At 44.7% G+C, this 72,089-nt stretch overlaps 1 protein-coding gene across 1 annotated transcript; it reads left to right on the top strand.

Moving 5' to 3' along the window:
- The first annotated feature begins 41,225 nt into the window (after nt 1-41,225).
- Nucleotides 41,226-70,462, top strand: LOC143988676 (uncharacterized). The gene is made up of 4 exons (XM_077488421.1): nt 41,226-41,340; nt 67,184-67,207; nt 67,361-67,440; nt 69,280-70,462. Exons 1-4 carry the CDS (start codon nt 41,262-41,264, stop codon nt 69,490-69,492), a joined length of 396 nt encoding a protein of 131 aa, XP_077344547.1. The 5' UTR covers nt 41,226-41,261; the 3' UTR covers nt 69,493-70,462.
- Nucleotides 70,463-72,089: the final 1,627 nt, after the last annotated feature.

Below are 72,089 nucleotides of genomic sequence, written 5' to 3'. Positions count from 1 at the left end.
ATAGAGAAATCTGCTTGTGTGTATGCCAGTCCGACGGACAAAAAACAACAGTAGGACAACTATTGGCTACTGGCTATGAACTTATTTATTCTAGTCCGGTCGTACGTCATCACGTTTGAATCCGTCGTACTTTGGTGTGATTGTGTGTGGCCAAGTCTGTTAATTTGGAAAGTCCATTGGAACTCCGCCGAAAGTCTGCCTGGAAGACCGTCAGACCTAGTCCATCAAAGTCCACTCGTGTGTACGCGGCATAAGCCAATTTCTGACATTTAGTGTTTACAAGTTAAAATCCATATTTTTTGCTAGAAAATTACTTAGAATCCCCAAACATTATATATATATATATATATATATATATATATATATATTTTTTTTAGCAGAGAATCTAGAGAATAAAATGGCGATCGTTGCAATATTTTATGTCACATGGTATTTGTGCAGTGGTGTTTTAAAGGTAACTTTTTGGGAGAAGGGACACTTTCATGAATTAAAAAAAAAAAACAGTATAGTTATTCTAATTGTTTTGTATAATGTGAAAGATGATGTTACGCTGAGTAAATAGATACCAAACATCTCACGCGTTATAATTGCATGCCTTCGTGGAATGGAGACAAACTTTGGTACCTAAAAATCTCCATAGGCAACACTTTTTTTACGGTTACCAGGTTAGAGTTACAGAGGAGTTCTAATGCTAGAATTATTGCTCTCGCTCTGACGATCGCGGCAATACCTCACATGTGTGATTTGAACACTGTTTACATATGCGGGCGCAACTTCCGTATGCGTTTTCTTTGCTGCGCGAGCTCGTGGTGGAAGGGGCGCTTTGACATTTTTTTTCTTATTTATTTTTATATTATTAAATTGTGTTTTTTATTTTTTAAATGTGATCACTTTTATTGCTGTCACAAGGAATGTAAACATCCCTTGTGACAGTAATAGGTGGTGACAGGTACTCTTTATGGAGGGATTGGGGGTCTAAAAGACCCACAATCCCTCCTGTACACGTCAAAGTATTCAGATCACCGAAAATGGTGTATCTGAATACTGTATCTTTTGTAAAATTCGGCGCCATTGGCAGCCGAGTAAACAGAAAGTGACATTGTGACGTCGCTTCTGTGTTTACATCTAGGAGACTGGAACGAAGCCGTTCCGGCTTCGTTCCAGTCTATCACTAGCCGCTGGATGCAGTGGATGTTCGATCGGGCCTTCTGGTGGAACAGGAGGCCCGGGAAGAGTGGCAGGAGGCAGCGGGAGGGGCGAGTCCCCTCCTGCTCCTCTGGTATAACAGCTGAGCGGCTTTTAGCTGCATCGGTTGTTATACCTGGAAAGCCGATCTCCCGCTCTAAACAATGGTACCAGGATGATACCTGCTGCTCTGGGCATCATCCCGGTATAACCCCCGAAAGACGAGTACGCATCTTTCCGTACGCTCGGGGGGAAGGGGTTAAAACCACTTTAAGACCAGGCCTTTTTTGGAACTTTTTGTTTACATGTTTATTAGTATTTTTTGCTGGAAAATTACTTAAAACCCCCAAACATTATATATTTTTTAAGCAGAGATCCTAGATAATAAAATGGCAGTTGTTGCAATATTTTATGTCTCACCTTATTTGTGCAGCAGTCTTACAAACACATTTTTTTTTTTTTTAAATACACTCTTTTGAATAAAGAAAATACACTTTTTTTGAATAAAAAATAAATAAACAAAACAGTAAAGTTAGCCCAATTAGAATGGTGACAAACTACAGTACTTAAATATCTCACAGAGAAGGTCTAGTGCTAGAAGCTCTAACAATCGCGGTGATATCTCATGTGTGGTTACGTATGTGTTTGCTTCTGCACGCAAGCTGAGAGGGGCAGATTGCTTTAAAAAAAATGTATTTATTTTAATTTTTAATTTTTACACTGTCCTTTTAAAAAAAAGTTTTGATCACTTTAATTACTATTACAAGGAATGCAAACTTCCCTTTTGCATTTTATTTATGTATGAGCATTTATACTGTGGAAGACAAGTATAGCGCTGAATCAATTTGGGTTGTAATATGAAAAATTTTGCCTATTACCATTTTATTCTACAAAATAAAAATATTATTTCAAAATATATGCAATGTTAAGGGGGTTTAACTAATCTTCAGGCCTAAAATGTGCATTTAAATGTGTCAAAAAAACTGAAATAATTAGTGTAGTTAAGTGGTTAATGATTGGTTGAATTTGATTATCCTGAGTATCATTCAGCAATTATCAATTTCCTCTTTTACACATTGTGATGTTTAATTACAACAACAAATACTCAGAACTGCATAGAGACGCAGGCATATTTTGTGCTTGAGCTGGAGTGAGGTTCCTGACATTCCTCCCTATAGGACATGTGAGCACATGAACCTATAAGTCATCACTGAAAAATAAACTATTCGCATTCGTCCTCCAAATAATACTCCCCACCCCTTAGATCTGGTTATCCAGGTTCCATGTGAGATGGACCAGTCTCACCCTGCAAGGTCATAACAATAACATATCCACCCTGGTGACTAACCTATCTATATATTGATGATCGTATTGCAACAGCTACCCATTAAAAATCTAAACAGAGAAAAATTGTGATGCAAGAAATTAATAGAAATGAATATTCAACAACTGTGGGTTGCTAGTGTACAGGCGGTCCCCTAGTTACAAACATCCAACTTACACACAACTCCTACTTACAAATGGAGGGAGACAACAGGAAGTAAGAGGAAATCTACCCCTAGGAAGGGAAATTCACTCCTCTAAGCCCTTGTACACGTGGTCGGAGATTCCGACGGAATGTGTCCTATTGGACCGTTTTGTCGGATATTCCGACTGTGTGTGGTCTCCATCGGACTGTTTCCGTCGGAATATCCGACGGACCAAATTTTCCAACTTGCCGGTAAAATTTTCCAACAAAATGCTCCGATCGAACATACTCCGATCATGTGTAGTCTACTCCGACGGACAAAGTGCCACGCATGCTCAGATCAAATTCATAGACCAAAGCTATTGGCTACTAGCCTGAACGTAGTCCTGTCGTAACGAAATAACGTCATCACGTTATGTACAATTGGATTTTCTGACAACTTCCGACCGTGTGTATGCAACAGTTTCGGACAAAATCCGTTGGACAAAATCCAACGGATTTGGTTGTCAGAATGTCCCACCGTGTGTACAAGGGCTTAGAGTTAATATGGAAAAAGGTGTCCCCACTGATGCTTCATCACCAAGGCTTGTTTCCAAACAACCCAGAATTTTCAAAATCCAATTGTCATTGGGACAGAAAGTGAGGTGAAATCTTCTAAACAGGGGCACAGACAGCAAAACAAACATTGCAGGGGTGTTTACCCTTCCCTATTCTATCCAAAAAGCTTAAAAATATTTTTTTTTGGTCTGGGGAGCGTGGCGGACTTTTAAACTTTCCCAGAGATATCTTGCATTGATGCAATCTTAGGAGACAGTGATACCCTAAAAGTGGGAATCTTCCCAACTGGCATCTTCCATGTGGGCAGTGCTTACAGCACTGCCTACCTGGCCATAGCTACAGCCCTGGAGTGTAGTGGTGCCTTCCCCTGTTGTTGGCTTCACCGGGACGGAGAGGGTAGCTGGTGGTTAGCCCACCCCCAATCCGTTCGAAGGCTTATCCGAGCTTTTTCTCCTCCCTTCTACCTCAATATTTTTCCTTTTTAAGTCCTAGCTGGTTCCTCCTCCTACACCCCCCCCCCCTTTTTTTTTATTTATTTTTTTTGGTCCCGCTATCTTATAGGAATTATTGGCAATTTTACGCGCCATGGCCGTTAGAGACGCAACAGTTAATGGTGACCAGGGGGCACAAGGCCACTTTGAACAAGCTTGAATGTAGGCATGACTCTACATGCTATGGGTTTCTCTCTGGCAACTTAGTGTCTGCAACGTGCTTTTCTTATCTACTACAACTGCTGTTTACAGATATCTATATGCAAGGTTGTATGGATGGTTAACGAGACACTGTATGGTTTAATGTCTTTTTTTTTGTTTTTGTTTTTCTTTTTCTGTAATCCTGTTTTTGCTTACTGTTACCTTGGAAACATAATAAAAATTCTAAAATTTAAAAAAAAAAAAGTTTTTTTGGGCTGGAGCTACACTTAAAAAACATACCTGTTGCGACTTACAAACAGATTCAACTGAAGAACAAACCTACAGACCCTATGTTGTTTGTAACCCGGGGATCGCCTGTACTCATATTGACTTCTAATTGTTTATTCTTCAAATTCCTTATTCAAATTTAAAATTATGCAGGTTAAAGAAGACAACCCCTAAGAGCCCCTCTACATTCTTTGGTGCGTTATGTTGTGTGTTACCGTGCATTGCGTGGAGGCAGCCTATTTAAGATGTTCATTATTAACTAGGCAGTCCACATTCTAAATTTTGATGTAAGGAGGATGACTCCTGAAGACCACTTTAGCGATGAGATTCCCTGCCATGTTGTCTCATTCGTCCTGCTTAATTTTCCAATATGGAAGGTTCAACTTAAAAATGTATGGAGATACACTGCACTAAACCTAATGTATGAAAAAGTATGGTTTTCCTTTAAGTAATGTCCCCTGTTATTCTGAGTGCTCCATGTGGCAGGGTCAGGTCTGGTGTCGTTCAGCCCACCAACATGTCCATGACATTGCCTCTCGGTGGATTTATTGTGTTACAATGTAGAACTTTTGTAAAGAAAATATAGACCTGTCTGTCATTCCTCCTAAAATGATCATAGATTTAATTTGCTCCATTTTACAGAGATTTAACTGAACAAAGATTTATACAATGGTGAAAATTAGGGGGGTACTCGAAAATCCCCTTCTGCAAATCAATTTTCCTGAAAGTCATTTGGTTTTCAAATTGCATATGGTGGAAGTGTAGCCAATTTTAAAGAAAAATTACATTGATTTGATTGTCCTCCACATTTTAACTGATAACTGCCTCCTCTTCTGAGAATTGTTTTATACTTGGTACTTTTTTTACTTCTTTAATGTTTTAATGTGTGAATTTGGACATGCTAAATCGATTTCCAAGTTCATTAAATCTTCATAATAGTAGAAAATGTGATGTATGTGCTCCAATACCTTCAATGTTCCAATACCTTCTTTATCCATATCTCTTTATTTGTGATACCCTTGTGGAGAGTTTATGTATCCATTAAAAGGGTTTAAAGTTGTTCACCTTAATGTATTCTATGTAAAACCTTTTGTGATGCAGCACCCCCCAAGACCCCCCCCCCTTTTTCTTACCTGAGCCCAATCGTTCCAGCATTGGAGACAAGCACAGCAGCTCCAGCCGCTGTCTTGGGTTCTCATTGGATAGATTGATAGCAGCAGGAGTCAATGGCTCCCGCTGCTGTCAATCAAATCTGGTGACACAGGAGCCGGCGGCAGGGCCGAGTCCTGCTGTCAGTGTCAATAGATGCAGCAGCAGGACTCGGGAGCGCGCCCGCACGAGTGCCCCCATGGAAAGCGGCTCTCCGTAGGGGCACTCGAGAAGAGGAGGAGCCAGGAGAGGTGCGGGTGGACCCCAGAAAAGGAGGATCAGGCCACTCTGTGCAAAACCCTTGCACAGAGGAGGTAAATATAACATATTTGGGTTTTTTTTGTTTTGTTTTTTAAACAAAGCTTTACAATCATTTTAAACCCTCCTATCCTTTATAACCAAAGAAGATGCCATCTAAGCATGTGTTTGATTTGCAGTTGCCATGGTGCTGCACATTTTATCAGTTATAACACCAACCATTAGAGGGATTGACAGTTCGGTTGAAAGCACAAGCAGCTCTGACTGCCACACATAAAATACACTAACCATAAGGGCCGGTTCACACTGCAGGCGATGCGAGGCGACACCGACTTGCCTCGCCGCGACCTGCCGCGACCTCAGCGGCAACTTGCAGATGACTTCTGTATAGAAGTCAATGCAAGTCGCCCCGAGGTCGCCCGAAAGTAGTACAGGAACCTTTTTTCTGAGTCGGAGCGACTCGAGTCGCTCCTCTCAGAACGGTTCCATTGTACAGAACGGGGGCGACTTGTCAGATCGAGGCGAGGCAAGTCGTGTCGCCTCGCATCGCCCGCAGTGTGAACCGGCTCTAAGAATAGCCGATAAGCAGAAAAAGTCAGGCAGATCACAAGTTAACAGGAAGGATGTACTGGAAATGGAGTTATTCTCTCTGGAGAAGAGACGCTTGATAGGGGATATGATTTCAATTTATAAATACCGTACTGGTGACCCCACAATAGGGATAAAACTTTTTTGCGGAAGGGAGTTTAACAAGACACGTGGCCACTCATTAAAATTAGAAGAAAAGGGGCTTAACCTTAAACTATGTAGAGCAGGGATATGCAATTAGCGGACCTCCAGCTGTTGCAAAACTACAAGTCCCATCATGCCTCTGCCTCTGGGTGTCATTCTTGTGGCTGTCAGTGTCTTGCTATGCCTCATGGGACTTGTAGTTCTGCAACAGCAGGAGGTCCTCTAATTGCATATCCCTGATGTATAGGGTTCTTTGCTGTAAGTGTAATTCCCTTCCACAGGCGGAGGTCTCAACAGGGGGCATCGATAGTTTCAAAAAACTATTAGATAAGCACTTGAACGACAGCAACGTACAGGGATATACAATGTAATACTGACATATAATCACACACATAGCTTGGGCCTGCTGGACTTGTGTCTTTTTTCAACCTCACCTACTATGTAACTATGTAACTAAGTCTCTGATATCTGAGTAATATTTGTTTAAAAAAAGTTTTATCAAAAAAAAAGAGAAAAAAAGAGAAAAAGAGAGCAACATAAAACCAGTGCAATATTTGGCATTGTTTTTGATAAACTAACGCATCAGTCAATATCTGGTTTGATGAATGCAGTGACAATTCTTAATGAATTCTCAAGGTGATCAGATATTGTGCTTCTAATTTGTCCCTTTGTGTCATTTGTGTCATCCTTGAAAAGAGTTGCTCACAAATAAATGTGCTGCCGAAAACTGATGACATGAATAAGATATGATTGTGAAGTGAGAGATTTTTCTTTGGAAAGATAAAACTTATAAAAGTCCAGTAAAGAGAAAGAAATGTTTCTTTGGCTGCATGCAGTGTGAATATCTCCCAAATAGTGCAAGTTTAGGAGATATTTATTGTACCTAAAGCCTTATTTTAGGCTTACTTGTAGGTACAAGTATATAAAAAAAAAGACGTCACTACCACTTTAAGTGTGAATGCGTTTTTACAAAACATTCCAAAAAATGTACATACCCATGAGCCAATGAGAGTTCTTCAGGGACCAAGAAGGACACTCCGATTGGACAAGGCACTAAAGCAGTTGACTACTCCCTTACTATTCTGAGCTTTACAGGGATAACATTATATTTGGAGAAAGGATACTTAAAACTGCTTGTATTTTGGTAGTGGGTTTTTTGCCCACAACCTTTTTCTAGTGGCTCCGTGATTCAAACATCCTAGCTTCTGGATGTGTATAGAGTAATTTTGGCACACAAACTGGCACCCTCAGAGGCCAATTTAATTGTTGCATTTTTGACTACAAGACGACTGAAATTCTATTTGTTGTCATGAACATCTGCATTTGTAAATCATTATGAGTTTTTTTTCTGGTTTATTCAATCAACAAGTTCATACTAACTGGTACACATATTTTGACCACAGGGTGGCAGGATAATACATGCTTAAACAATGGTTTTGAATTGGTTACCATCACGTTTTAGGATCATCATCAAGAAGGCTATGTATATGTCAACAGAGCAATATATCTTTCACCACCAGATGGCAGAATATACACATAGAACAATACATTAAATACATGTATATACACTATATTACCAAAAGTATTGGGACACCAGCCTTTACACACACATGAACTTTAATGACATCCCAGTCTTAGTCCGTAGGGTTCAATATTGCGTTGGCCCACCCTGTGCAGCTATCACAGCTTTGACTCTTCTGGGAAGGCTGTCCACAAGGTTTAGGAGTGTGTCTATGGGAATGTTTGACCATTCTTCCAAAAGCGCATTTGTGAGCTGAGGCACTGATGTGAATGAAAAGGCCTGGCTTGCACTCTACACTCCACTACACTGTGCAGGCCAGTCAAGTTACTCCACCCCAAACTCACTCATCCATGTTTTTATGTACCTTGATTTGTGCACTGGTGAGCAGTCATGTTGGAACAGGAAGGGGACATCCCCAAACTGTTCCCACAAAGTTAGAAGCATGAAATTGTCCAAAATGTCTTGGTTTGCTGACGCCTTATGAGTTCCCTTCACTGGAACTAAGGGGCCAAGCCCAATCCCTGAAAAACAACCCCACACCATAATCCCCCCTCCACCAAATGATTTGTACCAGTGCACAAAGCAAGGTCCATAAAGACATTGATGAGTGATTGTGGGGTGGAGGATCTTGACAGTCTTGACCTCAACCCAATAGAACATCTTTGGGATGAATTAAAGCAAAGACTTCAAGCCAGGCCTTTTCATTCACATCAGTGCCTAACCTCACAAACGCGCTTCTGGAAGAATGGTCAAACATTCCCATAGACACACTCCTAAACTTTGTGGACAGCCTTCCCAGAAGAGTTGAAGCTGTTATAGCTTCAAAGGGTGGGCCAACTCAATACTGAACCCTACGGACTAAGACTGGGATTCCATTAAAGTTCATGTGTGTGAAAAAGGCATGTGTCCCAATACTTTTGGTAATATAGTGCACATGCATACGTACATTTGTATTTGTATGGCCAAATGTAAAATAGAGGGCCCAATGGTAGGACAGACAGTCCAAAGTCAAGTACCCAGATATGCAAGTTAATAAAAGTCATAGAAAATCTTGCTTACAAAAAAAGCTTAAAAAAGCTAACGTTCAGTTTGAAAACAAAAAATAAAGACATCTTCAAAGCAGTTAATAATATTTTTCAATATATCTTGTGCACAAGGTGGCATCAATTCCAAATGGAAGAGAAAATAATTTCCATGGGCTTTAGAAGAGTCCTTTGCAGAAAAAGCGTTTAGACAAATGCCTTGCAAAATCAGTGATAGAATGAGCTTGAGGGATGTGTTTTTTCAATCTAAATACTGTACCTGCAGTATGTAACTGAGATTCCAACTAGTTGTCAGGAGATACAATTCTGCTCTCATAGTTTCACCACTGTGTGTCAGGAGAGCAATTAGAACGACATGTATCCTTTGGTAGCAACCTCTATAGTGAAAGTTTATGTTTAGGCATGGGTTGAGATGTGGACCCTGCCACTATGTGCCCCTGCCCTCTAAGATGTAGCTGATCTTTCATCAGGGACCCCTTCACATGAGTTTGGGTTTAGCTGCTGGCTACCCCCAGATCATGCAACAAACATTTGCAGTATCGAAGGAGGGTCGGAGCTGGGTACTGAGGAACCAGAGCGTGATAGAAACTTGTACATCATCAGGGGTCACAATGGCGACCAGGGGGCCCGTGAGACCTCCCTGTCACATTTGGTGTTATTCCTTCATGGGGGGGGGCCCTCCATTTTCCTCCTGCAACTGCTGAAAGCCTGCTTCTCCTCCTGGAGTGTGAGTTTTACTGACATCCTCCAATGCCCTACTGACAACATCTATAGCCCTACTGACACTGTCCACACACCATCCACTGCCCTAAATACACAGTCCTACTGACACTGTTTGCACACTGCCCTACTGACACCATCCCCTGCCATACTGACATCAACCTTTGCCCTTCTAATGTGTCCACTGCTTTTCTGACACCATCCACTGCCCTTCTGACAAAGTCCACGGCTCTACTAACTGACAGTGTCCACTTTTATGGTAGTCTAACTTTTTAGGGTAGTACAACTTCGCTGTAAGCAAAGGTTGAGGTTTGAGATAGTAGGTGTAAAGGAGGTGCAGTGGAGGCTCATATTGTGAATGCTGTGGTGGTTATGGGGTTCAGACTGCAGTGGAGATTGGAGAGAATCAAATTGTGGATGCAGCAGAGACTGTCGAGTTACAGAATATGAATAAAGTGGAGACTACAAGGTTTGGACTGTGAATGAAGCGGAGACTGTGGCTGCAGCAGAGGCTTGGCTGTGAGTGAAGCAGCAGCTTGGTTGTGGTCTGCTGGGGAGTGAATACTATTCTGTGGGTACAGCAGTGACTCAGATGTAGGGCAGTGGAGACTTGGTTGTTCATGCGAGATTGACACCTCGTGAGCCCCGTCGCCTGGTATGGATTTAAAGGGGAACCCCTACGCCGGAAAAACCCCAAAGTCCATAGCAGACCCTTATCCGAGCATGCAGCCTGGCCGGTCAGAAAAGGGGGTGGGGACGAGCAAGCGCCCCCCCCTTCCTGAACCGTACCAGGCCGCGTGCCCTCAACATGGGGGGGTGCTTGTCCCCATGTTGATGCGGACAAGGGCCTCTTCCCGACAACCCTGGCCATTGGTTTTGGGGTCTGCATGCGGGGGGCTTATCAGATCGGGAGCCCTATTAATAAGGGGGCCCCCAGATTCCAGCCCCCTACCCTATGTGAATGAGTATGGGGTAAGATGTACCCCTACCCATTCACCTGGGGGAAAAAAGTGTTAATAAAAAAACACAACACAGGTTTTTAGAGTACATTATTAGACAGCTCCAGGGGTCTTCTTCCGATTTTGGGGGTCTTGTCCCGCTCTTCACTTCTTCTGCCGGGCCTCCGCTATCTTCTTACAGCTCTTTTACTAGCGTTGGTCCGGTATTGTCGCTGTCGCTTGTTGCTCTCACCGCCGTGGCTTTCTTCTTCTTCTTCTTCTTCTTTTCTTCTTCTAGCTAGCGGTAAAAGAGCAGAAGATAGAGGAGGAGCAGGTCCCCCTTTCCCCAAAGCACCCCCCGTGTTAAGGGCATAGCAGACCCTTTTTCCGAGCGCTAGGGATGAGCTTCGTGTTCGAGTCGAACGTACGTTCGACTCGAACATTGACTGTTCGTCCGTTCGGCGAAATCCGAACATTTTGGTCCGTTCGCGTCAAATTCGCGTGGCGCTCACGGCCCACAATGCACTGCGATGGCGCAGTGCATTGCTGGCTCATGATTGGCCAAGCATGCACTGTGACCCCGCATGCTTGGCCAATCGCAGCGCCAGCAGCGAGGAGAGCCATGATTGGCCACAGGCAGGATGCCTGTGGCCAATCATAGCTCAGGCTGTGTAGTGCACGCCCCACACTATATAAGGCCGCCATCGCGGCGGCCTCGTGTAGTGTGTTGGCGTCTGAAGCAGTGGGTGTTCTGTGTACCTTCAACACAGTACACACCGATCGTTTTCGGACGATTTTCTATCTTGCTGTTGTGTAGTGGTTATTGTCTGCGTGCCCTGACCGCAGTATACACCGCTATATTCACCTCACCTATATAGCTAGTGATCTATCTTTAATAATAGAGCTTGCAGTCAGTAGTGTTAGGAGATAGTGCGTGCTCTGTACCCAGTACATACCGCTATATCCACCTACATAGCTGTTCTCTATTTGAGCCCACTTGCCATCTGCAGAAGTTATTGGAAGTTGTGTGTGCCTCCAGCACAGCACAGTATACATCTGTACATACCCCTTTATCTCTGGTGTTCTCTGGTTATTGTCTGCGTGCCCTGACCGCAGTATACACCGCTATATTCACCTCACCTATATAGCTAGTGATCTATCTTTAATAATAGAGCTTGCAGTCAGTAGTGTTAGGAGATAGTGCGTGCTGTCTGCGTGCTCTGTACCCAGTACATACCGCTATATCCACCTACATAGCTGTTCTCTATTTGAGCCCACTTGCCATCTGCAGGAGTTATTGGAAGTTGTGTGTGCCTCCAGCACAGCACAGTATACATCTGTATATACTCCTTTATCTCTGGTGTTCTATAATAAAGGCATCTGCAGGAGTTAGTGGGTGTTGTGTGCCTCCAGCACAATATAAACTACCCAACTGCTGTTTTACCCAACTCCCTTCAGGCCATTACCATGTCTGGAAGGCCAGCAAGGAGAGGCAGACAGGCGCGAGCCAATAAAAGAGGGCAAGCAGGCTCTGTGTCTAGAGACAACAGTGCTGGTCGTGGACGCGGTGCATTGTCATCAGAACGTGGCCATGGGACATGCTTGTCCTTCTTTTCGGCAGCTGGACATGTTGAACCGCAACATGCCAACGACTTGGTAGAGTGGATGACCAAGCCCTCTTCATCCTCCTCATCCTCTCTCACCCAGTCTCAGGGTAGTAGCAAAGCAGCTGCCAACGCATCATCTTCCCTCCTCTCAATGTCATCATCAGTGACTCCTTCCCTAGACCCACCACGTCCTCCTGAGGAGTCTCCTGAACTCTTTGAGCACAGTGTTGGGTACATGCTCCAGGAGGATGCCCAGTGTTTTGTGGGCTCTGATGATGACACTCAGCTAGAGGAAGGTAGTAGCGTGAGCGCAGAGAGAGGGGATGCTCAAGAAGGACAGCAATCTGGCAGTCATGTTCCACAAGCTGCAGCATACTGCCAGGTTTGCTACAGCGATGAAGAGGGAGGGGATGATGAGGGCACTGACTCCACGTGGGTGCCTGGAAGGAGGGAGGAGGAGGAGGAGGAGCCACATGTCCAACGAGGCAGGATGCCCTCCGGGGGCCAGCTTAGGGGCAGCACACCGACTGAATCACACCGCAGAGCTCCGCCTGTGCAGAGCGCTGCCTCTGCGCGTTATTCTAAAAGTTCTTTGGTGTGGGCCTTTTTTGAGACGAGTGCATCAGATCGCACCGCTGCTATTTGCAACATATGTCTCAAGCGTATCTCACGTGGCCAAAACATCAGCCGCTTGGGCACCACATGCTTGACCAGACATATGTTGACCTGCCATGCAGCTCGTTGGCAAGCGTACCTCAAAGACCCACACCAAAGAACAAAGCGGACCTCTCCTTGCTCCTCATCAGCTGGCATCTCCAACCCCACTAGACCTTCAGTCCTCTCTGAAACCTGCTCTGCGAGGAATGAAGGTATAGAATTAGGTGTGTCACAGCCAAGTGCTTCCGGGAACTCTGCTAGCGGTACACCCACGTCCGATTATAGCAGGCAAATGTCCCTGCCCCAGCTGCTGGACCGGCGGAAGAAGTTCACTCCCAGCCATCCACATGGCCAGCGGTTGAATGCTAGCTTGGCTAAATTGCTAGCACTTCAACTGCTGCCTTTTCAGTTGGTAGACTCGGCCCCCTTCCGTGAGTTTGTACAATGTGCGGTTCCTCAGTGGCAGGTCCCCAAACGCCACTTTTTCTCACGGAAGGCGATTCCGGCTCTCTACCGGCATGTGGAAGGCAATGTCCTTGCCTCGCTGGAAAGGGCGGTCAGCGGTAAGGTGCATATTACCGCTGACTCATGGTCCAGCAGGCATGGACAGGGACGTTACCTGTCTTTCACGGCCCATTGGGTCACTCTTCTGGCAGCTGGGAAGGATGCAGGACAAGGTGCAGTAGTGTTGGAGGTTGTTCCGCCACCACGCCTCCAAAATGCTACTATTGGTTGTGACACACCTCTCTCCTCCACCCCCTCCTCTTCTTCTTCCTCCATGGCCTCTTCCAGTGCTCTGTCCTCAGAACCAGCGGTGCTCCATAGGCGTTCCAGGGGCTACGCAAGTACGCAGGCAAAACGATGCCATGCCGTGCTTGCGCTGGTTTGTTTGGGGGACAGGAGCCACACTGGGGCGGATGTTTTGTCAGCTCTGCAGGGGCAGGCCGAGAGGTGGTTGACGCCACACCAGCTTAAGCCAGGAATGGTGGTTTGCGACAATGGCACCAACCTTCTCTCCGCCCTCCGACAGGGACAACTGACCCATGTGCCCTGTGTAGCTCACGTCCTTAACCTGGTGGTGCAGCGGTTCTTGGGCAGGTACCCCGGCTTACAGGATGTCCTGAAGCAGGCCAGGAAAGTCTGTGTGCATTTCTGCAAATCATTTAATGCCTGTGCTCGGCTGGCTGAGCTCCAAAAGGAGTTGAACCTGCCCAAGAACCGCCTTATATGTGACATGCCCACCAGATGGAACTCAACATTGGCCATGCTGCAGCGGCTGCACACGCAGCAGAGGGCCATCAATGAGTACCTGTGCGACTACGGCACCAGGACAGGGTCAGGGGAGCTCGGTTTTTTCTCACCACGCCAGTGGGGCATGATCAGGGATGCATGCACTGTCCTGTCACCATTTGAGGAGGCCACAAGGATGGTGAGCAGTGACAGTGCATGCATCAGTGACACTGTACCTCTTGTCCACCTCTTGGAGCATACGCTGCGTGGAATAATGGACAGGGCACTTGAGGCAGAACAGAGGCAGGAAGAGGAGGACTTCCTTGCCTCTCAAGGCCCCCTTTATCCAGACAGTGTTCCTGCTGTGCCACCCATCACACAGGAAGAGGATGAGGAGGAGGAAGAGGAGGAGGAGGATGATTGTGTCAGCATGGAGGTGGAGGCTGGCACTCAGCATCAGCAGCAGCAGCAGCAGCAGCAGTCTTGTAGGGATAATTTACAGTCCCAAGAAACACGTGGACTTGTACGTGGCTGGGAGGAGGTAGCTGCGGATCATGTTGTCCTTAGTGACCCAGAGGACTCCGGACCGAATGCCTCAGCTAACCTACGCTGCATGGCCTCCCTGATCCTGCAAAGCCTGCGGAAGGATCCTCGTATTCTTCGGATCAAGGAGAGGGACCATTACTGGCTGGCCACTCTCCTTGATCCACGGTACAAGGGTAAGGTTGCCGACCTTATCTTGCCATCGCAGAGGGAGCAGAGGATGAGACATCTCCGGGAGGCCTTGCAGAAAGGTCTGTGCAACGCGTTCCCAGAGACTGGGAGGTTACAAACTCCTGGTCCTGAGGCATTGGTCAGAAGGAGCGGTGGAGAAGGTGGCCGTCTGACTGATGCTTTCAGACAATTTTTTAGTCCGCAGCCCCAAGGTATGATCGGTTCCAGCACTCATCACCAGCGTCTGATTTACATGGTGCAGGAATACCTAGGGGCAAGGTCAGACTTGGACACCTTTCCCACCGAAAATCCTCTGGCTTACTGGGTCTTGAGGATGGATCACTGGCCAGAGCTTGCACAGTATGCAATTGAGCTACTGGCCTGTCCTGCATCCAGCGTTCTTTCGGAACGCACCTTCAGTGCTGCTGGTGGCTTTGTTACTGATCACAGGGTGCACCTGTCCACCGAATCAGTTGATCGACTGACCTTCATCAAGATGAATCAGTCTTGGATCACCCACAGCTACCAAGCACCTGAAGCTGATGTAACCGAATAATTTTTTTTTAAATACCACATCCCTTCAAGACTGCCTATGCTGATGCTGAGTGACTGTCCTGTTATGTTGATTGTCTATCCTCTTCCTCCTCCGCTGATATGTTGGAAGAACATTTCTGGTTCTGGTTGATGCCATCAGCCCAATTTTCTGCCCCTATTTAACAGGGGCGTTTAAGTACAATTTTTGATGCAATGCTTTGCAGCAGGGCTAATTCCTGCAATAAAACTAGAGTATATGGCAGAGGTTGCAGTGTGGTGGCACCAGCACCAGTGCCTAAGGCCCAATTTTTCTGCCCCTGTTTAACAGGGGCGTTTAAGTACAATTTTTGATGCAATGCTTTGCAGCAGGGCTAATTCCTGCAATAAAACTAGAGTATATGGCAGAGGTTGCAGTGTGGTGGCACCAGCACCAGTGCCTAAGGCCCAATTTTTCTGCCCCTGTTTAACAGGGGCATTTAAGTACAATTTTTGATGCAATGCTTTGCAGCAGGGCTAATTCCTGCAATAAAACTAGAGTATATGGCAGAGGTTGCAGTGTGGTGGCTCCAGCACCAGTGCCTAAGGCCCAATTTTTCTGCCCCTGTTTAACAGGGGCGTTTAAGTACAATTTTTGATGCAATGCTTTGCAGCAGGGCTAATTCCTGCAATAAAACTAGAGTATATGGCAGAGGTTGCAGTGTGGTGGCACCAGCAGCAGTGCCTAAGGCACAATTTTTCTGCCCCTGTTTAACAGGGACATGTAATTACAATTCTTGATATAATATTTCACAGGAGGGCCCCTTCCTGTGCCCACCCAGAGTAACGGTGAGGACTTATAGTGTTGTGGCACCAGCACCACAACCACCAAAGGTCAATTTTTCTACCACTGTTCAACAATGGCATGTAATTACAATTCTTGATATAATCGTTCACAGCAGGGCGCTCCAGCGCCCACCAAGAGTCACTTTGAGGGCTTACAATGTTGTGGCAAAACCAACACCTTGTTCCGCCATTTCTGCAGAGCATATAGGGCAGACCCCTACTTTCAAACATCCAATTTACAAACATCTCCTACTTGCAAACGGAAGGAGACAACAGCAAGTGAGATGAAAAAAGATGGACGACAAAACAAATTATACAGGGGTGATAACCCTTCCCTATGTTTTCCAAAAAGCTTAAAAATAGTTTTTTTGACTGGAGCTACACTTTAAAAATGTACCAGTTGAAAATTACAAACAGATTCAACTTAACACAACTTGCCTGTATACTGCTGTTCTGAGTATATAGGGCCTGGGGGCCACACGCATTTCCTTTTTTTAATATGGGTACGGGGTTCCCCTTAATATGCGTACAAGACCTAAAGGGGCTGGTAATGGGCAGGGAGGGCTACCCATGCCATTTTTCTCAATGATTTTCAACCATATTGCAGGAACCAGATATAATATTAAAACCGCAAGCAGTTTTAAATGGTGTTATTTCCGTTTAATGTCATTTTGTGCAGGGACTGTTCTAAACACGGGAAACACGTGGCACTTCACAGGCATACTACAGACACCCCCCAGGCACCATATTTAAAGGAATATTTCACTTTTTTTTTTCACTTTAATCGTCATTAAAATCAGTGCTCCCGCCAAAACGGCCATTTTTAAAAACATTTTAGTCATTGATCCATGTCCCCTGGGGCAGGAGCCAGGTCCCCAAACCCTTTTTAGGACAGTATCTTGCATATTAGCCGTTAAAATTAGCACTTTTCATTTCGAACGTTCGAGTCCCATAGACTTCAATGGGGTTCTAACGTTCGTTCGAATTTGGGGTCCGTTCGAAAGTTCTGGTGCGAACCGAACCGGGGGGTGTTCGGCTCATCCCTACCGAGCGCTTGCTCGTCCCCACCTCCTTTCCTGACCGGCCGTGCTGCGTGCTCGAATAAGGATCTGCTATGGATGTTGGGGGGACCCCCACACCATTTTTTCGGCGTAGGAGTTCCCCTTTAAATCCATACCAGGTGACGGGGCTCGCGAGGTGTCAATCTTGCCGATGGAGGCAGTGCTATTCACTTGCTTTGCTAGTCCCGTCTATAGAATATAAAAAAAAAGTCAGTTATTTTGCTGAGTAACTAATTACTTTTGCAATGTAGTAACCAAATTACTAATGCAATTACTTTTTGGGAGAACTAATTTGTAACTTAACTAATTACTTTTTTTAAAGTAAGATGACCAACACTGGTTATGATTAATCCAATACATTTACAGGATTAATGCCACAATATGCAATGTACACATCTCAAATATATCCCACAAAAATAACCCCTTTTTCACCTAAAACAATCAATTTATTTCTACTCCATTATAAAGCAACAATTTAGAAAATCAAAATAAATAGGAAACACATTATAAACCAGACAGGATTCATAGTTCAGAACTAAAATATAGTTACAGTAGTAGACCTAAATTAGAAATAAATCTATTATACATTTTATTATTTATGCTTTACGATAAAAAAAAATAAAGAGGAAAGGAAAGAAAGAAGGAGTGAGGACAAGAGAAAATTAAACATTAGGGAGAAATTTGCGAAAAATATTTTTTTTTCTAGTTTCCTTATCCCTAAGCCCTTTTTTCAGTTAATCCCTTTCCTCTTCTCTTTTACACCTCAGTCAACATTTCTCCATCTTCATTCCCCAGTTGTTCCTTTTCTTTCTTCCCTTTTCTTTGTTCCCTTTCTTTTATTCCCTTTATTCCACCTCCTGTTTTAAACCACTTCTCTCTTTCCTTTCCTATTTGTTTCCACTGATTTTTATCAACAAGCTTAAGTATTCACCTTCAAATATATTTTGGATTTGGATTAGGTCTAAAGCCGCGTACACACGGGCGGACTGTCTGGCCTACTTAGTCCGCCAAAACACATTTCAGCGGACAGTCCGCTCGTGTGTGGGCTTCAGCGGACTTTTTCAGCGTGCAGTCTGGCGGACTAAGTATTTCGGAATTTCCGTAATACTGTCCGTCGGACTCGCATTTAGGCGGACAATCCGCCCATGTGTGTGCCAGTCCATCGTACTTTTGAAATGAGCGGACTTTTCCCGCCCGGAGAAAAGTCCGCTCATTTCGAGCGGGTATCCAGGTAGGCGGGGCCCGCGAAGGAGACGTCGCTGGCCCCGCCGCCTGGTATGGACTTAAAGGGGAACCCCAACGCCGAAAAAAATCGGCGTGGGGGTCCCCCCCAAGTCCACAACAGACCCTTGTCCGAGCACGCTACCCGGCCGGCCAGGAAAGGGGGGCGAGCGAGCGCCCCCCCTCCTAAACCGTACCAGGCCGCGTGCCCTCAACATGGGGGGGTGCCTTGGGGAAGGGGGGCCGCGCGCCCCCCCCACCCCAAAGCACCTTGTCCCCATGTTGATGAGGACAAGGGCCTCTTCCCGACTACCCTGGCCGTTGGTTGTCGGGGTCTGCGGGCGGGGGGCTTATCGGAATCCGGGAGCCCCCTTTAATAAGGGGGCCCCCGGATACCGGCCCCCCACCCTATGTGAATGAGTATGGGGTACAATGTACCCCTACCCATTCACCTGTAAAATAAAAGTACCAAAAAAAACACAACACACGAGATAAAATACTTTATTGCACAGCTCCGGGGGTCTTCCGTCTTCGGGGGTCTTCTCGCCGGACTCCTCCTCTATCTTCTTGTAGCTCTTTTGCTAGCGGAGGAGTCTGGCTTTCTTCCTCGCCGCCGGCCTCTTCTCCCGACTTCGGGGGTCTTGTCCCCCTCTTCGGTTCTTCTGCCGGGCCACCACGCCTTCTTATAGCTCTTTTACAGGCGGTGGCCCGGTCTTCTGTCGCCGCCGTCCCCGCTGTCGCCGCCGCCTTCCGTTCTTCTTCTTCTTCTCCAGGAGATGTTGCCTCGACGATCTCTCCGGCCGGAATGCCAGGGACGCACTGCGCGGCCACTTATATAGGGACAAGAGGCGGTGTCACTTATATAGGGACAAGGGGCGGTGTCACATGGCTTTATGTCACATGGGTTGGTGTCACATGGTGACCCCGCCCCCTTACAATGTCATAGTCTCCATGTGACATCAACCCATGTGACCAACCCATGTGACATAAAGCCATGTGACACCGCCCCTTGTCCCTATATAAGTGGCCGCGCAGTGCGTCCCTGGCATTCCGGCCGGAGAGATCGTCGAGGCAACATCTCCTGGAGAAGAAGAAGAAGAAGAAGAACGGAAGGCGGCGGCAGCGACAGAAGACCGGGCCACCGCCTGTAAAAGAGCTATAAGAAGGCGCGGTGGCCCGGCAGAAGAACCGAAGAGGGGGACAAGACCCCCGAAGTCGGGAGAAGAGGCCGGCGGTGAGGAAGAAAGCCGGACTCCTCCGCTAGCAAAAGAGCTACAAGAAGATAGCGGGGAGGAGTCCGGCGAGAAGACCCCCGAAGACGGAAGACCCCCGGAGCTGTGCAATAAAGTATTTTATCTCGTGTGTTGTGTTTTTTTTGGTACTTTTATTTTACAGGTGAATGGGTAGGGGTACATTGTACCCCATACTCATTCACATAGGGTGGGGGGCCGGTATCCGGGGGCCCCCTTATTAAAGGGGGCTCCCGGATTCCGATAAGCCCCCCGCCCGCAGACCCCGACAACCAACGGCCAGGGTTGTCGGGAAGAGGCCCTTGTCCTCATCAACATGGGGACAAGGTGCTTTGGGGTGGGGGGGGGCCGCGCGGCCCCCCCTTCCCCAAGGCACCCCCCATGTTGAGGGCACGCGGCCTGGTACGGCTCAGGAGGGGGGCGCTCGCTCGCCCCCCTTTCCTGGCCGGCCGGGTAGCGTGCTCGGACAAGGGTCTGTTGTGGACTTGGGGGGGACCCCCACGCCGATTTTTTTCGGCGTTGGGGTTCCCCTTTAAGTCCACACCAGGCGGCGGGGCCAGCGACGTCTCCTTCGCGGGCCCTGCCTACCTGGAGACGCGCTCGAAATGAGCGGACTTTCCTCCGCGTGTGTGGGCGAGTCCGTTCATTTCAAAAGTAGGGCGGATAGTATGGTGGACTTAGTACGCCGTATTAGTCCGCTCAAAAAGTGGTGTGTGTGGTCAAGTCCGTTCATTCGAAAGTATGACGGACTGTCCGTCGGATTGTCTGACGGACTAAGTTGGCCAGACAGTCTGCCCCGTGTGTACGCGGCTTAAGAGTCTTTTTTTAAATTAAAGTTGAATTCATTATTGTGTATAACAGCGGGATATTCAGCAATTCAACTGTGTAATCAATACTAAAGACATAGGGCTTGATTTACTAAAACTAGAGAGCGAAAAACCTAGTGCAGCTGTACATAGTAGCCAATCAGCTTATAACTTCAGCATGTTCAATCTCCCCTATGGGAGATTGGATGACGATGGGCCGCAGAGTCCATCGTCACCCGATTCGGTCCGCAGACAGATGGAAAAGTAGGTTCGGATGTCAGAGGACATGCCACCGCTAACATCTGACATTTCATGGAGGTCTATGGAGCATCCGTTCAGGTCTGCCTAAAAAACGGACAGGCGGACCTGAACGGATCGTCCGTGTGAAAGAGGCCTTAAGCTGAGTGGTTTCTATGCAGAGCTGCACCTGATTTTGCACTCTCCGGTTTTAGTAAATCATCCCCATAGGCTGTACAGGTACAGGAAAACAAAATGATTCTACGATAGATACAAACAGTAACATTTCAGATAGAGCAGTCCACCCTAACAGATGGCAATGCAAGTCAACAATCCAGTATACACACTGCTAATATAATGTTAGCATGGCCAGTAACAGGTTAATTTGCAGCTTAAACAAAGATCTTCTGTCATACTCATTTTATATATACCTTAAATTAAAAGAAAACACAAACAATAGAGAGAAAGCCCATCAACAGGACTGCATTGTAGTTCTCATTAGGATCTGGAGCGGCAAGTATCCCTAGTGTGCCAGGGTGTCTAGGCTCAGTCAATGGGCAGGAAAAACTATTAATGGAGAAGTGAAGTAGGGGCAAAGATGGGAAAAAGATAAGAGGGGTGGAGGGACTCTAAATCTAGGTTTGGACAAATGCAGTTAGGCAGGTGTATCAGACGGATAGGAGTTGTAGTCTTCAGAGTAGCAGAAATTATGCCAATAGAACCAGGTATGGTTGAACTGCTCCTCCTTACACTTCAAGGCTGTTGTTAGTTGCTCCATTTCATTGATGTCATTGACCAGAGCTATCCACTGGCCCATCATCAGGAGGTCCAGGCTTTTCCATTTCTGTGGAATACAGATTTTAGATCAGTAGCGCCCTATTATATTTGCACCTGGGAAGCAGAGTCAAATGTAATAGGCTTATCAGCTAGGAACATGTCAGTGAGTTTGAAGATAAAATTCCGGATCGAAGTCCAAAAGTGGCCAATGTAAGGGTATGTGTAGAATATGTGTAAAAAAGTGCTGTCATCCTGCTGGCAATGACAGCAGATTGGTGAGACTGCAGGGTAAATCTTGGTATGGGGTACCCACCCTCTTACACAACGCATAACGACTTTGTATTAAATTCTAGTTGCTATAGATGCACGGTGTGCAAAAAACAAGATATGTTCCATCTGTTTGTCTGGACTACACAGCAAAGTATATGATTTAGAAAGTGCTTGTTTCAGAGGTGATGGGTAGTGCCGTCCAAACAGAGATAACCGCCTATCAAACGTGCAACCGTCCAGGATGGATGTTAGGAAATTTTGGATCTGCAATTGGATCTGCAGTGCCTGCCAGTGGTCTAAGGGGGGGCGATAACATGCCTCTGTCTTCCATGGAGTACCAATGATTTTCTCGGGCTAAGCGCGTTAGCCTAAATTTTTTGGTTTGGAATAAAGCTGTGAACCTGTTGTCTGTCAGACTAGGGGTAAACTCATGAGCTTCAATAACAGGCATCATGGAGGTATATGAAGAAGTGGAAGAGCACAAAAGGCAGTCTGCCTTGCGGAGAACCGAAAGCGTGGTTCCTATCAAGGGGCGTGTCTTGATCAAGTCTAATGCCGCGTACACACGGCCGGACTTTCCAGCAGACTAGGGTCCAACGAACTTCCGCCGGAATTTCGGCAGAGTTCTGGCGGATTTTCCGAATGAATGGACTTGCCCATATTTGACCGAACTTTCTGGCAGACTAGGTCTGCCGGACTTCCCGGCAGAGTTCCGACGGAGTTCTGGTGGACTTCCAAATGAAGGGACTTGCCCACACATGGACTAAAGTCCGTTCATTTTGAACATGATGAGTTCTGATGGGACTAGAAAAGGAAGTCAATCTTGTCGCTTTTATTGGCAAGATTTACACCTTGCGAGCCCCGTTGCCCGTTATGGATTTTAAGGGGAACCCCCTATGCTGAAAAAACGGTGCGTGTGGGGATCTCCCCATTATTGATACCAGACCCTTATCCCCGAGCACGCAGCCTGGCTGGTCAGGAAAGGGGGGAAGGGACGAGTGAGCGCCCCCCCCCCACGAGCCTTACCAGGCCGCATGCCCTCAACATGGGGGGAGGGTGCTTTGGGGAAGGGGGGCTCCCTGCTGGCCCCTCACCCCAAAGCACCTTGTACCCATGTTGATGAGGACAACGGCCTCTTCTCGACAACCATGGCTGTTGGTTGTCGGGGTCTGCGGGCAGGGGGCTTATCTTTAAAAACCTGTGTAGTTGTTTTTTATTGACACTTTTTCCCCCAGGTGAATGGGTAGGGGTACGATGTACCCCATACTTATTCACATAGGGCCGGGATCTGGGGGCCCCCTTATAAAAGGGGGCTCCTGGATTCCAATAAGCCCCCCACCCACAGACCCCGACAAGCAATGGCCAGGGTTGTCGGGAAGAGGCCCTTGTCCTCATCAACATGGGGGGAAATGGCGGGAAATGGTGGGAAAATTTAAAACATGTTCTATTTCTAAAGTCCGTGGAGCCCACATATGATCAGAATGTTCGACGAATTAGTTCCGTCTGACCTTTGCTGTCAAAAAGTCTGGTCGTGTGTACGTGGCATAAGAGTTTAATTATAGTGGGACGAATGTTCCCCATCCTTTAAATCCCATTTAGTTAGCCCTACATGGATTATGAATCCTTCAGCACAATCACGCAGGTCATCCCATAGAATCTAGTGCAAATATAGGAATTATTCTTTTTCCAGCTGAAACCAATGATATGTTTATTTTGCTCCTACTAACACCAGTAAGATGTGATTTATTTTGCTTCCATTGGCACCATGGTTTGGGTTTTAATTTATTGCACTGACAACAATGCTATATGGTATCTCACTGACACCAGTCGTATGGGGTTTATTTTATCCCAATGCCACTAATGATAGGGCTTGTTTTAGTCCACTGTTTTAGTCCACTGACAGCAACAATATAGGTTTCATTTTATCCCATTGACACCCATGATGGAACATATTTTACCCCAACGGCACCAATTATAAAAATTATTTTATTCCACTGATACCAACAATTTGAGGTTTATTTTATGCCACTGACACCAGTGAAGGGACATACTTTAAGTAAATTATCCCAATAATTAGGGTCATTTTATACAACTGACACTGCCAAAGGGTTTTATTTGTACTTCTTTTGACACCAATTATGGGGTTTATAGTTACTTCCACTGACACCACTGAGGTGTCTTATTTTAATTTTCACTGGAAACACTGATGGGTTTTATTTTGCCACTGACACCCCCCCCCCCCAGTGTACCCCCCCAGGCCTGATTTTGTCTAAAACATACCAAAGCATAGGGGTAAAGGTATGACACTATAAGCCACATGTAGGGAAACCACACCCATTTCATTGTCAAATACTCTTTTTGTCCATATCCCTTCTAATTATTTTCAAATGCTGGGAACTTTGCCTTTGGTCACACTAGAAAATTCAAAAGTAGTGCAAGATTAATGAAATAAAACATGTCATGACTATTTCCTTCCTTCTTTCTTTCCTTCCTTCCTTCCTTCCTTCCTTCCTTCCTTCCTTCCTTCCTCTCTCACCCTTCTTCCCACTCTCTTTCAATTCCCTCCTCTTCCTTTCGGGCTTCTCTCTCTCTCTTTCGTGATTCCATTACTTATTTCCTCTCTGTCCTCTGCTTTACATTACATTACCTCTTACAACCCATATTTAATGACACCTTACATCTCAAGTTTAATTATAGTATATGATGTAAACCTAACAATTATGTCTAAATAGCATATAATCAAAGCATGCATAAGCCATTTTTACAAACAGTAAACTTGCATGGATTTGATTTCAAATTTAGTTTTCTACAAGCAGAAGTACATGTTTTGTGCACAGGTGTGTCGTCATGTTGGAACAGGAAGAGGTCATCCCCAAACTGTTCCCACAAAGTTGGGAGCATGAAATTGTCCAAAATGTCTTGGTATGCTGATGCCTTAAGAGTTCCCTTCACTGGACAAGGGGCCAAGCCAAACCCATGAAAAACAACCCAACACTATAATCTCCCCTCCACCAATGATTTTGATCAGTGATCAAAGCAAGGTCCGTAAAGACATGGATGAGCGAGTTTGGGGTGGAGAAACTTGACTGGCTTACACAGAGTCCTGACCTCAACCCAATAGAACACCTTTGGGATGAAATAGAGTGGAGACTGCATGCCAAGCCTTCTCGTCCACATCAGTGTCTAACCTCAAAAATGTGCTTCTGGAAGAATGGACAAACATTCCCATAGACACAGTCCTAAACCTTGTGGGCAGCCTTCCTAGAAGAGTTGAAGCTGTTATAGCTGCAACAGGTGAATCAACGCAATATTGAACCCTACAGACTAAGACTGGGATGCCATTAAAGTTCATGTAGGTGTGAGGGCAGGTGTCCCAATACTTTTGGTAAGATAGTGTATATTTTATATACACACACACACACACACACAACCACCCTCATATGGGTTTGGGGTGCACACCGTAATGCAATAGGCAAATGCCTATGATGACAGTCTAATAAACAAGTCCCAAATCCCGTTACTACACTAAGTACAAGACTGATAAATTAAAGAAAGAACTTGCTTTTTCTGACTGACGTAAATCCTCCTTCTTTTGTGTATCTTTTTGAAACATTTAATGGTTAAGAGCATCAAATACACCCAATGTGTATTGGGAGAAAAAGCGTGGCCCTGCTTCATGGCTAATGTACAAAATAAACCAGTGAAAGGTAAAACATACTGTGATTATCTCAGGTAATAGATAGATATCTCTATTTAAAACAGAAAAAAAAAACACAGTTTTTTTACAGTATATTAAACCGTATGGGTCCTGAGCTAAAGCATGTGAATATTTTCCACCAAAGACAGAAGGCAACAAATAGGCAAAAATAAAAAAAATACAAATTACAAAACCAAATGTGCATTTGCTAATTTAATCCAAAATTGATTGTGCAAAAAACTTTCAAAAGGCTCTTGTCTTAGATTGAAACGGAAATAAAGTAAAACTTTTTTTTATATTAAATTCATATTTATGTGCTGTCTTCATGTTGTTCCTTAGTGAAGTAAGTTTATAAAAACTTTATGGCAAAATAAAACCCATCAGTGTTTCCAGTGAGTGGGAGTAAAAATGCCCCATTACATTGGTGGACAAGTGGAAGGAAAACTCTCCCTTACATTATTGGTTAGTGGATGGAAAAAATCATCTAACATTTGTGGTATTAGGAGGAAAAATAATACAATAACACACACACTATCTCATAAAAGTGAGTACACCCCTCACATTTTTGTAAATATTTTATTATATCTTTTTCATGTGACAACACTGAAGAAATGACACTTTGCGACAATGTAAAGTAGTGAGTATACAGCTTGTATAACATTGTAAATTTTCTGTCCCCTCAAAATAACAAAACACACAGCCATTAATGTCTAAACCGATGGCAATAAAATTGAATACACCCCTAAGTGGAAATGTCCAGATTGAGCACAATTAGCCATGTTCCCTCCCTGGTGTCATGTGACTCATTAGTGTTACAAGGTCTCCAGGTGTGAATAGGGAGCAGGTGTGTTAAATTTAGTGTTATCGCTCTCACTCTCTCATACTGGTCACTGGAAGTTCAACATGGCACCTCATGGCAAAGAACTCTCTGAGGATCTGAAAAAAGGTATTTTTGCTCTACATAAAGATGGCCTAGGCTATAAGAAGATTGCTAATACCATAAAACTGAGCAGAAGCACAGTGGCCAAGACCATACAGCGGTTTAATAGGAGAGGTTCCACACAGAACAGGCCTCGCCATGGTCATCTAAAGAAGTTGAGTGCACGTGCTCAGTGTCATATCCAGAGGTTGTCTTTGGGAAATAGACATATGAGTGCTACCACCATTGCTGCAGAGGTTGAAAGATTGGGGGGTCAGCCTGTCAGTGCTCAGACCTTACGCCGCACACTGCATCAAATTGGTCTGCATGGCTGCCATCCCAGAAGGAGGCCTCTTCTAAAGATGATGTGCAAGAAAGCCTGCACAAAGTTTGCTGAAGACAAGCAGACTAAGGACTTAGATTACTGGAGCCATGTCCTGTGGTTTCATGAGACCAAGGCAAACGTATTTGGTTCAGGTGGTGTCAAGTGTGTGTGCCGCAACCAGGGAAGGAGTACTAAGACAATTGTGTTTTGCCTACAGTCAAGCATGGTGGTGGGAGTGTCATGTTCTGGGGTTGCATGAATGCTGCTGGGACTGGGGAGCTACAGTTCATTGAGGAAACCATGAATGCCAACATGTACTGTGACATACTGAAGCAGAGCATGATCCTCTCGATTTGGAGACTGAGCCGCAGGGCAGTATTCCAACATGATAACAACTCCAAGCACACCTCCAAGACGACCACTGCCTTGCTAAAGAAGCTGAGGGTAAAGGTGATGGACTGGCCAAGCATGTCTCCAGACCTAAACCCTATTGAGCATGGGGCCACAACATCGCCTACTAGGGCATATGAGAAACAATGCCGGCCGGAATATACAAACAGAGCCGGTGCTCCTAAATGAACGGCATGGTGACATCACTGCATGCCCTCCCAGACACATTTCATCATCAAGTCGACGTTTTCAATGGGGAACTCATTCCCCATTGAAATGTTTATATAAATGCCGGCATTGTTTCTTATATGCATTCTGTTATTACAAAACTGTAAGTGCAACCTTTAATAAATATATTTGATATGTTTTAAATATACTACACTATGGCAGTCCTTCTCTTTCTCCTGAGCAATATATGAAAGTGTACGGACATCCGGACGGACATAGTGTACAGTTGTACCTAGTTCCCATTTTAGTTGTGAACATCTGCAAGCTTAACCCCTCTGACGGTATTCCCGAGTCTTGCTCGGGGTGGAATTTTTATACCAAGAGCGGTAACCCCGAGCCAGACTCGGGACTGCATCGCTGGATCCAGGAGGAGGTTTACTTACCTTCTCCCTCGGATCCAGCGTTGTCTCCCCGCTGTACGAGCGATCCGTGTCTCGCTCGATCTATCACGGAGCCGATCTCCGTGCCCTGCGAGCGTTGTGACGCACGGGGACAGAGATCAGCGCCAAATTCAAAAAGTGAAACAGACAGTATACATACAGTATAATGTAATCTTACAGATTACATTGCTTTATGTAAATATTTCACATCCCCTTTGTCCCTAGTGGTCTGTCCAGTGCCCTGCATGCAGTTTTATATAATAAAAACTGTTCTTTATGCCTGGAAACTGGAGATTGTCCATAGCAACCAAACTGTCATTTTACATCAAAAATGGTTTTAGACCTGCTAGAAAACAGCGATAATAAATTGTAATCACTCGCAGAATTGAGCGATAGCGATTTGTGGGGAGATCCTTCATCAAATACTGAAAAGTAATGACAGTGACAATTCTGCAACTGAGCAAATTTCAGTGTTTTTGATTTGATTACATTATTGAATAATTTTTATTATTGTTATATTATTATTTGGTACAATTATTTATAGTTATTTATTATATTATAATTTATGATTTCATTTTTCAAACTTTATCATACCCGGGATGTCTGCTAGACTCTGGTTTGGACAGATTTAAGAGAGTTATTCCTAATGCCGCGTACACACGAGCGGACTGTATGGCGTACTTAGTCCGTCATACAATCCGACGGACAGTCCGTCATACTTTCGACTGAACGGACTTGACCACACACGGATGCACAAACAGTCCGTCGAAAGCTTGCGCGATGACGTGTACAGCACGTACAACGGGACTAGAAATAGGAAGTCCAATACACAGCAAAGCACCCTTCCGCCGTGTAAATCCTTTCTGGGCATGCGCCATTCTTAGTCCGTTGAACTTGCCTACTGACGAGCAGATTGTCCGCTGAAACCAAAGTACGATGGACAGAATTTCGAAAAATCCGAAATACTTAGTACGCCAGACTGCACGGCAAATTTTCATGCAAAATAATGGTACCGCTTTTAGCACCTAAAATCAGAAATAATCGTACCACCAGGGAGGTTAAAGACCCTCGGCTGGGTTTAGCCAACTGCCTTTAATGTTTGCCATCTGGTAAGCACAATTTACATCTACGATGATTGGGCACTTTTTGGAGTTCATGCATGTGCACTGCGGTGTTCAACAACCAGTGGCTTCAGTATTTTTCCCTGTGATCATTTAAGCAATATTTTCCTGGGACTTTGTGGGATCATAGACATTAATACATTGTCCATTGACTGAAACAAACAGACTATTCTGTACATGAAATACAGTCAAAAAAATGACAAAATTAGCAAAATTAACAAAATTAACATGGAAATCAGGACCTTTCCGTAATTTTTCTTTCCTGTCACATCTTCATGGCAGCATACACTCTGGGTTGTGACTCCATCCACAACCTGATAGGACCACATAGCTATAAGATGACGATACGGCCCCCACCCCAGCATTCTCCATATATATAAATCCCCTCCAACGGGTGGGACGTTGTATGCTGTCATGAAGATGCGTCAGGAAAGGAAAATTACGGCAAGGTAAGTATACACTTTTCCGATTTCCTGTCGTAGCATACACTCTGGGGAGTAACCAGCAAACTGGGTGGGACTGCAAGAAAATAAATTTATTAACAAGAAATGGGGACGTTGGCCTGAATGACGGCCCTTCCAAAATCTACTGTTGAAAGCTGTGCAGAATCCACCCTATAATGTGATATAAAGGTGTTTCTGGAAGACCAGGTGGCCGCCTTACAGATAGTCTCTGCTGAGACCCTACAATAGGCTGCCCAGAAGTTGCCACTGCCCTGGTGGAATGTGCCTTTAAGCCCTCCGGAATTTGGAATTTGCTCAGTAAGTAGGCCTTCTTGATCGCCTTTACCAGTCATGAAGCAATGGTACGAGCCGATGCCGCCTGACCTGAGCTTCTCTGATTTCCTGATCAACTCAGTTGCTGAGAGATACTTTAGGATGTTGCCCCTGACATCCACAGGATGAGGATCACCCTGATCTGTGATAAGGGCTGGGAGATTAATCTCTTGATTAAAGTGGAATGATGAGGAAACCTTGGGTACAAAACGATCTGACGGTTTTAGTACTATCCTGTCTGGGTAGACAACCAGGTATGGCTCCTTGGCCATCAAGGCTTGCATCTCCGAGACTCTCTTTGCTGAAGTAATAGCAATCAGGAATGAGACTTTGAGCGTCAGGTCCCAAAGGGAGATATTGTCAAGCGGAGAGAATGGTTCTTTAGACAGGATTTTCAGGACAACTTAGAGGTCCCATGCCGGGAATGAAGGTTTAATAGGTGGCCTTAGTTTAAGGCAGGCTCTCGGAAACTGGATGACCAGAGGATCATGTGCCCATTTGACCCCGGTCAGAGCGGATAAGGCTGATACCTGGACTTTCAGGGTACTGGATCAAAGCCCCTTCTCTATGCCTGACTGCAGGAAATCCAGGATTTGAGGGGCTGTCAGAGAAGATATATCCCAACCTTGTTGTTGAGAAAAGGTAGAAAACTTCTCCCAGATACTTCGGTAGGTGTTGTTGGTAGTCGGCTTCCTAGCCTGAAGTAATGTCTCCACTACCCCCTGAGAACAGCTCTGTTCTAGATACCTAGTCCTCTCAGCCTCCAGGCCATCAGAGGTAACCTCTCCGGGTTCGGATGTAGAAGCTGGTCCTGGGATGACAGGTCTGCTGACAGCGGGAGAGGAAGTGGATCCGCTGTGTTCAATTGAAGGAGAGTAGTGAACCATGGTCTCCTCGGCCAAAAGGGGATCACTGCCACTACTAGTGCTGCTGACCTCTTGAACCTCAGAAGGAACCTCGCTATGGGGGGAGTCAGAGGGAAGATGTAGCCGAGGTTGAAGTACCAGGGATGTTGAAGTCAATCGACTCCCTCCGCTGAAGAAAAGGGGATTTTTGATAGGAACCTCTGACATTTTGCATTTGCTGGTGTAGCTGCCAGATCTATGTCCAGTGAGCCCCAGGTCTGAGTTATGAGCATAAACGCTTGGGGACTCAGAGACCACTCAAACTTCTGCTGAGTGAGTCGGCTAGGAGATTCTTGGCCCCTGGGATATAGGTCGCTCTCAGATCCAGTAGGTTCAATTGTGCCCACTCCATCACAGGGCGACCTTCCTGCATCAGGGAGGAGCTTCTGGTGCCCCCCTGCCTGTTAAAATAGGTGACGGCCACTTTGTTGTCCATCTTCAGAACGACTCGTTTCCCCCTCAGGTAAGTACCGAAGGCCAAGAGGGCCTGAAAGCCTGCTTTCATCTCCAGCACATATGAGACTGCATCCTGGATCCTGAATGGCCAGCGGCCCTGGGCTGCATGATGTTGGTAGTGTGCCCCCCATCCCTCCAGGCTGGCATCCGAGGTTACCGTTTCCTGAGGAAGGGGAACTGTATGCTTGCATCTCGTCAGATTGCAGGGACATGTCCACCACTGCAGGGATTGTTTGACCTCCTCCAAGATGTAGATCGGTTGGGTCATGGATGAGCCATCCCATTGACGCAGAAAGGAAGTTTGAAGGGGTCTCGTGTTCCATTGGGCCCACTGGACCTTAGGAATGGTCGCAGACAGAGAGCCTAAAAGACTGAGACATGCTCTGGCCGGCAGGGATGTTGCTGAGATTGCTTTTCTCACCCTCTGAATCAGTAGGGAAATCTTCTCTATTTGTAGTTCCACCATGTTTGTCCGGGTATTCAACTCCACACCCAGGAAGATCATCCTCTGGGTGGGATGAGCATTGCTTTTCTTCCAGTTTATCAACCATCCCAGTCCTTGTAAAGTGGCAACTAGGACCCCTCGATGTTGGATAAGGGACTCCTGGCTGCTTGAAAGGAGGTGGATGTCGTCCAGGTAGGGATGGACTCTCAATCCTCTCTCCCTTAAGGATGCTATCATTGGTAGCAGGACATTCATGAAGGTTCTGGGGGCAAGAGATATCCTGAATGGCAGACTCTGAAACTGGAAGTGGCCCTGATTCACGAGAACCAAAGGAACTTCTGAAAGTCGACATGGATCGGGACGTGAAGATAAGTGTCCTGGAGGTCTATGGAAAGCATCCAATCTCCTAGATTTATGGCTTGGAGGATCTATTGTAAACTCTCCATCTTTAATGTCTCCACTCGAATGGAGCGATTGAGGTTTTTCAGATCTAAGACTGGGCGAAGGTCCCCTGATTTCTTCTTGACCAGAAACAATGGGGAGTAGAATCCCCGTCCCCTCTGTCTAGTAGGTACTTCTATTATTGCTTTCTTCTGGAGAAGTTCTTGAACGTAACTGGTCAGCAGAAACCGTTTTTCCCTTGATGGTGGAAGCCTGGTCGGAAAAAAATTATCCCCTGGGGGACGTCTTCTGAAAGACCATCTGTACCCAAAACTGACAGTGGCCACTGTCCATGGGTCCTTTATTGCTTCCGCCCAAGCCAGCTTGAATTTTGAAAGCCTTGCCCCCACTACCGCTGGCTGGGCGGGGCGCACCTTCAAAAAGACTTTTGGTCACTGGAAGCGGGAGTCTTGGGTTTCTGGAATTTCATAAAGGATGCTTGGGGGTTCTTCCAGCTCCTCCTGTATTCTTTCCCTGGCCTATAAGCTTTCGCATCCCTGTATCTGTCTGGCAGATTACGCCTAAAGGGAGGAGGTCTTTGCTGCTTCGGTTTCCTGTCTGATGGTATCAGTCCTGATTTCCCATCAGTCACTTTTGAATTTGCTGAATCCAGCTTTGAAACAAAAAGATTCTCGTCATTATATGGAATGCGGCACCAATTGGATTTAGAGACAGGATCCACCGACCAGGGTTTCAGCCACAGTGCCCGCCTGGCCATTATAAATGCCAACATGGCCCTTAATGCCGAATTAATTGCATCCACCGGTGCCTCTGCCACAAAGTCCCCCGCGAGACTTAGCTCCTGTAGAGCCTTTACTATGCTCTCCTGATCAGCACCTTCTGAGACCAACTTCTCGGCATTCGCCGACCAGCTGGAGATGGCCCTACCTACAGCTGCAAGTGCCACTGCTAGTCTGCAAGCGCCTCCTGCTGCTAGGTAGGTCCTTTTCAAATCCGTGTCGATCCTTCTATCCAGAACATCCCTGATTGTCACAGCGTCCTCAATCGGCAGTGTCACATGCCTGGCTAATCTCATGAGAGGTGCCTCTACAATAGGAGGAGAGATGAGAGGACTCACTTTAGGCCCCTTCAGGGGATATAATTTGGTAAGCCTGTTATTCAGGCTCAATTTTTTTTTCTCAGGTCCTTGCCATTCTTCCTTAATTAAATGGTCCAATTCTTCAATGAACGGAAAAGCCTCTGAGTCCCTTTTGAGGTTCGGGAAGCATTTCTTCCGTTTCGGTTGAGCCTCCTGGGGTTCCTCCCAGCCAATCGCCTCTTTAACCGATTTCACAAATGGTTCTATTAATGAAAAATTTAAACCTGCAGACGCATCCAACCCCTCATTGTCAGACGGGGAATCCTGCTCTCTTGATGTACTGGGAGGAGCAGGTGAGGCACTTTGCGTCAGCAACTCTGTCACCGGAGTAAGAATCTGTGGAGCTACAGGTTCTTTAGACCGTGGTTCTCTTTCCTTAGTAGCTTCCTCGACGCACCTACGGCAGGCCAGTTTGTCGGGGAGAGCTGCAGCCCCGCATATCCAGCATGCATTTCCGGAGGGTCGCACTGGGGATCGCTGTCTATGCCCAGGAGATCTTCTAAGGTAGGACCTGCCGTGTCTAGAATATGATCTGGAGCAACTTCTAATGCGACTCCCTCTATGGCCTGTGCTGCTTCTCCTGCGACTTGAGCAGCTCCGTCTGGGGCTGGAATGGCTTCTCCTGCGTAAGGTCTCTCTGTGCCTTGATTCAGATGATTTGGAGGACCTGGTATGGCTAACCATTTAGGCAGCGTTAGGATTGCTCTCTTTTTTAATCTTCAATACTTATATAGCAGACAGGCAGTAAACATTAGTATATTAACAGGTATCCACTCACCTAAGCTGGATGAATGAAAGTTTTGTAAGGAAGGTACTGGCAATCCAGAGTCTAGGTACAAGTACACAGACAAATTCAATGAAATCCCTTTTAAATATGCAGCCAGAGCCACACCCAGGAAGACTGCCAAAGGATACACACAAGGTAAACAGGGAAATACAGAGATGGAGACCACTGCAATTTAGCAAAGCCTGTTTAAGGCTTATGTGCTGAGTATATCGCTAAGCCTGTTTAAGGCTTATGTGCCAAAGACATTGCCAAGCCTGTTTAAGGCTTATAACAGGAGTCGAACAATACTACTAGAGCCTGTTTAAAGCTCCAACCGTAGGCAGATAAAAATGCAAGACTGTTTAAGGCTTATTTAAGATCACAGAGAGAGTTGTAACATACCCCTGAGATCACCAGAGTGGGGTTCCTTCCATTTAGCTTCGTTTAGAGGCTGTACCAGTAAGGACATCCATCCAGAAGAGGCTAGAACCTGGCTGGGGCGAAGCTGTAAAGGGGGTGCTGATCCATGCAGTCCTAACAGGTGAGGAAAAGTAAGAGAATGCTGGGGCCGGGGCCATATCGTCATCTTATAGCTATGTGGTCCTATCAGGTTGTGGAGGCGGAGTCACAACCCAGAGTGTATGCTGCCATGATGCGACGGGAAATTAGTTTAAGGTGAACTTTGCAATATTACAACAAATATGTGCACACTGGGCACTCACTAGAGTTTCTTTTTAAACTGTGGATGTAGACATAGCACATGTCTCCGTATTTACCAATCATTAATCCTCAGAATTTACTCATCTCTAAAATTGATTTCCAACCTGCATAAAACACCAATTAATGCATCAATGTATTCACTAAAAAGCATTATTTATAATTAATTTTTAAATTAAGTGATTGTTGATACATGAATTTGTCTTCATATCTGCTTCCTGTATTCTCCGGAGTTATAGGTATTAAGCCTCGTACACACGATCAGATTTTTGGCCAACAAAATCCTGGACTTTTGTCCGAAGGGCGTTGGCCCAGACTTGTCTTGCATACACACAGGGGTCAAGTGCTGGGGAAAAAAGTGTGGGAACTCTCACCCAAGATCCACTCCCCCACCAAAAAAAATTAAAAAAAATAAAGGTACGCTCATATGCATATATATTTCACAGAAAATACAGTACATTTATTGTAAAGTGCCAGTTTACAAATACAAAATAAGTTAACTTGTCAAACAGAATAATCAACACAATGGGTGATGATCTTTCCCTCGCAGGGAATTTCTAACACAAATACACCCTGTTCCAAATTCAAATACAGCAAATTAGAAAATATCACACAAACTGGAATAACGTTGCCCTTGCCGTGCAAGATTATCGGCAACGGATCAAAAAACTCACGGATCGGATCATTCCTTGGATCTGAGTCACAGATCGGATCTTTTTTCGGATCAGCAAATAATAATCGAATTTGCAAAAACCTGTGAAAAATGTCACCACCATATAGTCCCCACTGCAATATACATCTCCCCTACTGTAATATCCACGTCATCTCCCCCAATAATATTTTGGCTGAGCATGGATGGGTATGGCTGGGTATTAGCAGAATATGTATTGGCAGGGTAAGTATTGGCAGGGTATTGCAGAATATTGGCAGGATAAGTATTGGCAGGGTATTGCAGAGTATTGGCAGGGTATGGCAGATTATTGCTGGGTATTGCAGATTATTGGCAGGGCATTGCAGGGTAAGTATTGCAGAGTCTTGGCAGGGTAAGTATTGCAGAGTAAGTATCGGCAGGGTATGTATTGCAGAGTATTGGCAGGGTATAGCAGAGTATTGGTGGAGTAATGCAGAGTATTGGTGGAGTAATGCAGAGTATTGGTTGGGTATTGGCGGAGTATTGGTTGGGTATTGGCGGAGTATTGGCGGAGTATTGGTGGAGTAATGCAGAGTATTGGTGGAGTAATGTGGAGTAATGCAGAGTATTGGTGGAGTAATGCAGAGTATTGGCGGAGTATTGGTGGAGTAATGCAGAGTATTGGTGGAGTAATGCAGAGTATTGGTGGAGTAATGCAGAGTATTGGTGGAGTAATGCAGAGTATTGGTGGAGTAATGCAGAGTATTGGCGGAGTAATGCAGAGTATTGGCGGAGTAATGCAGAAGTAATGCAGAGTATTGGTGGAGTAATGCAGAGTATTGGTAGAGTAATGCAGAGTATTGGTGGAGTAATGCAGAGTATTGGTAGAGTAATGCAGAGTATTGGTAGAGTAATGCAGAGTATTGGTGGAGTAATGCAGAGTATTGGCGGAGTAATGCAGAGTATTGGCGGAGTAATGCAGAGTATTGGCGGAGTAATGCAGAGTATTGGTAGAGTAATGCAGAGTATTGGTGGAGTAATGCAGAGTATTGGTAGAGTAATGCAGAGTATTGGTGGAGTAATGCAGAGTATTGGTGGGGTATTGCAGAGTATTGGGTAATGCAGAGTATTGGTGGAGCAATGCAGAGTATTGGCGGAGTATTGGTGGAGTAATGCAGAGTATTGGCGGAGTATTGGTGGAGTAATGCAGAGTACTGGCAGAGTATTGGTGGAGTAATGCATAGTATTGGCGGAGTATTGGTGGAGTAATGCAGAGTATTGGCGGAGTAATGCAGAGTATTGGCGGAGTATTGGTGGAGTAATGCAGAGTATTGGTGGAGTAATGCAGAGTATTGGCGGGGTAATGCAGAGTATTTGCGGGGTAATGCAGAGTATTGGTAGAGTAATTCAGAGTATTGGCGGAGGGGTAATGCAGAGTATTGGCGGGGTAATGCAGAGTATTGGCGGGGTAATGCAGAGTATTGGCGGGTAATGCAGAGTATTGGCGGGGTAATGCAGAGTATTTGCGGGGTAATGCAGAGTATTGGTGGAGTAATACAGAGTATTGGCGGGGTATTGCAGAGTATTGAGTAATGCAGAGTATTGGCAGGGTAATGCAGAGTGCTAGTGACTAACCTGGTTTACTTCTCGGGAGAGCACTGGGTAGAGGGGAGGGAGGAGACAGTCCGTATGCCAGCGGCGTGTGTCTGCCGCTGGCTGCGCTGGAGGCCATATGCGTACTGCCCACTGACTCCAGTGCGTGCCCACGTGTACGGCCGATGTCATGTGACCGGTTGCTAGACGCGGAGCGGCCCTAGCCTAGCAACCAGTCACTGACTCGGGCGGCAGAGGAGCGGCGGGCTACGCACGAGCGGCGGGCTACTCGGGCTGCTAATGGGAACGGCGTTCCCGTTGTGGAAATGGTACGGGAACGCCGTTCCCATGCGTTCCCGCAGGACTCGAGCCCTGCATACACACGGTACACAATTGTTGGCCATCAATCATGAACGTAGTCACGTACTACATGGTTTTTCAGCTCTTTCACCCTTTGGGCTCCTTCTGCTAATTTCATGTTAGTAGAAGTTTGGTTTCATTTAGCACTTTTCATTTCATGCTTTTCATTTCGTGCTTTTCTATTAGCACTTTTCATTTCGCACTTTTCATTTCATGCTTTTCAGTTAGTTTCTGAAAGGCCATTCATCAACTAGACATGTTACGGAATCGGAGGAGATAACGTGTTATTTATTATTGGCCTTGGAGTTATTGCTTTGACCCAAGTCCAGGAACAGGAGGAGGAGGAGTTCTTGGACCAAAAATTGGTTGCTTTATCAATGGAGACCATTTATGTCATATGCCTTTGCTGCAGAAGCTCCAGGAGAATAATCTGGATGATTTTCTGAATTATCTCCGGATGGCAGATCCTTGCTCTCACTAACTCTTGAAATTGTTCAACCCCTATATTAAGAAACAGGACACATGCATGAGGCTTTAATTGGATTTTTCGGTTGAATAATGATTTGATTTGTTATATTTTCTATATTTTTGGATTCATAGAATGCACTTTTGGGTTAAGTTCTATTGGCAGATAGTATGTCTAATTTTGTTTTGTTTTTTTAACTACTTCAGCCCTGGACCATTTGGCTGGCCAAAGACGAGAGCACTTTTTTTCAGCACTGCATCGCTTTAACTGACAATTGCGCCGTTGTGCCACGTGGTTCCCAAACAAAATTGACGTCCTTTTTTTCCCACAAATACAGCTTTCTTTTGGTGGTATTTGATCACCTCTGTTGTTTTTATTTTTTGTGCTATAAACAAAAATAGAGTGACAATTTGGAAAAAAGCACATTATTTTTTACTTTTTGCTATAATAAATATCCCCCAAAAATATATATAAAAATAAAAAATGTCCCTCAGTTTAGGCCGATAGGTATTCTTCTACAAATTTTTGGTAAAAAAAATCCCAATAAGCGTTTATTGATTGGTTTGCGCAAAAAATTTTTTTTTTACTATTAATGGTGGCGATCTGCGATTTGTATCCTGACTGCGACATTATGGTGGACACATCGGACAATTTTGACACATTTTTGGGACCATTGGCATTTTTACAGTGATCAGTGCTATACAATTGTACTGATTACTGTAAAAATGACACACGCAGTGAAGATGTTAACCACTAGCTGGCTAGGAAGGGGTTAAGTGTGTCCTAGGGAGTGATTCTAACTGTTAGGGGGCATGGCTACGAGTGACACGTCACTCATCACCGCTCCCGATCAGAGGGAGCTATGATCAGTGACAGTGTCCCTAGGTATCAATATCCCCAGCAAAGCAGATTCATTATTATCCCTTTAAAGAAGAAGAGAATGTGAACTGCATTTCCACATTACATAATTTGCCACGCCACGAATGTTAATTCTCCATTACGAATGCAGTGAAGAGGTTAGCCACTAGCTGGCTAGGAAGGGGTTAAATGTGTCCTAGTGAGTGATTCTAACTGTTAGGGGGCATGGCTACGAGTGGCACATCACTCATCACAGCTCCCAATCAGAGGGAGCTATGATCAGTGACAGTGTCCCTAGGCAGAATGGGGAGATGCTTGTTTACATTAGCATCTCCCAGTTCTTCCTCTCCGTGAGATGACCGCGGGTATCCCCGCGGACATTGAGTCCGCAGGACCCTCGATCCTTCTCACAGAGCTTGCCGCAGGGTAGCGCGTGCTGCCGGTGGTACACACGCAACCACATGGCAGCAAATTCAAAGGGACGTACAGGTATGCCCATTTGCCCAGCCATGCCATTCTGCCGACATATATGTACATGCGGCGGTCGGCAAGTGGTTAATGCACGATAGAAATTTTGGGGAGAATAATACTTGGCTATGTGTTTTACTGCAAATGGCAGTTTGGGGGTAGGCAGTTACATTTAAAAATTACAATGTAAAATTAACAAGGGACACCAACATAGTTGTACCTTTGATATAAAAAAAAAACTACGGGATAATGGTGTTGTGGTAACTTGACCAAACAAAATAATAATAATAATAATATTATTCTTGATATCACTAGGAAAAAAAAGCCTTTTTAAATACGTTTGGCATCAGTATCACCAGCAAAGCAGCTTCATTGTTATCCCTTTAACCACTTAAGCCCTGGACCAATTTGCAGCCAAAGGACCAGGCCCCTTTTTGCGATTCTGCACTGCGTCGCTTCAACTGACAATTGCGCAGTCATGCGCCGTGGCTCCCAAACAAAATTGGCATCCTTTTTTTCCCACAAATAGAGCTTTCTTTTGGTGGTATTTGATCACCTCTGCGGATTTTATTTTTTGCGATATAAACAAAAATAGAACGACAATTTTGAAAAAAATAATATTTTTTACTTTTTGCTATAATAAATATCCCCAAAAAATATATTAAAAAAGGCCAATACATATTCTCTACACATTTTTGGTAAAAAAAAATCACAATTAGCGATTATTGATTGGTTTGCACAAAAGTTATAGCGTTTAGAAAATAGGGGATAGTTTTATAGCATTTTTATAAAAAAATGTTTTAACTAGTAATGGCAGTGATCAGCGATTTTATTTGTGACTGTGACATTATGGCGGACACATCGGACATTTTTGACACATTTTTGGGACCATTGTCATTTATACAGCAATCAGTGCTATTTAAATGCACTGATTCCTGTGTAAATGACACTAGCAGTGAAGGAGTTAACCATTAGGGGACGAGGAGGGGTTATGTGTGACGTTATGTGTTTTTTTATTGTAGGGGGCGTGGCTTGGCATGTGACATCACTGATCGTCTTTCCCTATAAAAGAGAACAGATGATCGGTGACAGGCTCAGTAGGAAGCACGGGAAGAGGTTTGTTTACACAGACCTCTCCTTGTTCTTCAGCTCTGTGACCCGATCGCGGGACACCAGCGCCAATCGGGTCCGCTGATCCCGCGGCCATGGTCACAGAGCTCAGGAACGGGTTGTGAGCACACCGGCATGCTCCCGACCCATGGTTGGCACTTAAAGAGCAACATACAGGTACGTGCTTGTGCCCAGCCATGCCATTCTGCCGACGTATATGTGCAGGAGGTCCTTAAGCAGTTAAAGAAGTAGAGAATGTGTGCTGCATTTCCACATTTCATAATTTGCCATGCCATAAATGTTAATTCTCCATGACGAACGCTAGTTTACAAGACCGACTGCTTCTGGCTTGTCCTTGCCTCCAAGCATGCGTGTTTGTACTTTGGCCTTTTGTCTAACGGACTTGAGTACACACGCTCTGACAACAGACATTTGTCTGTGGAAAATTTTAAAGCCTGCCCTCCAACATTTGTTTGCGGAAAATCTGACAATTGTCTGATGGAGCGTACACACGGTTGGATTTTCTGCCAACAGCCTGTCATCACACATTTCCTGTCGGAAAATCTGATCGTGTGTATGAGGCTAGAAATTGAAAGATTGAGGGTCAGAATAAAGAACTAGACAAGGCTCCAGTGGAGCACACAGTATCGGAAATTTAACATTGGGTGATTACTAATAGAGGAATGAATTAGAGTGAAAAGAGTGATGATTTTTGCAATGCTGTTCTTTCATTGTCTAGTAAGCAGGCTGGGAGGTGCCCTTGATCAAACTGCACTGCCTGTCTGCTGTAGAAGCCCAGGATCTGGCTCTAATGTCTGACACGACACCTGAATCACAAGACTGGCTGAACAAAATAACAAATCTTTTAGTAGGTCAGTTGGTTCCCATATCTGCATATCAGCTATATTTTTGCAATTTTATAATTTCTGTTTCATCATCTGTTTGCCTTTTGTTTAACTTTATTTGTTTACTTTGTTCACTGATTAACAATCTCAAAATAATAATTGCCTAGTGTTTTGAAACTCTAAAAACATTAAATTTGATTTATAATAATTTGTTTAATATGCTGTTCTAGTTCTTGAAATATTTATTCATTTGTACATAATAAGGATGTATGTTTTACTATACACTTGGGTATTTATATCAGTAAACCAAGAATTAAAACACATAAATGCTTCATGAATGTACCATATGGAATGTCAGATACTCCTCTCATTCATAAAATGTATATGTCTGTGTAAGCCAAGTTGGAAATATGAAATCACATGTCACTCCAAGAGAGATTTCATGTTAAATCCCCATTAACCTTAAATACGGATCCTCCCAGTTCTATACTTGTCACCGTGGTGCCTTTTATACAGCAGGTATAAAATAAGTTTATGGGGTTGGTGAAATACAAGTCTGATTCTTCTCTCCAGATTTGGAAGCAACATGGACTCTGGATCTTTACTTTACAAAGCAGCCATGCTTCTTGGTACCCTCTGTATGCTGCTAAGTGTCCACGGTGTAGGTAAATATCTGTACAATATTGTCTGAATCATACAAATTATTTTGTTTTTTAGTACCTTTAAATGTATTATTGAAACTTTAAACAGAGTGAAAAACAAAAGAACATTAATTAATATAAAAAAGTGTCATTTTATTAATTATTATTATTATTATTATTATTATTATTATTTATTTATTTATTAATAGTAGTAATAATTGTAGTAGTAGTATTTTTGTTGCTATTGTCATGATTAGTAATAGTATTAAACATTCTATAAATATATTGTTGTTATTGTTTGCATTATTAAAATGTATCTAAAGCTTTTTTGAGGGGATAGAGAAGGAATGGGTTAACACAAGAAGAGGTTTCTCCAAAGGATATCCCCTTTTAAATTGACCATATTCTACACAATCTGATTGTACAATGTTCTGTAGGAGTACCAACTACTATGTAATACAAGGGCCTGCACGACTTGGTAGAAATTGAACAAAATGTATAGGTCTGTGCTCATATTCCATAGTTTGGTAAATTTAAAGAAGATTGTACAACCGGATTATAATGTGGATACCCCATTAGACAGTTGACTCCAGAATAGTCTGTTGTTCTGGTGACAGTTGTAAAATGTTTGATTTCCCATAACTTTCTGTCTTGGTAACAATAGAGAGGATAATTCTACCCAATGGGGACACACCCTTCCCTATTACATCCAGGGAAAAAAAACATTTTTGCCTAAACATACAAAGATTTGCAAAGTATCAACAACAACAGGAATAACAATTGCAATATTTGTGCTTTTTGCATTATTACTATTACTATTAGTATTTTTGTTGCTGTTATCATCAATTTTAGTATTAAAAATTGCTATAATTTGTTGTTTTTATTTATTTTATTGATGTTTTAAATCATGAATTTATTGAAATGTTTTTAAATGGCTAGTATTAATTCAGTTTATATTACTAACAATTTGTGGAACAGTATATATGTTAAAAATGAGTAAAGTTAGTAGTATTTTTTTTATGCAGTAACAGTTAGTAATTGCAGTATTAACCGCTTGCCGGCCAGCCGCCGTCATTTTACTGCAGCAGGTCGACACGATCCCGCGAAACGTCATAGCTAAACGTCGGCTCATGGGATCAAGATAGCAGTGGAAGTGCATTTGGTCATGGCCGATGGTCGTGATAACCTCTGGCCATGAGCGATCGCGAGCACAAGGGACAGAACATGGAAATGTGTGTGTAAACACACAAATCCGTGTTCTGTTCTGAGAGGAGTGACAGATCATGTGTTCCTATTAGCTAGGAATCACGATCCATCACTTCCTCTAGTCAGTCCCTCTCCCCCATTTTGGAAAGTAGACACCCTAAGGAAATTGCTAAGAGGCATGCCCCTTGAATATTTTTTTTTTGTCCCAAGTGAATAAATAATGAAAAAATATATGTTTTACAAAAAGTTGTCACTAAATGATATATTGCTCGCACATACCATGGTTATATGTGGAATTGCACCCCAAAATACATTTGGCTGATTCTCCTGAGTACAAGGATACCACATGTGTTGGACTTTTTGGGAGCTTAGCCACGCACGGGCCCCCGAAAACCAAGCACCGCCTTCAGGATTTCTAAGGGCGTAAATTTTGGATTTCGCTCCTCACTGCCTATCACAGTTTTGAAGGCCATAAAATGCCAAGATGACACAACCCCCCCCCCCCCCCCCAATGACCTCATTTTGTAAAGTAGACACCCCAAGATATTTGCTGAGAGGCATGTTGAGTTCATGGAATATTTTATATTTTGCCACAAGTTGCGGGAAAATTACAAACTTTTTTTTACCAAGATGGCACAACCACCCCCCCCCCCCCCCAAATGACCCCATTTTGGAAAGTAGACACTCTAAGCTATTTGCCAAGAGGCATGGTGAGTATTTTGCAGCTCTCATTTGATTTTAAAAATGAAGAAAGAAAATCATTTTTTTTTTTTTTCAAATTTCAAAATTTTGTGACAAAAGTGAGATCTGCAAAATACTCACCATACCTCTCAGAAAATAGGTTGGTGTGTCTACTTTCCAAAATTGGGTCATTTGGGCATTCCATGGCCTGGCTTTAGGGGTCCAGTATGTGGCCATGCTCCCAAAAAGTCTCACACATGTGGTATCCCTGTACCAGGAGAAGCAACAGAATATATTTTGGGGTGTAAAATATTCAATGGACTCAACATGTCTCTCAGCAACTAGCTTGGGGTGTCTACTTTCCAAAATGGGGTCATTTGGTGGTGGGGGTTGAACTGTCCTGGCATTTTATGCACAACATTTAGAAGCTTATGTCACACATCACTCACTCTTCTAACCACTTGAAGACAAAGCCTCACATGCATGGTGTAATTGCTGTTTACATATGACACCAAACCGACGCTTGCATTCGCCTTTGAGAGAGCAGGGGGGACAGGGGTGCTTTTTTTTTTGCTTTTTTATCTTATTTTTAAACAGTTCCTTTCATTTTTTTCTTTTATCATTTTTATTGTTATCTCAGGGAATGTAAATATCCCCTATGATAGCAATAGGTAGTGACAGGTACTCAAAAAAAAAAAAAAATGGGGTCTATTAGACCCTAGATCTCTCCTCTGCCCTTAAAGCATCTGAGCACACCAAGATCGGTGTGATAAAATGCTTTCCCAATTTCCCAATGGCGCTGTTTACATCCCGCAAAATCAAAGTCATGAAATGCTTATAGCTTCTGGTTTCTTAGGCCATAGAGATTGGAGCCATTCTGGTCTCTGGTCAGTTGGCGGAACTACCGGCTGCATTCTCTCTCTCTTTTTTTTTTTTTTATTACTTTTTATTGAAAAATATTTTTTTACATAAAACGTGATTTTCCAAACATAGAGAAAAAGTATATATCACGACAAAAAGTACAAATTCTTTCATCAAAAATTTACCTAACAACGCAGGCGTAGTCATACATGACACTCTAGTTGTCCCTGACCCGCCTGCTAAACTCCCCGCCCCCCCCAAAACCCCATTCTACGAACACGTGCTGCTAGCTCCGGCCAGACCTATTCTGGCTAGCCGGCAGGGGGATGGCAGATCACTTCGGGGACAGGAGTAAGGAGCATCAAAGAAGCTCCCAAGCCACACCAAGCCCAAACCGAGTGAGTGCGCATTAAGTCAAATCCTCCGCTATCTCATCCAGGGGGTAGCCAATATCTCTCAACCATGGATTCCATAGCGCCTTGAATTTTTTTAGGTTATTTTGTCTAATAAGCATTGCTCGTTCACACCAAATTGTAGAATTTATGGCATTTACCCATGCTTGTAGTACTGGGGGGCTTTTTGCCTGCCAGTTCATTGCAATTAGCCGTCTGGCCTGATACAGGCATCTTAATATGGATATCTTTGTTACAGCAGAAATTCTACCCCCTTCCATGATCCCTAATAGACAAGTCTTAGCTTCTGGTTTCAGGGTGGTATTAAAGGTCCTGTTAATTCTATGTACAATTTCTATCCAGTACCGATACAGTTTTGGGCACTTCCATACCATATGAAGAAGATCCCCTGGTGACCCACATCTGGGGCAATCACCATTAGATTTTCTACTTATCTTCCACATTTTTTTAGGGGTATAATATGCCCTGTATATAAAAAGCTTGTGGGACATGCGCTGCGATGGAGAGATAGACACTAGGTTCCCCTGTGCTAGGGTCTCGTCCCATTGCTCTTGCCTAATTGGTCCCAGGTCTGCCACCCATCCCCTTCTACTCTTGTCGGGTCCCTCTCCTTTCAAAACTTTATCCTTGAGTTTTATATATAGCCTAGAAATCTGACCCTTTGTTTGCCTTCGATCGAGGAGTCCCTGAAACAGGGGGGTCTTCATCCTCTCAATAGTGAGTGTGCCATACTGTGCTTGTATCCCATGTCTCACTTGCAGATATATATAAAACATTTTATAGATTTCATAAGGTTCCCCTGGTAGAGATGCACTAGCCTGCTAATCCCCCTCCTCTCCCACTCCAGGGGCCTATCTATGCTATTTAATTCAGCCAATTCTCCATTGTTCCATAAGGGGGTATACTCAGTTACTCCCTCATAGCCCAGGAGTTGCTTGGCTATCTGCCATACTTTCCTCGCCAGAGCATTAGTAGGGCATTTACAAGCAAATGAGTTGGCCTCCAAAACTTCAGCTAAGGTTTTATGATATGCTTTGTCGATCATCAATTTATGGTTTGGACAACCACCCCCTTCAAGTGCAGCCCCAGTTAAATGCTGGAGCTGGGCTGATAGAAAATATGTTCTTGGATGCGGTATCGCTACTCCTCCCTTTTCTGCAGGGAGCTGCAACGTCTGCAGCCGAATCCGAGGCTGTCTCTTCTTCCATATTAATTCACGAATCAGTACCTCCAATCTGTTAAACCACTTCTGGTTAATCCAGATTGGGGAATTATGGAGAATGTATAAAATCTGTGGCTGTCAAATCATTTTTACTAAGTTGCAGCGTCCCGCCAAAGACAGGGGGAGGCGACACCAGTTATTAACCTTCTGCTTCAATTTCGCCAATAATGGTACCAGGTTCTCCTCAACATACTGATTTATATCTCTAGAAATCCAGACACCCAAGTATTTTAGCTTTGGCACCACTTCTAATCCCGAAACTGTAGGCGATGTTAAGTCTCCAGACCCTGACAATGGCATAAGGGCTGGTTTGCTCCAGTAAATGACCAAGCCTGATTGTTGCCCAAATTCCTCCATCAACTGCACTACGTTGTTCAGAGTAGAGCCCATATCACCAATAAAATCAGGACATCGTCTGCAAATAAGGCCATCTTCTCCTCCTCCGGTCCGTGCTGGAATCCCTGGATGTCCGGGCGCGATCTCGCCAGCACAGCCAGGGGTTCCATAGCCAGCACGAACAGGAGGGGAGACAACGGGCACCCCTGCCTCGTACCCCTTTCTAAGTGAAACGTATTGGAAAATAGGGTCCCCATTTTAATCTTTGCCCTAGGTTCCCTATAAAGTAACTTTACCCATCGGATAAATAAGGGGCCAAAGCCAAAGCGTTCCAATACGCCCCAAAGATAACCCCACTCCAGGCTATCAAAGGCTTTAGTAGCGTCTAAATCTAATATGGCGCCTGGGCCATCATTGTCTCTAGGTATTTGTAGATTTAAAAAAACCCTCCTGATGTTAGTATTAGTTGTTCTGCCCGGGATAAACCCGGACTGATCTGGATGTATTAATTTATGAATATAGTTATTTAGACGAGTTGCTAGGACCTTGGCTAGGATTTTTACGTCTGAACATAACAGGGATATCGGCCGATATGACGAAACCTCTTGTTGATCCTTCCCCTCTTTAAGAATTAGAGTGATATTGGCCTCCAGCATTGAAGCGGGGAGCTCTCCCGCCTCTAATGCATGATTTAACGTTTCCAGTAGTGCCGGCATCAGCTGTTCGCTATATCGTTTATAAATTTCTACTGGAAGCCCATCAGGGCCAGGAGATTTGAAAACTGACATTTTATTGAAATTTCAAGTGAAACAAAGAAATCAAAGAAGGAACATTAAGGCACAGGCAGTAGAAATAAGCGGTCACAGACCACGGTAAACAAAGGCAAAAAATATAGCATTGCATCAATTCAAGTATTACAATACAACAACACTCATTTACCGGGAGGGTTAGATTCCTCAAATTAACAAACCTTTTTAGATAAAGAAGAAAGAAATGAAAAGAGGAAGCAAAAGAAAGAAAAGCAAAGTAAAGGACGCCCCTCCGACCCACCCACCCTGCGCCCCCTCCCCCTCCACACTCAGAAGGCGGGTGTCTCCATCTTATCCCAGAGATCCCATACCTTGTTATGTTTGTCTAGCGTGTTGTTTAGGGAAGCTGTAAGGTATTCCATACGTTTGACGTCTCTAATTAGGGCCAGGAGATTTATAGTTGGGCATACTAGTCATCGCACTTTTTAGTTCTTCCAAAGTAAGTGGTAAGTCAAGATTCAATTTATCCTGGTCTGAAAGCATAGGAATAGCTGTTTGATGTAAAAAATTAGTGGCCAGACGCTCGTGGTCCTGTGTAGTTGATTTATATAGGCTTCTATAATAGTCAGAAAAGCACCTTAATAATCTCGGGGGGCCTGGAGACAAGATCACCATTCTGTGTTTTAATTGCCTGTATTACTGTAGAGGGGCCATTAGATTGAACTAGTAGGGAAAGAACTCGACCCACCCTCTCTCCTTCACCAAAATAATATTGACGTTGGAAGATGCGTTGATTCTCTACCTTTTTTAAAAGTGCCATTTTATATATCTGTTGGCTATCCACCCAGGCCTGTTGTTTCCCCGGCGATGGGTCCTCCACAAACGCTCTCTCAGCCTGGATAACATCATTTCTAATTTCTTTCTCTTGCTCTCGAGCTTCCCTTCTTGTTATTGCAATTTTCTGTATGAGTATTCCTCTAAGAAAGGCTTTTAGGGAGTCCCAAACTATTCCGGGCGCCGCTGTCCCTCTGTTAATTTGGAGAAATTCCCCTATATGATCCACTAGGAGGTTAGAGCTATCAATTAGTTCCAACCAAGCGGGGTTTATTCTCCACTCTCCCAGTGGGACACTCTCTCCCGTATTCAAGGTTATAACTAGAGGGGAATGATCTGAAATCCCACGTACCCCATATTCTATATCTGCCACCAACCCTGATGCCTCTTTGTTCCCCAAACCCATATCTATTCTTGATAGCGTCTGGTGGGTGCTAGAGAAGCAAGAATACTGCCTATCCTGAGGGTGTCGCACGCGCCAGATATCCTTTAGTCCGACTTCTAGTAAGAATTCATGTAGTCGACCTGTTCTATTCCCAGCTGGACAAGGGAATCTGACCAAGCGCTTATCTATAGTTTCATTAAAATCTCCAGCTATTATCCACGGGACACCCAGTTTACCCAAACTAAACATAAGAAATTTATACATAACCTCTAACTTAAAGGGAGGAGGTATATAAATATTGGCTAAAACATATTCTTGCCCATCCATCAGGCAATGCAAAAAGACAAATCTCCCCTCCCCATCAATATGAGACTCTTTGCATAAAAAATCTGTACCCTTCCAAACTAGCACACTCACACCGCGAGAATACGATGAATAGAAGGAATGGTAATATGCCTGGAATTTCCGGTTATGTAGCTGAGGGGCCGTAGTTGGGGTTAGGTTGGTTTCCTGTAGAAAAAGCAAACCAGGTCCCTTTCCCTCCGTCTCCAACATCACAGACCCCCTTTTCTTAGGATCTCCCAGGCCCCTCACATTCCATGAAATTATATTCCACCTACCCATCAAATCCAGTGGTTGGTATGCCCAGGGAAGGGAGAAGGCGAGGGGGGAGGGAACCGCTTTCTCCCCCCAACGCCACCCCCCATCCCAACCTGCTCCCGTCACCACCCCGATACCCACAGCACGTGTTCGAAGACTCACCTCCCTCCCCCCACCCTCCCAACCCTGCCCATCAGAGCAACCCCTAGGGGTCTCAATTGTAGCCGGTATAATCATACCCCATTCAAGAGTACCCGTGCTCATCGCCCCCCCAAGTAGTCCTGCCATACCCATTTAACACACGTTCTAAGGTGGGATCGTAATCCCTCCATAACACCAATTATACCCCTCTATAAAAAAAAACAGAAAGGGGAGGGAGGGGAAAAGAAGAAAAAAAAAAGGGGGAGGGGAGGTGCTGCTGTGACTTCATAAACTCAGTGGTTATAATATTGTTTACCCTCAAAATATATATATATCCCCACTCCCCCTACCCCCACCCCAACCCCCCCCCCCTCAAATCTCACCCTCCCAACTCAGCTATAGAACCTCATTTGCCACAACTAATGTAGAATTGTGTAAAATTTAATTCGCCATGTGATATCGCAGTACTCTATGATCCATAGTGCTTACCCGTTCCCTGATCAATTTATTATATCGTTTTACCCACCTCACTCAAATAACAAACAGTGGCGTTATAACTCCCCATCCATTCATTAAGATGAGTTTGTAAATAAAGTGCATTCTCAGGTTCCCTGCTGGGACAGGAGAGCCAGAGAAAACCATGGAAGATGGTGGGGGGGTCATTCCCTCCCACTGCTTGTGAAAGCCACTAGGATTGCTTTTACATGAAAGCCGACCGCTGGCTGAAAAGAATGATAGCAAGATGATACCTAAACCCGCAGGAATCATTCTGGTATAACCACTCAAAGTCCAGTAACATACCAGTACGTTGCTGGTCCTTGTTGGGCATATATTGTAATCTTTTTACTCATGCAGCCTGTGGGCTGAACTAAAAAAAGAGATTAATTGGTGGGTATGACCACCATTAGAATACCTCCCTTCATCCACCCACTTCTAATGATGGGCTTACATGCACCATTTTTATATACTGAAGCATGGGGGCATCCGCCAAAATCGCTCCTCCACTCTTGCTGCCCCCATGCCTCAGCATATATGCTCTTTTTTTGTGGTGAAATCACCTCCTACAGCGCTGGAGTCACGGCTTTATGTATCGTTGCTGTCAAGATAAATAAATCCGCACTGCAACTGAATGGCGTACCTGCTAAGTAAATGATGGTTAACAATAAAACAAAGTAACATTACAGTATAACAGTAAGACTTACCATACCTGCAAAGCAAATACAAAAAAAGCATAGTAAAAAATAAAAAAAAATTTAACGCAATCCGTGTCTAAAATATATATATATGCCAAAGCATGGGGGCATCCACCTCAAAAGGTAGCAGCAAATCACTCCTCCACCCCTGCTGCCCCCATGCTTCGGGATATATGCTCGGTGTAGGAGGTGAAATCACCTCCTACAGCGCTGGAGTCACAGTTTTATCTATGGTGGGAGAAACCAATGTTGCTATCAAAATAAATAAATCCGTGCTGCAGCTGAATGGCGTACCTGCTAAGCAAATGATGGTTAACAATGAAACAGACATTACAGTATAACATACCATACCTGCAAAGCAAATACAATAAAACATAGTAAAAAATAAAACTGAGAGAGAACGAAAGACAGTAGAGTGGAACGTAGAGAGCGAACATAAGAGAGAGAGAGAGAACAACAGAGAGAGAGAGAGAGAGAAGAAAAATACAACCACAACTATTTTTGGCTTTTTTATTTATTTATTTATTTTTTGTGTGTGTTTTTTTTTTCCACTTTTTTCACTTTAATAAAAGCTTGAGCCAGGATTGGTGGTTTCCGACAATGGCACCAACCTCCTCTCCGACCCTCCGACAGGGACAACTGACCTATGTGCCCTGTGTGGCTCACGTCCTTAACCTGGTGGTGCAGCGGTTCTTGGGCAGGTACCTGGGCTTACAGGATGTCCTGAAGCAGGCCAGGAAAGTCTGCATGCATTTCTGCCGATCATCTAATGCCTGTGCTCGGCTGGCTGAGCTCTAAAAGGAGTTGAACCAGCCCAAGAACCGCCTTATATGTGACATGCCCACCAGGTGGAACTCAACGTTGGCTATGTTGCAGCGGCTGCACACGAAGCAGAGGGCCATCATGGAGTACCTGTGTGACTACGGCACCAGGACAGGGTCAGGGGTGCTCGGTTTTTTCTCACCATGCCAGTGGGGCATGATCAGGGATGCATGCACTGTCCTGTCACCGTTTGAGGAGGCCACAAGGATGGTGAGCAGTGACAGTGCATGCATCAGTGACACCGTACCTCTTGTCCACCTCTTGGAGCATACGCTGCGTGGAATAATGGACAGGGCACTTGAGGCAGAACAGAGGCAGGAAGAGGAGGACTTCCTTGCCTCTCAAGGCCCCCTTTATCCAGACAGTGTTCCTGCTGTGCCACCCATCACACAGGAAGAGGATGAGGAGGAGGAGGATGATTGTGTCAGCATGGAGGTGGAGGCTGGCACTCAGCATCAGCAGCAGCAGCAGCAGTCTTGTAGGGATGATTTAGGCCGCGTACACACGGGCGGACTGTTCGCTCAACTTTGTCCGCTGAACAGTGTTTCAGCGGACAGTCCGCTCGTGTGTGGGGCTTCAGCGGACAGTTTCAGCGGACAGTTTGACGAACAAAGTTTTTCGGAAATTCCGAAAAACTGTCCGCTGAAACTTGGTTTGAGCGGACAGTCCGCCCGTGTGTAGGCCACTTTCGAAATGAGCAAACTGTTCCCGCTCGGAGGAAAGTCTGCTCATTTTGAGCGCGTCTCCAGGTAGGCGGGGCCCGCGAAGGAGACGTCGCGGGCCCCGCCGCCTGGTATGGACTTAAAGGGGAACCCCAACGCCGGAAAAAAACGGCGTGGGGGTCCCCCCAAAGTCCACAACAGACCCTTGTCCGAGCACGCTACCCGGCCGGCCAGGAAAGGGGGGCGAGCGAGCGCGCCCCCCCTCCCGAGCCGTACCAGGCCGCGTGCCCTCAACATGGGGGGTGCCTTGGGGAAGGGGGGGCCGCGCGGCCCCCCCACCCCAAAGCACCTTGTCCCCATGTTGATGAGGACAAGGGCCTCTTCCCGACAACCCTGGCCGTTGGTTGTCGGGGTCTGCGGGCGGGGGGCTTATCGGAATCCGGGAGCCCCCTTTAATAAGGGGGCCCCCGGATACCGGCCCCCCACCCTATGTGAATGAGTATGGGGTACAATGTACCCCTACCCATTCACCTGTAAAATAAAAGTACCCAAAAAAAAAACACAACACACGGGATAAAATATTTTATTGCACAGCTTCGGGGGTCTTCCGTCTTCGGGGGTCTTCTCGCCGGACTCCTCCGCTATCTTCTTGTAGCTCTTTTGCTAGCGGAGGAGTCCGGCTTTCTTCCTCCCCGCCGCCGGCCTCTTCTCCCGACTTCGGGGGTCTTGTCCCCCTCTTCGGTTCTTCTGCCGGGCCACCGCGCCTTCTTATAGCTCTTTTAGAGGCGGTGGCCCGGTCTTCTGTCGCCGCTGTCGCCTTCCGGTCGCCTTCCGTTCTTCTTCTTGTTCTTGTTCTTCTTCTTCTCCAGGAGATGTTGACACGTCGCTCTCTCCGGCCGGAATGCCAGAGCCGCGCTGTGCGGCCACTTATATAGTGACAATGGGGCGGTGTCACATGGTATATGTCACATGGGTTGGTCACATGGGTTGATGTCACATGGGGACTATGACATCATAAGGGGGCGGGGTCACCATGTGACCAACCCATGTGACATATACCATGTGACACCGCCCCATTGTCACTATATAAGTGGCCGCACAGCGCGGCTCTGGCATTCCGGCCGGAGAGAGCGACGTGTCAACATCTCCTGGAGAAGAAGAAGAAGAAGAACAAGAAGAAGAACGGAAGGCGACCGGAAGGCGACAGCGGCGACAGAAGACCGGGCCACCGCCTCTAAAAGAGCTATAAGAAGGCGCGGTGGCCCGGCAGAAGAACGGAAGGCGGCAGCGACAGAAGACCGGGCCACCGCCTGCAAAAGAGCTATAAGAAGGCGCGGTGGCCCGGCAGAAGAACCGAAGAGGGGGACAAGACCCCCGAAGTCGGGAGAAGAGGCCGGCGGCGGGGAGGAAGAAAGCCGGACTCCTCCGCTAGCAAAAGAGCTACAAGAAGATAGCGGAGGAGTCCGGCGAGAAGACCACCGAAGACGGAAGACCCCCGGAGCTGTGCAATAAAATATTTTATCTCGTGTGTTGTGTTTTTTTTTGGGTACTTTTATTTTACAGGTGAATGGGTAGGGGTACATTGTACCCCATACTCATTCACATAGGGTGGGGGGCCGGTATCCGGGGGCCCCCTTATTAAAGGGGGCTCCCGGATTCCGATAAGCCCCCCGCCCGCAGACCCCGACAACCAACGGCCAGGGTTGTCGGGAAGAGGCCCTTGTCCTCATCAACATGGGGACAAGGTGCTTTGGGGTGGGGGGGCCGCGCGGCCCCCCCTTCCCCAAGGCACCCCCCATGTTGAGGGCACGCGGCCTGGTACGGCTCAGGAGGGGGGGGCGCGCTCGCTCGCCCCCCTTTCCTGGCCGGCCGGGTAGCGTGCTCGGACAAGGGTCTGTTGTGGACTTTGGGGGGACCCCCACGCCGATTTTTTTCAGCGTTGGGGTTCCCCTTTAAGTACATTCCAGGTGGCGGAGCCCGCGACGTCTCCGTCGCGGGCCCCGCCTACCTGCACACGCGCTCGAAATGAGCGGACTGTTGCCTCGTGTGTGGGCGAGTCCGTTCATTTCAAAAGTTGCGCGGACTTAGTACGACGAACAAAGTTTGCCGTATTTGTCCGCTCAAAAAGTGCCGTGTGTGGGCGTGTTCGTTCATTCAAAAGTTTGAGCGGACTGTTTGACGAACTTAGTTTCGGCAGACAGTCCCCGCGTGTGTACGCGGCCTTACAGTCCCAAGAAACCTGTGGACTTGTACGTGGCTGGGAGGAGGTAGCTGCGGATTATGTTGTCCTTAGTGACCCAGAGGACTCCGGACCGAATGCCTCAGCTAACCTACGCTGCATTGCCTCCCTGATCCTGCAAAGCCTGCGGAAGGATTCTCTTATTCTTCGGATCAAGGAGAGGGACCATTACTGGCTGGCCACTCTCCTTGATCCACGGTACAAGGGTAAGGTTGCCGACCTTATCTTGCCATCGCAGAGGGGGCAGAGGATGAGACATCTGCGGGAGGCCTTGCAGAAAGGTCTGTGCAACGCGTTCCCAGAGACTGGGAGGTTACAAACTCCTGGTCCTGGACAACGTGTTGCTGAGGCATCGGTCAGAAGGAGCGGTGGAGAAGGTGGCCGTCTGACCGATGCGTTCAGACAATTTTTTAGTCCGCAGCCCCAAGGTATGATTGGTTCCAGCAACCATCGCCAGCGTCTGATTTACATGGTGCAGGAATACCTAGGGGCAAGGTAAGACTTGGCCACTTTTCCCACGAAAATCCTCTGGCTTACTGGGTCTTGAGGATGGATCACTGGCCAGAGCTTGCATAGTATGCAATTAAGCTACTGGTCTGTCCTGCATCCAGCGTTCTTTCGGAACGCACCTTCAGTGCTGCTGGTGGCTTTGTTACCGATCACAGGGTGCACCTGTCCACCGACTCCGTTGATCGACTGATCTTCATAAAGATGAATCAGTCTTAGATCACCCACAGCTACCAAGCACCTGAAGCTGATGTAACCGAATATTTTTTTTTTTTAAATATCACATCCCTTCAAGACTGCCTATGCTGATGCTGAGTGACTGTCCTTTTATGTTGATTGTCTATCTTCTTCCTCCTCCGCTGATATGTTGGAAGAACATTTTTGGTTCTGGGTGATGCCACCAGCCCAATTTTTCAGCCCCTGTTTAACAGGGGCGTTTAATTACAATTTTTGATGCAATGCTTTGCAGCCGGGCTCATTTCTGCACTACAACTAGAGTGTATGGTAGAGGTTGCAGTGTCGTGGCACCAGCACCAGTGCCTAAGGCCCAATTTTTCAGCCCCTGTTTAACAGGGGTGTTTAATTGCAATTTATGATGCAATGCTTTGCAGCCGGGCTCATTCCTGTACTACAACTAGAGTATATGGGAGAGGTTGCAGTGTCGTGGCACCAGCACCAGTGCCTAAGGCCCAATTTCTCAGCCCCTGTTTAACAGGAGCGTTTAATTACAATTTTTGATGCAATGCTTTGCAGCCGGGCTTATTCCTGCACTACAACTAGAGTATATGGTAGAGGTTGCAGTGTCGTGGCACCAGCACCAGTGCCTAAGGCCAAATTTTTCAGCCCCTGTTTAACAGGGGCGTTTAATTGCAATTTTTGATGCAATGCTTTGCAGCCGGGCTTATTCCTGCACTACAACTAGAGTATATGGGAGAGGTTGCAGTGTCGTGGCACCAGCACCAGTGCCTAAGGCCCAATTTTTCAGCCCCTGTTTAACAGGGGCATGTAATTACAATTCTTGATATAATATTTCACAGCAGGGCCCGTTTCTGTGCCCACCGAGAGTAACTGTGAGGACTTATAGTGTTGTGGCACCATCACCAGCACCACAACCACCAAAGGCCCAATTTTTCTACCACTGTTCAACAATGGCATGTAATTACAATTCTTGATATAATCGTTCACAGCAGGGTGCTCCAGCACCCACCAAGAGTCACTTTGAGGGCTTACAATGTTGTGGCAACACCAACACCTTGTGCCGCCATTTCTGCAGAGCATATAGGGCAGGCCCCTACTTTCAAACATCCAACTTACAAACGTCTGCTACTTGCAAACGGAAGGAGACAACAGGAAGTGAGATGAAAAAAGACGGACAGCAAAACAAATTATACAGTGGTGTGAAAAAGTGTTTGCCCCCTTCCTCATTTCCTGTTCCTTTGCATGTTTGTCACACTTAAGTGTTTCGGAACATCAAACCAATTTAAACAATAGTCAAGGACAACACAAGTAAACACAAACTGCAATTTGTAAATGAAGGTGTTTATTATTAAAGGTGAAAAAAAATCCAAACCATCATGGCCCTGTGTGAAAAAGTGATTGCCCCCTAAACCTAATAACTGGTTGGGCCACCCTTAGCAGCAACAACTGCAACCAAGCATTTGCGATAACGTGCAATGAGGCTTTTACAGCGTCCTGGAGGAATTTTGGCCCACTCATCTTTGCAGAATTGTCCTAATTCAGTTACATTAGAGGGTTTTCGAGCATGAACGGCCTTTTTAAGGTCATACCACAACATCTCAATAGGATTCAGGTCAGGACTTTGGCTAGGCCACTCCAAAGTCTTCATTTTGTTTTTCTTCAGCCATTCGGTGGTGGACTTGCTGATGTGTTTAGGATCATTGTCCTGCTGCAGAACCCAAGTTCGTTTCAGCTTGAGTACACGAACAGATGGTCGGACATTCTCCTTCAGGATCTCTTGGTAGACAGCAGAATTCATAGTTCCTTTTATCACAGCAAGTCTTCCAGGTCCTGAAGCAGCAAAACAGCCCCAGACCATCACACTACCACCACCATATTTTACTGTTGGTATAATGTTCTTTTTATGAAATGCAGTGTTCCTTCTACGCCAGATATACTTGGACACACACCTTCCAAAGAGTTCCACTTTTGTCTCATCGGTCCACAGAATGTTGTCCCAAAAGTCTTGGGGATCATCAAGATGTGTTGTGGAGAAATTGAGACAAGCTTTGATGTTCTTTTTGCTCAGCAGTGGTTTTCTCCTTGGAACTCTGCCATTCAGGCCATTTTTGCCCAGTCTTTTCCTGATGGTGGAGGCATGAACGCTGACCTTAACTGAGGCAAGTGAGGCCTGCAGTTCCTTAGACGTTGTTGTGGGGTCTTTTGTGACCTCTTGGATGAGTCGTCGCTGCGCTCTTGGGGTAATTTTGGGAGGCCGGCCACTCCTGGGAAGGTTCACCACTGTTCCATGTCTTCGCCATTTGTGGATAATGGCTCTCACTGTGGTTCGCTGGATTCCCAAAGCTTTGGAAATGGCTTTATAACCCTTTCCAGACTGATAGATCTCAATTACTTTCTTTCTCAATTGTTCCTGAATTTCTTTGGGTCTCGGTATGATGTGTAGCTTTTAAGGATCTTCTGGTGGACCTTACTGTGTCAAGCAGCTCCTATTTAACCACTTCAGCTCCGGACCAATAAACACCTTAAGGACCAGAGGTCTTTTTCCAATTTCGCATTGCGCTGCTTTAACTGGTAATTGCGCAGTCATGCAATATTGCACCCAAACGAAATTTGCGTCCTTTTCTTCCCACAAATAGAGCTTTCTTTTGATGGTATTTGATTGCCTCTGCGATTTTTTTTTTGCGATATAAATGGAAAAAGAGCGAAAATTTTGAAAAAAAATATATTTTCTTCTTTTTGTTATAAGAAAAATCGAATAAACTAAATTTTAGTCATACATTGAGGGCAAAATTTATTCAGCCACATGTCTTTAGTAAAAAAAATGTCAATAAGCGTATATTTTTTGGTTTGCGCTAAAGTTATAGCGTCTACAAACTAGAGTACATTTTCTGGAATTTACACAGCTTTTAATTTATGACTGCCTATCTAATTTCTTGAGGTGCTAAAATGGCAGCGCAGTACAAACCCCCCCTAAATGACCCCATTTTGGAAAGTAGACACCCCAAGGAAATTGCTGATGGGTATGTTGAGCCCATTGAATATTTTTTTTTTTTTTGTCCTAAGGGATTGAATAATGACAAAAAAAAAAAAAAATTTTACAAAAAGTTGTCACTAAATGATATATTGCTCACACATGCCATGGTTATATGTGGAATTGCACCCCAAAATATATTCCGCTACTTCTCCCGAGTATGGGGATACCACATGTGTGGGACTTTTTGGGAGTCTAGTCGCGCACGGCACCCCGAAAACCAATCACCACCTTCAGGATTTCTAAGGGTGCAAATTTTTGATTTAACTCCTCACTACCTATCACAGTTTCGAAGGCCATAAAATGCCAAAATAGCACAAAACCCCCCAAAGTGACCCCATTTTGGAAAGAAGACACCCCAAGCTATTTACTGAGAGGCATGTTGAGTCCATGGAATATTTTATATTTTGCCACAAGTTGCGGGAATATTACAAACTTTTTTTTTTTTGCACAAAGTTGTCACTAAATGATATATTGCTCACACATGCTATGGGCATATGTGAAATGACACCCCAAAATACATTCTGCTGCTTCTCCTGAGTACGGGGATACCACATGTGTGGGACTTTTTGGGAGCCTAGCCGCGTACGGGACCCCGATATCCAAGCACCACCTTCAGGATTTCTAAGGGCATACATTTTTTATTTTACTCCTCACTACCTATCACTACCTATCACAGTTTTGAAGGCCATAAAATGCCAAGATGGCATAAACCCCCCCGCCAAATGACCCCATTTTGGAAAGTAGACACCCCAAGCTATTTGCTGAGGGCCATGTTGAGACCATTGAATATTTTTTTTTTTGTCCCAAGGGATTGAATAATGACAAAAAATTAAAAAAAATTTTTTTTTTACAAAAAGTTGTCACTAAATGATATATTGCTCACACATGCCATGGTTATATGTGGAATTGTACCCCAAAATATATTCCGCTACTTCTCCCGAGTATGGGGATACCACATGTGTGGGACTTTTTGGGAGTCTAGTCGCGCACGGCACCCCGAAAACCAATCACCACCTTCAGGATTTCTAAGGGTGCAAATTTTTGATTTAACTCCTCACTACCTATCACAGTTTCGAAGGCCATAAAATGCCAAAATAGCACAAAACCCCCCAAAGTGACCCCATTTTGGAAAGAAGACACCCCAAGCTATTTACTGAGAGGCATGTTGAGTCCATGGAATATTTTATATTTTGCCACAAGTTGCGGGAATATTACAAACTTTTTTTTTTTTGCACAAAGTTGTCACTAAATGATATATTGCTCACACATGCTATGGGCATATGTGAAATGACACCCCAAAATACAATATGCTGCTTCTCCTGAGTACAGGGATACTACATGTGTGGGACTTTTTGGGAGCCTAGCCGCGTACGGGACCCCGATATCCAAGCACCGCCTTCAGGATTTCTAAGGGCATACATTTTGTATTTTACTCCTCACTACCTATCACTACCTATCACAGTTTTGAAGGCCATAAAATACCAAGATGGCACAAACCCCCCCCCCCCCAAATGACCCCATTTTGGAAAGTAGACACCCCAAGCTATTTGCTGAGGGCCATGTTGAGACCATTGAATATTTTTTTTTTTGTCCCAAGGGATTGAATAATGACAAAAAATTAAAAAATTTTTTTTTTTTTACAAAAAGTTGTCACTAAATGATATATTGCTCACACATGCCATGGTTATATGTGGAATTGCACCCCAAAATATATTCCGCTACTTCTCCCGAGTATGGGGATACCACATGTGTGGGACTTTTTGGGAGTATAGTCGCGCACGGCACCCCGAAAACCAATCACCACCTTCAGGATTTCTAAGGGTGCAAATTTTTGATTTAACTCCTCACTACCTATCACAGTTTCGAAGGCCATAAAATGCCAAAATAGCACAAAACCCCCCAAAATGACCCCATTTTGGAAAGTAGACACCCCAAGCTATTTACTGAGAGGCATGTTGAGTCCATGGAATATTTTATATTTTGCCAAAAGTTGCGGGAATATTACAAACTTTTTTTTTTTGCACAAAGTTGTCACTAAATGATATATAAATAGAAGAAAAACAGTGCCAACCTAAGTGCAGTATTTTTAGATCACAAGTATTTATTTGTAAAAGTAATATACTCACTCTCTACCAAAGAGTGAGTGTATTACTTTTACAAATAAATACTTGTGATCTAAAAATACTGCACTTAGGTTGGCGCTGTTTTTCTTCTATTTGTATATCTTCTAAAGGTGCCTTCTACCCTTGAACATGCTGCCTACCTGCTTGTGCTAAGAAATTCTCCCTTTCCTATGGCTATCTTTACAACTATTGACTATTGACTGTAACCTATGATCCTGCCAGCTACCCATTGACTATTATTTGCCATATTCTCTGCAAAACTCTGCGAAGCAGCAGATTTGAAACCCAAAAATCTGTTATACATATAAACTATAGCAGATACCCCCATTTTCCCATCCTATTTTTCTCCCCTCCATTTTTCCCGGGTTTTTTTCTCAAAAGACTCCCCCCCCCCCTCCCCCCATCCTGGACATATATAATCCAGCAGGGCAACACACAAAAAACATTTTGGTTTACTAAATGATATATTGCTCACACATGCTATGGGCAGAAGTCAAATTACACCACAAAATAAATTCTGCTGCTTCTCCCGAGTATGGGGATACCACATGTGGGGGACTTTTTGGGAGCCTAGCCACGTACGGGACCCCGAAAACCAAGCACTGCCTTCCGGATTTAAATATAAAATGCTACCAAAAAAACTGTTAGCGATCGCAGGGATCAGGCCTGACTCTGCGATCGCTGCAGTTATGTGTTTAGTGTTTTGTAAGTGACAGTGATCGATCGATACTGCACTTGGGTGGGCTGGGCAGAGGGGCAAAACGCAGATGCTAGCAGGTATCTGGGCTGATCCCGCTAACAATGCGTTTTTTTGGAACCTTGAACTGCTGGGGACGCTAGTATAAATCTGATCAGATCAGATATTGATCTGTTCAGATTCTATACCACTACGGGAGGTGTATGCTTTGCGTGTGGGTGTTAGCGGTACTGGCACTAACCTAGCGCTGCCTGGGGCGACGCAGACCCTGACCCTAAAACCTAATTGATATCACCCACCGGGTGATCAGGGGGTTAAACCTTTATTGGGTAATAAATGGTGGGTGCCCTGATGCTATAAAAAGCAAACTAACCAGAGTCACCCCTAACACTTATACGGTGATCAGTGGTGAAAGGGTTAACTAGGGGCAATCAGGGGTTCAAATTTTTATTAGGTAGTATATGGGGGTCCCTGGCGCTATATAAAAACCTGACGGGGAACCTAAATAACTAACTGGCTAACCAGCGTCACCAGTGACACTTATACTGTGATCGCTGGTGAAAGGGTTAACTAGGGGCAATCAGGATGTTAAAACCATTATTGGGTAGTATATCGGGGTACCTAGCGCTGTAAAAACCTGGCGGTGAACCTAAAAAAATAACTAGCTACCTAGCGACAGTAGCGACACTGATGCAGCGATCAGAAAAATTATCGCTTAGTGACACTGGCAAAAGGGTGTGAAAGGGTAAACTAGGGGCAATCAGGATGTTAAAACCATTATTGGGTAGTATATCGGGGTACCTAGCGATGTAAAAACCTGGCGGTGAACCTAAAAAAATAACTAGCTACCTAGCGACAGTAGCGACACTAATGCAGCGATCAGAAAAATGATCGCTTAGAGACAGTGGCAAAAGGGGGTGAAAGGGTTAACTAGGGGCAATCAGGATGTTAAAACCATTATTGGGTAGTATATCGGGGTACCTAGCGCTATAAAAACCTGGTGGTGAACCTAAAAAAATAACTAGCTACCTAGCGACACTAGCGACACTGATGCAGCGATCAGAAAAATGATCGCTTAGGGACACTGGCAAAAGGGGGTGAAAGGGTTAACTCTAGGGGCAATCAGGGGGTTAAATCTTTATTGGGGGGTGATAGGGGGCTACCCTGGACCTAACACTAACTGCCCTGACAGTTTTTACTTTTACAACTGACACTGAATGCATTGATCAGTAAAGAAATGATCAATGCAATCAGTGACACTGTGACTGGGGGGGGGGGCGGGGGGGATCTGGGGGCGATCGGGGGGGGGATCGGGGGGGGTTTGTTTACCTGTGTGTACCTACATGTCAGTGTAGTGTTGGTGCACACTTACTATTAGTCTTCTCCTCGTAGTCCGGTCAAAAAGACCGCCCCGAGGAGAATGACATCACTTCCTCCTTCCTGTGTAAACAATACACAGTGGGATGAAGTTCGTCATTGGCCAGGAGCGATCCAGAGGGGGTGGCCAGAAACCAACGGCCATCCCCTCATCACGGATCGCTGCTGGAGGGAAACGGACCGCCGTATCCAGCGGGAGGGGGTCCGATCGGACCCCCCACCCGCTGGAAGGCAGGCACGTACATTGACGTGCTTGTGCCTGCCTGTGCCATTCTGATGACGTATAATGGCAATACGGCGGTCCTTAAGTGGTTAAGTGATGCCTTGATTGTGAACAGGTGTGGCAATAATCAGGCCTGGGTGTGGCTAGAGAAATTGAACTCAGGTGTGGACAACCACAGTTATAGTATGTTTTAACAAGGGGGGCAATCACTTTTTCACACAGGGCCATGATGGTTTGGATTTTTTTTCACCTTTAATAATAAACACCTTCATTTACAAATTGCATTTTGTGTTTACTTGTGTTGTCCTTGACTATTGTTTAAATTGGTTTGATGTTCCGAAACACTTAAGTGTGACAAACATGCAAAGGAACAGGAAATGAGGAAGGGGGCAAACACTTTTTCACACCACTGTACAGGGGTGATAACCCTTCCCTATGTTTTCCAAAAAGCTGAAAAAAAGCTGAAAAATAGATTGACTGGAGCTACACTTTAAAAATGTACCAGTTCAAAATTACAAACAGATTCTACTTAACACAACAAATCTACACAGTCCCTGTCTTGTTTGCACCGCCTGTATACTGCTGTTCTGAGTATATAGGACCTGGGGGCCCACGTCTTTCCTTTTTTTAATATGGGTACGGGGTTCCCCTTAATATCCGTACAAGACCCAAAGGGGCTGGTAATGGGCGGGGGGGGGGGCTACCCATGCCATTTTTCTCAATGTTTTTCATCCATATTGCCGGAACCAGATATTACATTAAAAACGCAAGCAGTTTTTTTCTGTTAAATGTCATTTTGTGACTGTTCTAAACACGGGAAACATGTGGCACTTCACAGGCATACTATAGACACCCCCCAGGCATGATATTTAAAGGAATATTTCACTTTTTTTCACTTTAATCGTCATTAAAATCAGTGCTCCCACCAAAACAGCCATTTTTTAAAACATTTTAGGCATTGACCCATGTCCCCTGGGGCAGGAGCCAGGTCCCCAAACCCTTTTTAGGACAGTATCTTGCATATTAGCCATTAAAATTAGCACTTTTTATTTTGAACGTTCGAGTCCCATAGACTTCAATGGGGTTCTAACGTTCGTACGAATTTGCGGTCTGTTCGAAAGTTCTGATGCAAACCGAACAGGGGGGTGTTCGGCTCATCCCTAGTCCTGATCAGATTAGATCAGATATTGATCTGTTCAGACACTATACTACTAAGGGAGGGGTATGGTGCGTGTTTGGTTGTTAGCGGTACGAGCACTAACCTGATGCTGCCTGGGGTGACGCAGACCCTATCTGACCCTAAAACCTAACTTTGATCACCCACTGGGTGATCAGGGGGTTAAACCGGTGGCTGCCCTGACACTATAAAAAAATGGCTAGCTAACCTGAGTCACCCGGCTCATTTACTGTGATCACATGTGACAGGGGGTAATCAAGGGGTTAAACCTTTATTAGGGGTGGTTAGGGGTGGTCCCTAGTCCTATCTGGGCCTAAGATTATTTACCCTAACACTGATTAGTGTCACTAATGACACTAGTACAGTGATCAAAAAAAAATCTGATTGCTGTACTGGGTGGCACAGTGACAGCTGGTGATCGGGGTTGATCGGGAGGGTGAATATATGCCTTTGTGACCTGGTGTCAGAGTAGTGTTGGTGCAACTCACTTTTCTGATGCTCTCTCCTCTCGGTCTGGAACAGAAAAGACAGACATGAGGGAGATGTCATCACTTCCCTTGTCAGTGCGATCACCAGGTCCAGGTCAGAAATCATTGGCTTGGGCCTGGGGATTGATCGGTTCCTGATCGAATCTGGCCGCACGCCTGACGTAGCATAATGGCGCTTTGCCTGCACCATTCTGCTGCAGTACAACTGCGGCGGCTGGTCAGGAACAGGTTAAATCGGTGCAGTGCCGAATCGCAAAAAATGGCCCGGTCATTCAGCAGCCAAATCTTGGTTTTAAAGGTAAATTAAAGCCCCCCCCCCCTTTTTTTTTTTTTTTGCTTAATTTTAGCATTATCTTCAGTTTTGCACAGTCTCATCTCCTGCACTGTGAATGCTTACTCGCATTGGGGTTGATTTACTAAAATGCAAAAATTTACTAAAGTACAAAATCAGCTGTGGATGGTAGCCAATCAGATTCTAACTTCAGCTTGTTCAGTTTAACCTTTGACAAAAAAAAACTGGAAGTTAATTGGTTTACAAGCACAGCTGTACCAGATTCTGACAGACAATGTAACAGACAGACAGCAATAAAGGCATTGGGGGTTATTTACGAAAGGAAATCCACTTTAGATCTGAGAGGGACATGCAAGGAAAAACTGCATTTTTGCTTGTACATGATTGGATTATACAATCAGCAGAGCTCATTTTATATCTTCCCATCAGATCTAAAGCGACTGCACTTCCAAGTGCACTTGTAGTGCAAAGTGGATTTGCCTTTAGTAAAAAAAATCCCATGATGTTTTTCTGCACCTGGGGAGCCAAATACATTTGGCCAAGAAGTTCATGTCTGCACATGCTTGTGCTTGTGTAAACACCAATGTTCTTTTTCATTAGCATTTACCTATCACTTTTTACCTACCTGATCACTTTTCATACAAATTTCAAAAATGAGAAAATACATCATATGCAGGTGTGCAGGTAAACACCAATGCAACAAAAAAAAAAAAAACAGCGTTTTTATGAGTACAATTGTGTTCAGCCAGGCATTTAAATGGGCAGCTACACCTACAGCTATATCATTAAAGTGTTTTTTATTTGTCTCTCTGTTGGTGAGATTTCCCAGCACTCCCTATCCTAATCTGTTTTTTTTTTAAATTATTATTATCAAAGGAAAACTGGCCCAGAATAGTAAAAAATATATTTTTTTTAAATGTAGCTGTAAATGTCTTGCCATTCCAATGACCTGCCTTCAAAGACCAATGCAAAACAAATTCTTCTACTTCTAGCGATCACAGCAATACCACATAGGTGTTTGTTAGTAAATAACCCCCATTGCATCTTTTCCTCCATTCAAGAACAGAAAAAAAAGCAGGGGTGGACTGTACAGTGACTGATCTATGTGATACCCAATCACAGGCTATCACAGCGATCAGGTGATTGGGAATCGGTGTCTTGTCATATAACGTCCTCCATCCGATAGTGTCCGCTGCGTACTGCGCGTGCGCAGTACACAACAACACAGATTCCGAAAATTGCCAAAGATGAACGGCGCCTGCGCCGTGAGTCCAGGTTCTAGCCCCACCATCCAAGTGGACATAGAGTAGGAATAAAAAAGAGCCGAGCGCAGCGAGGCCGAGCCCGAAGCGTGGCGAGCGAAGCTCGCCCGCGAGGGGCCCTCTAATATTCACAACCCTATGTCCGCTTGGATGGTGGGGCTACCACCTCCACTCACGGCACAGGCGCCGTTCAGCTTCGGAGATTTTCCAAAGGTTCGTCTGCTCCGTACTGCGTATGCGCAGTACGGGGTGGACACTATTTGATGGCCGGACACTATACGGCAGAACACCGGGATTCACAGCTCCCAATCATTAGTATGAATCCCAGAGCTGTCAGTAATATCTTGGGCTCTGTGCTGAGAGCTCGCTGTTTAGGGCATTTCCAGCAAAAGCACATGTATACATATATGCAACACCACGGCTGAAGATAAGCTACCGTGAGGCCGCATATATTCACACCCTTGGCAGTAAGAGGTTAAACAGTCACATAATTCAATGGTACAGAGAAGCAAATATTACAGCTTGCATGGAGAGGGATGGATTCAGGTTTCTATTTCTCAAAACATTTGAGAACTTAAAAAGAGCACCACACAAATCATCACAGAGTGCAGTGGTATTTAATTAATACATATTAGGGCAGAAAAAGACGGCAAATGTGTTTTGGAGGCTCTGGCAATCTCCCTTTTTCTGCAACTTTGGAGGACTGGACTCTAGAAGGTGATGGTAAAAGATTTGTTGTGACTTTTTTGTCATATGCAATAGGTTTGCAGATGGTGATATAGACTACTCATACTAAGCCACCAGCTACAGAGCAACTGCATCTTACAGTTGATACCAAAACAGGATTCTTTGGCAAATTATTGCATTTTAAATTACCCCTTCCTCACATTACAGAGCGTTCAGTGTCTGCTACTTCTTTTTGCTAATCCCTTCATTGACTTCCACTCAACCAACATCTAAAACTCCAAATTGTGACAAAAGCCCGCAAAGCCATCCACAACTCTGCCCCCAGCCACACTGCTCTCATCGCTCCTTCTAAGACTTCCTGGTCTCTAGCTCCCTTGTCACCTCCTCCTATGCTCATCTCCAGGACTTCTCCAGAGTCTCTCCCTTTCTCTGGAACACCTTACCCAATCTGTCTGTCTCCTACTCTGTCCACCTGTGGGTGATCCCTGAAAACTCATCTCTTCTGAGAGACCTATTCTGCCTCTAAGGGTCCTTTCACACGGGGCGGATCAGTTCTGATCCGCCCCGTGGATGTCCGTTTGCTCAGCGGGGATCACTCCGCCGATCCCCGCTGAGCAGGGAGATGACAGGTCTGTCTCCGCACACTGTGCAGGGACGGACCTGTCACAGCGCCGCTCTCCCCTATGGGAGATCGGATGACGACGGACCGCAGTGCCCGTCGTCATCCGATCCGATCCGCAGACGGATGGAAAAATAGCTTTTTCCTCCGTCACACTTTTTCGGATCGGAGCGGGTCGGATGTCAGCGGACATGTCACCGCTGACATCCGACGCTCCATAGAGCTCTATGGAGCACCCGTTCAGGTCCGCCTGAAAAACTGACAGGCGGGCCTGAACGGGACGTTAGTGTGAAAGAGGCCTAACTATTAAACCAAACTTTGACATTCTCCATCAGCTCACGCATAGCAGTTATTACCTATTGTTTTACTTGACTCTCCCTTTATGATTCTAAGCTCTAATAGACAGGGTCCTCCGTTTTCATTAAAATGTATTGTAACTCTACTGCCTGCCTCCATTGTGGCAGGAGAGGGACCAGGAAAGGATTTTAGAGTCAGTCTTTGAAAAAAAAGACACAGAAAGCAATAAAAGCCTTAAAGCTGAACTTCAGGTTAGGGTAAAACTTACCCTTGTGGTGCCCCTTCCCTTAGTTCCCAGATAAATGCTTTTACTGTCCAGGGGCTATTTTTTCTGCGGCCCAAGTTGTGCTTTAAACAGATTCCCTTCCCCAAGCCCAAAAGTAAAAAAGAAAAATTGGCTTTACTTCTGCTTTAAAAGGCATGGTGCGACTGAGCAGTGAGAGATACATAAGCATAAGAAGAATCAGACACATAAATAGTAACCTGTTATTAAAAGTTCAGTCTGACCTAATTTTAATATGTAACTTTTCATTACCCACCAGGTGCACAGGCTACAAATTCCACAGGTATGTACAATTTACAATAAAGGACGGAGCTGACACAAGATCCATGTGTGAGGGCTAAGTAATATATAGTAAAGGCTAAGAAAGCTTTTCAGACCTAACACATGTGTTTTTCATGTCCTTGGAAATATAATGACCTATGTCTTCCTGTCACAGGGGTTCCCGGGTGGGGAATAGCTCTTCTCACCATGATGAGCATAATGGCTGCATTTACTTTGGGTTTCATCATGATCATAGTAAGTTTTTTTTAATTATAAAACCATACAAATTTATGTTGAGCTTGGTCATTTTATTTCCTTCATAAGAATAATAGCGAAATACCGAGGTAGGGTCACTATACTGCTAGTGTTCATAAATATATTTACCTGACATAATAAATTGCATTTCCATTAGATACATAAAACCAATTAAGGATTCCAACCGACTATCATTGGATAGGGCATACCCCATCCTGAATATATTGTAGACCAAAAATAAATAGACCCAGTGAGGCTTTTAAGGTACAACAACAGTACAGACCTTTGATAGATTATTTAAGTGATTTTTATTCAATATAAAAGGTTAAAAATAGATGTAATGTGTATCTATCACAGGGTGGTTCTGTGGATACACTATAAAATAAAAAAACAAATGCCACGTCCTTTGAATCAATCGAAACAGAAAAAAAGAGGGAGGGAAGAAAACGGGGGAAGGGAACCACACCAAAAAACCTAAATAAAAGGTGTTAGTTGTGTTGGACTTTTTAGGCATAATAATATATTTGATATAGAAAAGGGGAAAAGAAAAAGAAGAATATTTTACATAAAAAATTATTTATTTATAAGAAAGAAAAAGATAAAAATAAATATAAAACATATCAAGTACTGTTTGATATCCTGTCTAAACTAGTACATTTTAAACAATGTCCATATCCGTTCCCATTAGGCATATAAGCCTAAAGAAAGAAAAAACACATTAGTCCTCAATATAAGAAAAGTTTACAATAGACAGGGTATTAATTACAGAACCAATTTGGATATATTCTGGTGCTCTACATGTTTCGCGTTTTGATTAACGCTTCCCCAGGAGCTTTACCAATTTTCTAAAATGGAGAGAATGTATCAATCAGATTAATGCATAAAATATTTCATATACATTTACAATCAATTCTAAAAACGAACACCTTTTATTGAGGTTTTTTGGTGTAGTTTCCCTTCCCCGTTTTCTTCCCTCCCTCTTTTTTTTCTGTTTTGAAAAGGTTAAAAATGAAACAACCGGAAGAGGCATACTATAGATACAGGGCTTAGCAAAACAGTTCAGAAACCAACATGTGGGCCCATAAAAAATATCACATAATAACAAATATGTTATTACGTATATATAATAATTGTGCATTCAAAGATATGTATCAGAGTATATTGGACCAAAGCACCTTGAACGTTTCATTGGCAAATCCCCTTCTGGGCCCATTGTACACTGTAGGGAAGCTGTTGTAGAGTGCAGAAACTCTTATGCACTAATTCTTATTCTTGGCTTTGTAACTTCACAAATCATGTAAGACCATATGCAAGAGATGGATGGGAAAAAGGCAATAGGTTATGTGCGATCCATGCTATGAAGGATGGCCTGGCAGTGCCCCATTGTTCATAGAGATTTAGGGGAGGGTACACTAAAAGAAAGGGCAGTTAACCTAAAACTTTGCACAAGTGTTGTCCAGGAACCTGGAACCTTTAGCTACACCACTCCTAGCAAGTGATCCATTTTGATGCACAGCTTCATAGTCAAGTGCAAGGATTGAAAAATCCCACCCATTTTTGAAATCCGTTTCACAGCCAAAGAAAAGTAAACAGTAATCATTGCTTGCTATCGAAATAGATTATCTCATCATTCAAGTGTGACTTGACACTTCAAATTTCTGACAGAGCGGTTACAGTTAGAAACTCTAAAATATGTGCAATAGATACTTTTTTTCATAAACACACCAATTTTTGACAACAAATTTAAAAACTCAAATTACAGAAGTTTTAATTCCTTTTATGTATTTTCATCCAAGCTGGGACATTTAAATAAATGTCTATGTATCTATTTTCTTTCAGCCATGTTGGTGTCGCAGTACAAAGTATGACTGCCAAGAGGGAATTTCATTTTACTCCCCCCATACCATGTTGAGTGCTGCAAATGCCTGCCAGCCAACTTGTCAACCAGCCTGCCAACCAGCCAGCCAGCCAGCATGCCAACCAGCCTGTCAACCAGTCTTAGAGCCATCCTGCCAACCTGAGCCATCCTGCCAACCTGAGCCATCCTGCTAACCTGACTGCACACCAATCTGCCAACCTGACTGCCAGCCAACCTGCGAATCTGAATGCCAGTCAGTCAGCCAGTCTGACTGTCAATCAATTTGTGAATCAGACTTCCAACCAGCTTGTCAACCAGAATGTTCAGAGATGCGAGAGACATTGATCGATGATTAGAAAGAGTAATATCTATTCTTATTACCTCAATATGTGCCATAGATATCTATAGTTTAGTAATCAGTATTAACCAATTAGATTTCAGCTCACTGTTGTCAGATCAGAGAAACAGATATTTTATTTTTATTTTAGTTTTTATGGGCTACTACAAATGATGTAAGGTTTTAAAACTGGTAACTACGCTCAATAGCATTTATGTATGCTGTTAGATAGATAGGGACAAAGTTGGATCTTTTGCATCTTCACTGCTGTTCATTAAAATGTTAGTAGTCTAGCTGTTATACTGATATACTCGCTTTAATACCACTGACTCATATCACGTATTTTGATAATAATTTCTGATTTTAAAGGAACCTCGAAAGGTATCTGCCCCATTATAGGAAGGGTACAAACATGCCTTACTGAAAATTAGAGCACCAGTACAAAAATATGTGACTTTTTAGGTACCAATACACAATTATTTTAAAAAATCATTATTTTGTTTTGTTAAATAAACAAGGATGTTTAAAAGATCTTTATATATGGAGTGAGGGGACTACAATAACCACTTCCTCAGGATATCCTGTTAACTTTCTGATTAAGTAGCCAATACAGTCCATATAATGTTCCCAGAATCATCTTTTTTCCCTCACATCGTATATAGAAGATTTTTTGAGTATCCTTGTAGACGATTAAAGTGTATGAAACTATGTAGAAGGGATACAAAGATACAGGGGGATAAAATAATGTCTTTTGGCTATGTGTCTAAAATTGTTGTTCCAGCTTTAATCATTTTTGTAAAGATAAATAAAATTATGAGTTTTAGAAATGAGTATTGCGTATTGGTACCTACATTTCCCCATGTTATATTGGTGTTGGGATTTCTGTCTTTAGTCAGACTTTTATCATCTGAATACCTTTTATTGGCCCTTGTTCAGAAGGTGGTAAAGTGAATTGATCAGTAGGGATGGCTGAACGGTTCGCCCGGCGGTCGTTTCGCGGCGAATTTCTGCTGTTCGCGGTCCTCCCGATCGGCGGACTATTGCCGCCGTTCGCCCGGCGGACTTCCGTGTTTACTGTATAAAGGAACTTTGACCTATGATGACACATCCATCATGGGGTACAGGACAGCCAATTGAGACATTACAGCACATGGACACTTGGACCTTCCCCCTAACTTATAAATAGACCCGATCCGGCGGCCATTTTACATTCTTTCGTATGTCACTATAGGGAGAGGTTGCTGTGTGGAGCAGGGAGAGACTTCAGTGACCCAAATCGCTAGCTTTTAGGTCCACAAAAGTTCTTTTAAGGACTGGTATCATGGTATAGGTGTTAGGTGTAGTTCAGGATATAGGTTTGAGGCAGTGCTATGCTAGTGATTGTTGCAGCAGCCTGAGTGTCTTTTGTCAGTGTAGGGAAAGGGACAGGACGCTGTGTGCTGCAGGGACAGTCAGTTTAATCATTAGCTGTTACTATTAGGTCCACAAAAGTGCTATTCAAGTTATTGTTCCAGCAGGTTCTGTTTTGACAGTTTAAATAGGGACAGGCAGGAAGCTGTGTGTGAGGCAGTGAGGGACAGTCAGTTTAATCAGTAGCTGTTACTATTAGGTCCACAAAGGTTCTTTTCAGGACTGGTATGGTAATAGGCTTGTACACGTATAATATTCTTTCATCCAAATATAGAAAGAATATTATACTTGACTGCTTCCCTTCTGCTGCAGTAGTCCTTTATCAGTATAGGGACTGAGGTACAGTCTGCTAATCATTCACAACCTACTTGTTCCACAAAGGTCCTTATAAGGACTGGTAAGGTATAGGGTACTACAGTACATAGGGTTGGGTGAGGTACAGTCTGTTATTCCTTAAGGACTGGTATAGGTCCACAATACATAGGGTTGAGGTGCACTACTGCTGAGTGCTGCCCTATACTGCAGCAGTCCTTTATCAGTATAGGGACTGAGGTACAGTCTGCTAATCATTCACAACCTACTAGTTCCACAAAGGTCCTTATAAGGACTGGTAAGGTCTAGGGTACTACAGTACATAGGGTTGAGTGAGGTACTGTCTGCTATTCCGTAAGGACTGGTATAGGTCCACAATATATAGGGTTGAGGTGCACTACTGCTGACTGCTGCCCTATACTGCAACAGTCCTTTATCAGTATAGGGACTGAGAGTTTTGTCACAGGGTCATTTAAAAAATGACAGGCAGAGGAAGAGGCAGGCCCTTCTGCAGGGGTGGCAGGGGTAGGGCAGGAGCAACAGAAGGTGCGTTCAATTACTTTAAAGGACGCACCAGACTTGGTTGAGTGGCTCACTCAGCCTTACTCTTCTGCACCCTCCTCATCCTCTCGATCTGCACCCTCTTCTTCACTCTCTGCTATGTGCACCCCCAAAGACACTAGCACCAACAACACCACCACCACATACCTTCTGCTTGAGTCACAGGAATTA

Source organism: Lithobates pipiens, unplaced genomic scaffold (genome assembly GCF_037356315.1).
Source record: "Lithobates pipiens isolate NorthernLeopardFrog02 unplaced genomic scaffold, aLitPip1_a1.2 Scaffold_1, whole genome shotgun sequence".
Classification (NCBI taxonomy): Eukaryota; Metazoa; Chordata; class Amphibia; order Anura; family Ranidae; genus Lithobates; species Lithobates pipiens.
Note: the sequence above shows the minus strand (reverse complement) of the source record. Positions and strands in the feature narration are given on the sequence as shown.

Bases quoted from the DNA above. Each gene is read 5' to 3' on its own strand.
- LOC143988676 (XM_077488421.1), top strand. From the start codon at position 41,262: ATGGACTCTGGATCTTTACTTTACAAAGCAGCCATGCTTCTTGGTACC. The intron at 41,341-67,183 runs GTAAATATCTGT...ATTACCCACCAG, and splicing joins GCTAAGTGTCCACGGTGTAG to GTGCACAGGCTACAAATTCC. The intron at 67,208-67,360 runs GTATGTACAATT...TTCCTGTCACAG, and splicing joins ACAGGCTACAAATTCCACAG to GGGTTCCCGGGTGGGGAATA.